This window comes from Condylostylus longicornis, unplaced genomic scaffold (genome assembly GCF_029603195.1).
Source record: "Condylostylus longicornis isolate FDR11 unplaced genomic scaffold, ASM2960319v2 ptg000010l, whole genome shotgun sequence".
Classification (NCBI taxonomy): domain Eukaryota; kingdom Metazoa; phylum Arthropoda; class Insecta; order Diptera; family Dolichopodidae; genus Condylostylus; species Condylostylus longicornis.
In genome coordinates, this window is record NW_026577979.1 from 20,070,023 (window position 1) to 20,142,042 (window position 72,020).

Sequence of the window (72,020 nt, forward strand, 5' to 3'; positions counted from 1 at the left end):
CAATAATTTTAACAATTAATTAATTCTGGTTCTACATTTTAAATATTCCAAAATATTTAATTTAATTTAATTTGCATTTAATTGAAATTTATAAGTGAATAGTACAATATAATATGATTTGAATATTGATGTCCTCCATTTATTTCCTCCAATTATTATTTGCCTTCATTACGTAAGATATATTCATTCTATCTTCAAAGCAGTGTTTACACACCGAATATGTTGAATTCACATTCTTTGGAAAATTAATTTTTTCTAAAGATAATTTAATTATTAGAGAAATTTGTGTCGAATGACATGATAAATGAAAATAGTTTGCATTTATTGTAAACAAAAATCCAGAAATTTAATAAAACTATCCAATTCACCTCTGACATTTAATATCGTATTTTTACGATATTGAAACTCAAATTTTTTTACTCTTTTAGCAAAATTATGAATTAAAACCAAATTTATTTTGCCTTCGAATTTTCTAACGAGAATACGGTAACGCTATCAAGTTACAAATTTCACATACTGCAACGTATGCACTAAGTCTGAAGCGAATCAATAATTTTAAAATTTTCGGGTCGATTTTACATTAATTCTCTCTCTATTTTGTTTATGAATCTTTTATAGGATCACGGAGCATCTGGTGTGGAAATTGTCTGATTGAAATTAATCAATCGAGTTACTTTTTTAAATTATTTAAGTTGTTATATGTGTGTGCTGCAGTATTTCTGTTTATTAAAATTCCTTTAGGCTCACTTTGCAATGACTTGCGCCTTAAACATTCAAAAAATTCAATGCAAATGAAAAATAGGCGATCTTTCAAATGTTGCGAAAATTTTTTTTAAATTTTATTACTCACTTTTACATATTTTTTTCAAGACACGTTATTTATAATCCCTCTGTCATATACAAACAAAAATTTTAAAGGTCCTGGATTTCAAAAAAAAAAACTAAACGAATTTCTTAAATTTCTTACATATTACATTTTCTACACTTGCACACCTATACAATTTCGTGGGTACTAATATATATAACTTTTTCATTTTAGTTAAAAAAAATTGCTTATACTCAAGGTTAAAGTCATACATTTTTCTTTTACTTTTTAATGACAGTTTCAGTATGTTCTCTTGTCATTTACCTACACACATATTATATGTACACTATAAAATAGGTGAAAATTAATTTTATCAAAAGTCTCTAATAAGACAAGTAACAAACATTTTCTTACTTACCGGTTGATGTGTAATAAATCTATCCCTTTTGATACAATAAAACATGCTTATTACACAGACACATATACTTAAATTGTGTATCCAAAATAATGTATGAGAATGTCCTATATGCTGTTAAAATTTAGCAGGCTTCACAAAAGATGTAAGGGTTTCGTAATAAATTACATTTAAATTATTCAGAATTTGCAATAAAAGAAAATTTTAATTAATTTGACATTTAGTTTTTAATTTTTAAAATTTATTATTTTGATATACGAGTACTGTAAGGACATAAGTTAACGTGTAGATTTTGATATAATATGTGTGTGTTTATAAATTAATATGCATGTCAAAAAAATATTCAAATGCATTTTGGTTATATAAAAAAAAAACAAAAAAAAAATTTTGTTCGATTTTATAACGAATGTCTTAAGATATTTTCTAAATTTAGCAATAGTCACCTTATTTATATATTAGATTATTCGGACTAGTCGGTATATTATTGAGTTCCCAAAAACGAAATTATGAATTTTTAAATTATCTAAAGTTTACGTGATTTCTTTTAAAGGTAAACATGAAAACAGGATGAAGATTGGACAGAGATAAGTTTCAAAATATAATTTGTAGCAAGTTTCGTAAATAACTGTGATATTTGTATGTATAAGATGTAACTATAATAGAATTTATAACAAAATTTGAAGGCGTATAGTATTAAACTTAAATTTTAGTATACTCGATACTACAAGGCATTAGGAAGAGTATGTTTCAAAAGATTTAATATGGATTAACGAATAGACATAAATAAAATAGTTTTTTAAAATTATTAGGATCTAAATTTTTTAAAAGAATGAATACGATCTTTTGAATTATTAAAAAACTTGTATATTGAAGGAACTGAGGTTAGTCAAAGTAGAAATTAAAATTTGGAGGTACTTCATTCAAATATAAGGTGTTCAAAGCTAAAATTATTCATGGAAAAAAGCTTCTTCTGGTGTTGTGAACTATGACGTCTCAAATAATTGATTGCTTTGAATAATGAAAATATCGGTGACTTAAAAATTTTTATATGTGTAGCTTAATTCAAGAATCACTAGTATATTTTGAATGTTTAAAATTTAGATTTTTTTGTAATTAAATATAGACTAACAACTTAGACTTAAGTAGGACAATCATGTAATTGTTCAGTGATCAACTTACATATTATATTTTTTGTATTGTACATAAACTTTTTTTAGTTTTAATAAATTTGCTATTTATAATTTAATTCAAATATATTCATTGTGGTTATAATGATACTCAAAATATAAATAAATGTTATATAAAAATAATGTATGTAAAATGTTTTCGAATCATACACAAATTAAAATTATGATTAAATGAAATTTAAGTAACATTTCATTTATAAATTTCATATTTAATTTAAATTAATGATTCAATTTTTCTGACACCATGTTAAAATGTTAAATGCACGAATATGTGAATTTTGTTTTTGTAAATTTTTGTGTATTAAAATATCATTTATTTTAAGACTTACTAAATTCCATATAATTTGCCTATACGTTTACATTTAAATATAGTGTGCAATAAAATGCCAGTTACAAAGTATTAATTTTAGTATTATTATGTACGTAAGTATGTGCATGTTGTAATTTTATATAAAAGGAAACTTCCTCCCTTTTAATGTTATGAAACCATGATTGCATAATTACTCTTTAATGCATTCAAAGCTTAATAACGGTTAATTTCATTTAGACAAATGAACTAGGGTTTGTTTGACCAAAAAAAAAAAAAAATAAAGTCTTAAAAAACTTCATATCCTTAATTTTGTGTTTTTCTTATTCTTCTTTCATTTAATGAAGGTCTTATGCTATTTTATTTCACATACATGTATTAATGTTCATATACTAATGGTGTATATAGTATGCATGTGCACGCGTACAAATCTTCTGACATTTACATTTAAATATAAGTACTATGTGCAAAATTCAACTATAAAAATATTAATGTGATTTGGCTTACCTTGGGATAAAATTTATTTTAGATTTTGGAATGAAAAAATTTTTTATATTATTAATGTTTTCTTACATAATTGAACAATAAGTATGGAAAAATTTTTCAATTTCAGATTCAATTTTAGAAAATTTATTTATGGTATGAAATGAGTTTGCCTTATTACTGGTAACTGAATTAAATGAATGCTAAATTAAAAAAACTAGAGTGCAAACTCGAAATGAGATTTTGAAAAATTGTTTCATTAGTAGAAATTTTATGGTTGTATAATTAAGAATTTGTTGGGTCTATGATTGAGAATTTCAATCGTTCTATAATTAAGAATTTGGAACTTTAACAAGATTTCCCAAGACTTCCCAAATAGAAAATGTTTTGAAAGTTTAATTTAAATGTTATTTTTAATAACAGGCAACGGTCCAATGTAATATTCAAAATAGAACAGTATTTTGAAAAGTATTTTTAAAACTTGGAAACTTTCTTTGGTGCAAAAGTTGAACTAAAAAATGCATTAGAGGACGGTTGATTTGCTAGTTATTGTAAATTATTAACAATATTAATATTGACATGACCATTCTCGTCATTTTAAAATTAATTCAACAGAAAAAAGAAGAAAATAAACTGTTATTCTTAAGTTTATAATATTATATTGAGATTAAATTTTCGAGGTGGTAATTAAATATTACGTTTTAAAACCAAATTGCATTGAGACTAAGTTACTACAGTAAAAGAGACCTATTCCATTAGACCCCTACAGCAATACTCTCATAGAACTATAGATTTACTTTAGCGTCACATGCAACAAGTCTGAAAATGGCAGCATATCCATACAGTAAAAGAGACCTATTCCATTAGACCCCTACAGCAATACTCTCATAGAACTATAGATTTACTTTAGCGTCACATGCAACAAGTCTGAAAATGGCAGCATATCCATTTAGATAAATCTGTCAATGTTTGTCGATGATCCGCTAAAATAAATGATGTGCTTTGCTCACTTCATTTTTCAAATATTTCGCATGTGGTTCCAAAATCAAGTTCGATTACCTTTCTGGAAGTAATTTTTAAATTTTTAGTTCTGGTCGGTGTGCATTTCACCGTAACATTTCTATGAATCACTGAAAGGCTCGATTTAAGCAAATCTCATTATTGGATCTACCATTCAAGCGGCGATCTACAATTTAATTTCATAAATGCTCACACATGCAGGCATCCACAACTCTCACAACTTTTTTGGATTCTTCTTCCAAAAAAGTTGTGTCTTCCATCTTTTTTGGATGAAAGTAATAAAGAAAATAAAGAAAATGAATTTTCCATTAACTCGATTAATATTTGAAATTGGTGCCGAACAGTTACTTTTACATTGAAATTGACGCCATTAATTAATATTGCAATTCAAATATCTAATTTTGATTACAATTTTCTCTTAATTTTTATTTTACAGTCATTTTCATATGTCTGTATTCTGTCCTGAACAAAATATACGCGACAGAATATGACATTTCTTAAAAATGCATTTAATGGAATAACATTTAAGAAACTTTTTGTGACAGATAGTGCGACACATGTCCAGCGGAATAGCAAATATGTCACTTCACACATCTTTATGTGCGACGTCGTCTAATGCTATATACGCTATGCAGTACATACGCTAACGTGAATAAGATTCCCGTTCTTTAAGACTTAAAAGACTGAAACCACTGCCTAAATCTTCTGATACCTGTTATAAATGTTAATTTAATTCTTGTATTAGAGCATTTTTTTATTCCTAGAAAAATATAATTGTCCATTAACTTACTGATATATTCGCACAAACATTTGATTCTTTTCCAAATGATACCCTATTTGTTTTATATATACTTAGTTAGTATATAACAAATAGGAAATAATTTTATCATTGAATGATATGGAAACTAAAGTGATTAAATGACAAAATGTGGGTTTAATATTCTTCACTCCTATATTTTTATTATTATGTTTCATATTTTTCATATAGAAACATAAATTGATATAAAATATATGTAAAAGTAATAAAAAAAATATATAAATACGTAATATAATATGGGACGTAGGTGTAGCTAGGTATACATTTACTTATATACATATATACACATAAAAAATGAATAGTTCCAATAACATATTATGTACAAGGATCATTATTACCAAAAATACTAACCAAACATAATAATAAATCAAAGGAAAAAGTTAATGGTCCTTTTCAAAGGATTGTTAAGGATTATAGTGTACGCATATACAATATGTGAGTATATTTTTATATATAGACGCATATAAGTATCTTTTATATGAAATATGTATAAAAAATACTAGACACATATTCATACAAGTACATGAGTATATATGTTTGGATGTGTAAACAGTTTTGGTTCGAATGCTTTTAATTTGAGGGCGTCTATATATTCTCACTTTAACAAAATGAAAAAATAATATGGAAAAAAACAAAACAAAAAAAAAACACTTGTAAATTCTTCCTTGCAGTTTATATAAATTTTTTTATTATTTGTTTGTATGTACATTAGATATTATTATGTGTTTCATATACATATATACTAGGTATGAATATTAGTTAAAGGAGTAAATTAAGGTTATGTTCTCAGTATTGTAGAATCATTCATTATTCAATGCTTAATTCACTTTTAAAGTAATTCCGTTTCAAGATTATATTTCTTGACATGAAAAGCTAAATGTTTTACATATACATATATATTTATACATAATACGAAAAATAAAATTTCAAACCTGCAAATTGGAAGAATTTTTACTTAAAATTTTATTTCAGTAACTTCTAGGACCACAACAATATGTAATTATAAAATCGCCTATAAATCCTTAATATGTTTCCTGTATAGTGAGCGTATTGTATGTGTCACTAATCATTATTTAAGTATGCATATGTCAAAATCAGATGTTATTTTATTTTTTTAGTAATTTAGAAAAAATTTATCTGTGGTTTTACAGAAGAACTTGTCAAATCAAAAAAACTTGTTTTGAGTAAATTTTTAAAAAAAACTTGGAAGTTTTAAAAAATGATCGAACTTCTCTTCCAAAACTAACAAAATTTGGCTTGTGCAGTTTTTGCTTATTATACCACATATATTTTTTTATGATAAGCACTGTAGTAGTTCAAAAAACCATAATTGAACATATTTTGCATTTGATTATTTTCGAAATTAAGATGAACTGAAAATAAACAATTTTTATTTAACATTAAAAATTCATATTGAAATTGACAAAAATGAGATGTAATATTGTGTAAAATAAAATTGTAGGCTATTGAACTGCATTTGCATTAATAAATACCCCCAAAATCACGTATCTACATTAAGTTTCTATAGAAGAACAAGTAAAATTTTTAGAAAATTCAGTTATTACGGATTTAACTGCTAAGTATTTGAGGATTTCCATTTAAATTTCAAATGAAGCTTTAAAAAAACTTCAATTTCTATTTTAAAACAGTCTTTCAGAAAACCATTAGTTACAAGTTGCACTGTAAAGTCTTTTCTCATTTATTACTAAAAATATTAAAAAGAACTTGGAAATTTAATAGCAGCTAGTACTAGAAATATATTTCTTCGCTTGATCTGAAACATTTGATTTTTTTTGGGATAATTGCTTATATTCAGGCGTAACTAGGTTCCAAATCTTATCAAAAATGCATAACAGTTTTCACATTACAGTTAAACCAATATTCAGAAGTTCAAAGTGAATCTCGTGAAAATCTTTCATCATGAAGCTGTCATGTGAGGTTTCTATTAGGTTTTTCTATTATTTTTAATCCAACATACAGCGTAGTTATGTATTAAGTTTCAAATAAAAATTATAGTTTTTGGAAAAAGGTTGTTTTTTTCTGGTAATCAAATATTTTTGAGAAAATGTTTTATTTCATTTCAGATTAGTTGAAAATAAGTTGATATTTCAAAGAGGTATCAAAAAAACAATATTTTTGGTCTTTGATATTTTCGGTTCGGGAGTTAGTGCGACAGAGCAGCTTCACTAGCTCTGGTTAAAGCTTATACGTCAAAACCTTAGAATATGTTAAAAACGGAAAGTTTAAATTCATACCGATGTAATTTTCTTAAATGTTTTCTTATAAATGATTTCTAACCTTGCACATATACAAAAATATTATATCAAGGAAATATCAAGGAGAAAAGCATAAGGAAGAAAAATGTATGAATATAAAATGATTTTCTTGTATGTTTGTGTGAATGTATTCCAATTTTTATATAATTTTCATGTTGAGAGCTTATTAAAATAAATTATAGAAAGAAAGTGCTTGATGGAATGTGAACGTAACATTAATGTACTAATACTTGTTATTTTATTTACTCCAAGATGAAATTTTCTACATTTTCCAACTCAAACTAGCAACATGTAAGAAGATATCGTTCGCATTTTTCCTATTTTTTTTTTATAAAAAGGGAGAAACTTATAGTATATACTTTTAAAGTTTTAGAGTAATTGAAAACACTCTAAAAATGTGTTTGTGGATTTTTTTTATTCTCGTTTCTCCTTCTTCTTTAAATGGTGCTTTCATTATTTACGCTATATGTATATATACACATATAAACATTGCGATTGCATAAATCTTCCATGTACACAGACCCACAGGTAAATAGATACTTCTTATATTAAGAGTTTGTGTAATATGGTATTTTTCTTTAGTTTTAATTACAAAAATTATTTTTAAGAGAATTTTATTCAAATTTTTATTGATAAGCTCACTTGAATGATGGTTTGAACTGTAAGAAATACCAGGAAGTTTAGAAAAATTTAAACTTCTAATGTAATTGAAGGGTGTATTACGTATACTATGGGTTTCAGATTCTTTTCTAAATTCAAATATAATTTAATATTGCTACAAAGTTTAAACTATGAAACTAAAATTTTTATATAAATAAAACTTTAAATGAAAATCTTTAAATTTCGTTTTTTTTATTGCTATAATTTATTTATTATATTTAAAAAGTAAAAATAAAATTCCTGTTTAATTAAAGATGCGCATGAAATATTTTGGGACGAATTTAAATTAAAATTCTTCATGCTTTCAAAGCATTATATTTTGGGTTTTTCCAATAGAAAGATTGCAACTTTTACTATAAACAAATTTTTTATCTTGGAAAACTATTTTTCAAATTTTGTTATTTGAGATTTCTCGAATGTCGCAAGATAACTGATATTTTCTGGTTTTTGTATAGGTTCAAGGGCCGGCTCATTCAACGAAAACTATGTTATGTGCAATTTTTGTAAAATACAATATAAACGACATAGAGTGATCCTTGGTTCGGTAATATCAAAATATTGGAATATTATTTGAATAAAAAAAATTATAATAAATCTTTTGCCTAAACGTTTTTTTTTTCATTTTCCCTACTTACAATACCGGAAATGCAAGCCGATCCACAGAAATTTTGAAATATTCACTTAAGCTTTAATGTAAACAGAAATCGTAAAGCAAATTTAAATGGAAAGAATGTAAATTTGAGCCTGGTTATATTGACTCTTATGATCCATTCGTAACATAAAAGCTCTCAACTGGTTTTACGTGTCATCAAAAAAATTATTGCGTATTATTGATATTTTATTCATTTGACGTTCAAATAACGCTCACAGCTTCAACGGATGAAAATATATATGTAATTATCTTGTCTTCATTTAGCTGTTCAATCTTTTTCTTCCAAATGAAAAAGTGAACATTTAATATTCTAAGCGAGAAGTAGCCCTTTAGCAAAAGAAAGGAACAAAACTTTTTTGTAATCTTAACCAAAAGTTTAAACAAATTTACTCTAAACATATGATACACCTCTGGGTAATTGATCATTTTTCTAAACGATAGATCAAATTTCATTAGCGTGTCCATAGATTACATAGATGTGTTCATTCATTGATTTCATTAGAAATGAAATATTGCAGCAAACTACGTATTGTGTATGAAACTATTCAAAAATATTGACTACCTGTGTATATGGCACCTAAAAATATGCAATATTATTGAACTAGCTATTAATTTATAAGTATATTACGTTGCTTTTTGAATAATGAGGTTCTTCAACAAATTATACAAGAGACAAATATATTTTTTATATGTTTTTGTGTATGTTTATTTAAGACGAACGTTATGATACCTCGTTCGCGCCAATAATTAATGTTAATTTATTGTCAAGTATATAATTTTTCCCTTTTATTTTCGAATTATACTTTCATTTTTTAATCGGTTTTCATTGTACTTTTACCATTCTTATTTTTCATATACTCATGAAAAGCAATATACAAAGTAAGAGGTTATTTAAAATATTATAAGGGCTTACATAAGTATACAAGTACATATGTGTGTATATATAAAGTATTTGTGTAAAGGAAAACAAAGAAAAAAATTTTAAATTGTTCTTTATAACTTTTATGTGCTTTTCTTTTGTGCTTTTCATGAACGACATCCTTTATATAATTAATAGTGTATCAAAAGGACAATAAATTGTAAATGGGAATTTAAGAGCATAATATACCAAAATTAGTATACTTGAGAAAAGAGAAAATGATGAATATCTTAACTATTTAGGCTAAAGTTATTGAACTCGATTTAAAATAAGTACAGATAGTAAGATGTGTAACGTTACAAGTATGAGAGTATAAAAATATCAGAGTACACATGAACTACAGCTTCTAGTTTTAGCCATTTTAGTGACGTATTTAAAATGATAGTTGCCTGAAAACTAACAGTTCTAAAATACATTTATGCGAATTTTAGATAATTTCTAATACATATTATATATACGTTAATTAGAATAGGTTTTCCTTTCGGAAATGGAAGTTTTAGCTCAGAAAAATTTTCAGAACAATCATTTCGCGGCAATATATTTTATAGCAGCATAAAAGACTTTTGGGTTACCATTTTCTTGATATTAAACACCTTAAACAGACCTTTAAAAGTAAAGTTTTCTGCCATCTTTAATAGAATATACTTTTGAAGGTCAAATACCTTTACAAAATTCAAGATATTGAATTTTCCATATGCATTAACACAATTGTACGTTGTTCTAATATGCTTGAATTGTAATTTATTAAATATTTTCCAATCTTCCATTTAAAATTAAAGTGCTGTCAAAAAATCTTTTGCACAAATACTTATGCCATATAAGCATTTAAAGAAAATCTTTAGTAATTTGAGTTTTTATTGAAGAAAGCATTAAAATGGTGGAAATTTATATGGTGTCGGTTCGAAATTTATAAAAAAATTTTTCTTACAGCAATGAGAAAATTGAAACTCGGTAAACACTTTCGTCCAGGAGGTTTTTGATAACTAATCGTTTAAGGCCTAAGGGGATTCAGAAAAAAACATATTAAATTTACTTTTTCTTACAGATTTTGTGTCACTTATATCTGAAGTAGATTTTTGTACGTATAAGAAATTTATCAAAGTGTGATCACGGGAGAGACCAGGTTTTTTCTTGGTAATCTCAGCAATGTGCGACGTGATTTTATATGGAAAACAAACATGGAACTCAAAATTTGATTAGCGTTTGATTAGACTAAGCCTAAATGCTATTATAAACAATCTAAAGCTTTATGTCGTTGAATTTACCGCAATCATAATAATATTTTAAGTTTCATATGCTGCCGATTTTGAGCGATTTTGTCAAAACCAATTTAAATTGTCAAAAATGTGCAATAGCTTCTAGTTACGATGTTCCAATATATTATTTTACTAAAAACCTTTATTACATATTCAAAAGATCTAATTACATATTTTTTGTAATTGGCTAGTAAAATATTATTAACCAGTTTTAGAAAATTTAAATCTGCAAAAAGGTCGCGTTAAATCAATTAGCATTTGTTTTTTAAATTTTAAATAAATTCTTTAATTCAAAATTAATTTTTATTGGATTAAACTAAATCGAATTTTATTTAATAATTTACAAAATAGGTTAAAAGACATAAACATAGAAATTATTTAAAATTTATATACATTTAAAAACTAATTCGTAATTATATTTAATGTTGAATTTTATTAAATTAAAATTCACCAACAAATATAATTAATTATTATTTTAGTCACAATTCTCACAATGGCCTTTGTCAATTAATAAAAGTAGGTATCGGAATAATCAAAAGGGATTCAAATTTGTATATAAGCATATTATTGTATACATATAGCTACTATAATATTATTTCTATAATAGTGCTTTACAATTCAATATACAATGGTATTGAATATAGCACAGCGCCTATATACGTCTTTAGGTTCTAAATATTTTTGGGTACATACTTAGGTACATTCGTAATACTGTGTTGGATTGCAGTGTTATACAATTTTATATACACATATTTATATATACCTGAATTATTTAAAATTATGTACAAAAATTTATACACATACATACACACATATACAAATTAGAATTCAAAAAACAATTATTTATTCCATTGTACTATAAAATTTAATTTGTAAATTCTTAAAAGACGTTTACGTGTTTTAAAATAAAATTTCTATTTTACTGTAAAATTTTCGTTAATACTTAGTTTAATTATAAGGAAGTTTTAGCAAGTCTTATAAAAATTTATTTAAATTTATACCTTTAAGGATTTCAAGAAACTTAATTTAAACAATAATACATTATAAATTTTTTTTTCAAATGTGCTATGCAGAGTTTATAACTTAAAAATTTTCCGAAAGTTGCATTTTCAAGTTAAAATTAATTTATTTTTTCAATTATTAATTCAGTGAATAGCGCATTTCAAGAAATTTAATTTTGACGAAAAGTAGGTAAATTCAAATTTACAATTAAATGTAATTAAATTACGAGAACTTCGTATGTAAAACATTGTAACAATAAGAAATCCATAATTAAATAATAGAGGATTAAATATTTTTCACTGTGTTTTACGTTTTTCGAAGAATAATATGCTTAATTGAGAAGACAAGTAACATAAAAAAACTAAGTCCAAAGCAATTTCTCTTTATTTAACAATTAAACCAGCATTCCTAATATAAAACAATAAAAGGAGCTGAAAACCATTTGAAGTTTTTAGCAATTTATTTGAAGTTTTTGAACATTTCAGAGTTCCACGGAACTCAAAAATGTTCAGAAATCTTTGATTCTATTAATTGTTTATTTGAAGTGGAAGTGATGATAATTTTGACAGGGTCAAATCAGTTTTCATTAGAATGTTTATCAGTCTCATCACAATGATTTATCACGACTAAATTAGAAGTTTACATGCAACATGAACTACAGTGAAATAACTGTCATGTTAATAAAACTCTTTCCAACTAAATTTTGAAAAATTCATTTAGGAAAATTCAAATTCATGAAAATCATTTTGGAAAAACCACCAAAAATTTTAATACTTCATAATTAAGTCTAATTTCCTACTTATATTTCACTTACTGTGAAGTAACAAAACAAAATGTTATTCAAATGATGATCCATCCTACTATCTACCTACACACACACATGTATGCAAATATAAAATCAAAAATTTAATTTCTTCTTAAGTACAATCTGAAAAATTCATTTAATTAAATTTTTTTTCCAACCTTGAGGGTTTATTTTAAATTATAATTTTTCTATTACAAATTTTGCAGATTTTTTTGAAATTTACATATTTAATTCTAATATCATTCAAATGATTTTCTTCTCCCCTAACTTCTTTAAGGAAAAAATAAAGAAGGAAAAGGAATAAAACAGCATTGGGAAAAAAAACTCAAAACAAAAATTAGTCCTTGTTCCTCCCTAAATGAACGGAAAACAAATCGTCATTTTTACGATGCCTTAAACGAAATAAATTTTATTTTGTTCAGACATAGAGCTTGATTAATGTTTAGCATACGATCTTTCACTGTATAAATTTGTGACATTATTGCCAAAATTTATAAATTTGGTATTTTTCTCTTATTTGGTTTTTTATTTTCTTGCTTTTGGAGTCATCATTTTTGTCTTTGTGGTAAAATTTATACCTACCTATAAAAATGGAAGACAAAAAGTAATACTCAAACCCCATACATCACTCATTTTTTATTGTATATAACGGTAACTTTCTTACATGTACATATACAAACGCCCGAATATACTTGCTTATATTATAAATTTATTTTAAATGTCAAATTATGGGAATTCATTGAGAAAATGTATACCAATGTGTACATAAATATATTGTGTATATGTAGTTATAAATGTGTTACCCATTACAAAAGAGTATCTCTATATCTATATATTTGCATACACGTATGCATATACAAATATGCCTATTTATATTTCTATATACAGTTATAAGATTCTTTTGGTTGTATAATAACGTAAATACTTTTATGCGTTCTCTATAAAATAAACGTCGTATCATAAAACCAAATACATTAATGTCTATGTTGAATTGAACTGCGCGATTTATTTAATTAAAACGTAGAAAAGTCCAAAAGACAAGCTTCTCTGTCAAGGCAATATTTTGAAGAAAAATCGTCTAGATGTTTGTAACTAGATGTTTTGAACAGAATCTTGTAACATTGTAAATCGATTTAATGTGTTGAATTTAATGGAATCTACTGAAAATCGCCTTACTTATCTTAATGCCTTATCTTAATCTTACTTATCTTAATGCCTAATGACTTAAATTAAAGCTTAAGTAGCTGACCAAATTCCGTAAAGAGAATTTTGGAAATTTTAAAAAAATTCATGAGAAATTATCTGGGCAAAATAAACAAAAAAATAAAGGATGAGGAAAATGGAAAATTTGCTAAAATTCAAAAGCTTGTATTTCCGAAAAAAAACATATTCAACCAAATAACGCGCTGTTCTTTATTTAAAGTCCTCTTGAAGCTCTTTCAAAAACTATTTGTTTGAAAGTTCTATCTTTTTTGGAATGGAAGTTATAAGTTATAAGGAATGGAAAAACTTAAGTATGTTAAAATGTAGCTCGGGAACGGTTAAGATTCAACACTATTTACTCGTTTTCACCCCTCTACCCAATGGTATATGGCTCCTAATTAACGTCTTGGTAAATCACCCTGCAAACACATACTATATACGAAAAAATTTTAAGCAACCATTTCAACCCCATCTTTAATATTAAATGAAATTTTACATGACCGCAAAATTTATTTTAATATTATGTTATGTGTATGGGACCTAATGTACATATAACACCAATATTTTGTTATTATGTAGAACAAATTCTGCATATATTATTTTTCAATTTTTGTACCAGTTCCTTTATTTTTTTTTTCATTTCATATTTGGTCCTCACTTTATATTTATTACTATGAAGATAAGAGGACTGGAAGTATTGTTCAATATAAATGTTTTTTATATAACGTCTCTGAATATGTCCTGCATCCTGTTGACAGGTGTAGAATTTATTTCAGTTTTTTATCATAATTTTTCGATTTTCTCTTTTTTTTTTGGTGATTTTTTCTCTATATCTTGTAATTTTTTACTTTGTCTTCAATAATAATAAAAATAAAAAAACGATTCGAAGTTTCTCCACTACAATTTATCGTAACTGCTTTCATTTTTATTGAGTACTTATGATAATGATAATGATGATCGTTTTCATAATAATCATCTGAATTTTGTTGATTTTAATGATGGTGTACAAAAACTTATGATAAAGATATAAAATTGTAATAGGAATGACAGTGGCAGCAACGTTTGCAAAAATGTTGCATTCTGTATTATACGGGGTAAACGGAAATAATGAAATAATAGTGCCTTTTATGTACGCAAAGAATCTTTGAAATAAATTATAATTTTTCCTCTTTTATAATGAATAATAATTATTATTTGCGTTTGTTTTAAATGAGCTGAATAAGTGAAATATTTTCCTCAAAAAAACACAAAAGTTCGAATTCAGTAAAATTATTTAAAAAAAATATATTGTATTTTTTGTATATAAGTTTCACTCAATGTAAGTTTTAATGAACTTTTATGAAATTATATTTAAAATTTTTAATGCGTTTTCCTTAAAATGCGTATACTATATCTACATACAAAATATATGTATCTGTATGCGTATATGAATAAAAAACAAACATATTATATTATTTTTGACAATAAAAAACAAATTTCCGCGAGGATTTTCTTCAGTTCCAATTTATGTTAATAGGCTTATATCATTTATAGGTCACATTTTCATATAAATAAATTTATGGCAAATGCATACACACTCATTATAACATGTAGATAATATTTTAATATTTTCATGCGAATTCAGTATAATCTTCTTATAACATAATTTTGTTAAAGTCGATCTTATGAATTAATTTTTTTATTAAATGATAACAACAAAATTGATTTTGAATATTCCTATATAATATAGTAGAGCACATAATATTATCTTTGATTTAAATTTCGTGATCTTTTAAACCAAGTACATATTTTGTTTTATATACTTATAAGAATTATTTCAAAGCTAAAAATCGCTTTTGAAGAACTATTACGTTTACTAGCTAGGTAACAGCAAAGTTAATAGAATAATGAGAAAAACTTCCATGCCAAATGTTAGAAATAATTATTTTTCTTAATAGAACAGTAATTATTGTCTATCTATCCGTCTGTCTATTTTTAATCTACATTTATGAGGAGTGAAAATATTTTACATCCTTTAAGTTAAAAAGTAGAGACTTTAAAAACAGATCATTATTTCTAAAAGTTATAGCCCATTTAAGTTTAAAAATTGACAGTATTTGACAATATTTATTGGACCGAAATCACAAGCATTTTATTAATTTCGCAAATGCAGAAAAATAGCAACAACAACAAAGAGTTTCCTTGAAATTAAGTCCCATTTTTTTACAAATTTTTGATTTAGCTTTTCTTTTACATGATAAACTATTTAAGTTTGAATTTTCAGCAGCTTTATAAGAAATGAAAAATATTAATTTATTTCGTTTAAAGTAAATATTTTCCAGTGTCCCCTCCTTCATGAATAAAAACAAAATTTCTTTAAAAACGAAAAGTTAACGGTAAACGTGTTTCCGACAAAATACAAAATTATTTATTTAATTTACCTAATTAACTATCAAATTCGATGATTCATTGGACGTCCAATTCGACGTTTTTTTAAATTTTTGTTCTTTCTCCGAAAAATATGCAATAATTTTTTGTTGCATACAATAATTTTGGTATATAAATGTTTGATTGTTCAAAACAAAAACATATTTCAACCTGTTCAAAAGAAAGGTCTTTTACAAAATTTGATCCGAATTTATTATTTACTCATTTAGCCAAAGTAATTTTCAATACTTTTGCTAAATGAGTAAATAATAAATATTGCATTGCAAATTATGGGGTAAAAAAGTCTATATGTGTTGATTGCTCTGTGAGCCCTGTAATTAAAAATTCATTATAAAAATTTTCATTCTAAATATAAAAATTTTAAAAATTATTAATTTCCTTAAAATTCAGTGCAATCCGATAATTTTTTTCATTATAAGCAAAAATTTTTAAAACAAATTTTTAATGCCATTACGTTTAACAGATTTCCCGATATATGATTTTATCGCCTGAGCAAGCCTTTTTATAAAGTTGTAAAGAACTAATTTTATTGTAAACTAATTATTGAAGTTATTTTTGTTATAAAGCGTTATACTTGAATTCATTTCATTCTTAATTTCTTTCACTTTAAATCGCATATGTAGAATATAATAAAAAATTTATCCTTTGATATCTTAAAGGAAAAAAAATCTTTTATAAATCAGCGCAATATTTACAAACTTTTTTTTCCAGCACTTTCTCCACGTTTCATATTATTTGCGAATTTATATATGTATATAAAGCACATACCAGTGCTACTTTATATTATTCGTATTATTTTATAACATAAAAGAATTATTTTTAAAGTTAAAGAGGGAAAAACAGAAATGGAATGCAACGCGTTTCAATAAAATTCAAAGGTAAACTTTTATGTTGAGTGGTAGTTTTCCATCAGCATTTTTGAACAATTTAAATTTCATTCGTTTTGTAATTTTTTGCGAATAATAATTGTAGGCACACACATTTAAATAATTCATCGTAATTCTTTTTAACTCACAAGCATACAAAGTTCTAAAAATTAAGCGTGTAACGTATATATGTAAACATATAGTAATATGGTGTGTACTAAAATCATACAGTTTGATATCATACAATTCCCATTACAGATTTTTAAGTTTATAATCATAATAAAAAAAAAATCCTGTTTATAAATGAAATTGTTTAAAAAATATTTAGGATCGCTTGCGAGACAAATATTTTAAGAGCCTAAGGTGAATATTAAATTTTTCTAGAATATGTATTACAAAACGTTTTAACGTGTGAATGTGTACGTTATGAATGTATAATAAACACATACATATATGCATAATACAATAATTCTATCAAAGTAAAACCTTAGTTAGCAGTTTTTGTTTTATTAAAAATATTATTTTATTTTTATGGCATTTTTGGGGTTAAACTGCTGTGTAAAAGAATAAAATGTCCCTAAAGTTAAGAGGGTATAATAAATTTTATCAAATTAAAGTAGTAAATTAAATTTTTCCTATTGTTGTATAAAATGTGCAAGGCCAAATTTTCTGAGTAAAATAAAATTCTTACGATCAAATTTTGGGAGCTATAATATGTGGATTTTGTACTTTAAAAATGCACCTGCCTGAAAAGTAGTGCTCATTCATAGGAACTTTGTATTTTTTTTCTTAAAATTAGTAGATAATGTTTAAGTTATAGTGTCAGAAAAAGTGACAAAAAAATTTATAAAACAATTTGAATTCACACTTGAGCTCACCGCACCATTTTCTTTTAAAAAATCAAGTTGCTTTTTGCCTAAACAACAACAACCTCTATATATGTTCAAGAAAATGTTTACCTATCTAAAAGTTGTAACCAAAAATCCTAAAATTTCCATTAGGAAAATTCCTGACTATTTATTGTGTCGCATTATGGTAGAAAGTCGAAATTATAAAATGGCGCTTAAAATTTAATTTGAAACTTTTTTACAAACTGGTTTTCAAAAACCTTTTTCTTCTGAACCGTAAGCTTCAAGGGTTTTAGGGGATTTTCTCAGACGAAAATTTTGTTCCATCTTCAACTCCCGTTCCAAATTATTGATTTGAACACTCGAAATTTGTAAAATTTTATTTTTCGTAATTTGATTTTTTCGAAACTGCAAGCTTTTCAAAAACTTATAAAAGCAAGCTGCAAGCTTTTCTAAGGCTTGTGATCCAGAATATAGACCTGAAGTAAACCCTGAACCACTAGTTGTGTATCAAACATATAATGCATAACTACTTATAATGCATAACCACGTATTAGAGCATTCACTGTTTGGTTAGTGTTAAGATATTTAGTAATAGGAGCATCATCAGCTATAGGAACTAGAATTAATCCGTTTTCAGCTACTTTCCTTGTTTAAAAATAAAAATTAATTCTCTCTTAAGTATAAAACATGCACGTTTTTTCCATTTTTTTAAATTCCAAAATATTCAGATTTTGAAAATAATTTTAAAGAATTTTCAAAATATTTTGAAATTTTTTTGAATTTTCAAATTGACTTAGCAATCAAAATTAAAAACTACTTAGATAGATTTGCTAATTTTATGTTTTTTAAAGGATATTTTTTAAAAGAGGAAACAAAAATCATCTTTGGTGTTATTAGATGCAATGTGATTACTTTTCGTTCAACTAATTATTATCTTTTGTACTGCCTGAAAATTAATTATCCTGAAGAAAGAAACATGAACTTGTGAACATTGAGATATTATGGCAAAAAAATTAAAGTCAATTAGAGGCAGGATGAAAATTACAGCCTAAAAATAATTTAAAATTTTTTCACTTTAACGAGACTCTTGAGGCACTTAGAGTGGGAGAAAAAAGAATATTCCATTTTAAATACCAAAATGTCAAGCCCCGTTGTGGCATATTTTTAAGATTTTTAATATTGATTTTGTTTCAGGTAGACTTGTTTTCATACTTCTCCAATTTGTTATACAAATTGCGTTTCAATCAGATTTTTTTATGTCCTCTTGCAATTTTCAGAAAAATAATAATTTTAAATGGATAATTATCAATTTAAAGGGAAAAAGTAATATTTCTACATATTATAGTTATTATATTTAATATACAGTTTCCATTATTTGCACTCTCATTTGTCTTGAAAGTTTAACTATGCCGAACAAATCAAGAGTGATGTCTGAAAAACTAAGATAATCCTCAACCAACACTCCCGCAATTCAGTGCTAACGTAAGTTTACAGCCGGATGAATACTGGCTGTCCCAAATGGAGTCCCTCTCATTCTGGATATCATATGACCTTACAAGTTCATGCAATTCTCTGACATTTAACTTCATCTATATGCACGTACAAAAATAGTTGCTATTTAATCTTCGAAAATTACATTTTTAATTTATTTAAAAAAGATATTTATCTCCTACACCTTTGCAAATTTTTTATAAAAAGTCCTTTTTATAAAATTTAATTTTCTTAGAAACACACAGAAAATTGACAAAATTGAACTTTCACCTTGAGAATTTGAAGGTTTATTGTTCATATCTGCATAATGGCATTGGTAATCAAAAACGTATACCTAATTTGTAAAAATAAAAATAAAAATTTTCAATAAATTAAAATAATTAAATTTTGCTTTTGAAACATTTGAAATGTCAGTCAATTTTTTTTTCTATAATGCGCAAGAGGAATTAGGAACTTATTTTATTTTAATTAACACACTCACATCATTGTATAAAATATTCTAAAATGATTCGAAACGTGCTGACTTCCAATGAATTCCAATGAATTTCAAATCGTTTGCTTAAAAGTCTTAATATTAAGGTACTCGTAAAACGAATACCTAAAAAAAACCCTTTCCAATTCAAAATTTTTAATAAAAAATTCAGAAATCTTTTGAAAAAAAAACAAAATTGAACTTTTTAAAACTAAAAAACAAAAATTTTTTTTATTTCAAAATTGAATTACTAACCCCGTTATTATAGAATGCCTTTTGAAGCGTTAAATAAATTTTATTTAAAATTAATTTTTTTAATTTTTTTTTTCTCTTTTTTCAAAATTCAAAGGAAATTAAATTAAATAATTCACAAAATTTCAATCAAATATTCCGATAAAAATCTTCCATTTTTGTTGTTTTTCGTTTTTTTTTTAATACCTTTTATGTGCTTATCGTAGCATTAAGCATTACGCCAAAAATTTTATTTTAAGACGAAATTTATTTTAAGATCCTTGTAGTCTTCCATTCAGGGCCTTTCCTTCAGATGCATATCCTTTTTTTTGCATTTGAATTATTGAAATATAAGAAAAAAAACGCTGTATAGTATGTTTGTAAGTATGTATGTATGTGTGTGGGTATAATACTTATAGACCTTATAAAAACTTTTTAAAGTACAGTTATTCGCTTTGTTCAAGTATCATTTCACTAGCAGAAATTCCTTTAAGGAGAGACCACTGTTTTTTCAATATAATGAACAGGAGCTTGTTTATGCTTGTGTAAATGTTGTTTTGGTCCTTCTTTTTCACCCCCCACTCTTGCATTCAAATTGAATTTTATTAAATTAAAAAAAAAAATTGTCAAATTTGCACTTTTACAGTAATTTTTTTCTTGCCTTTTTTTTTTAATGAAGATTTCCGCGTTTCATTTCGTACTTTTTTCTTATTTTTATTTTTTAAAATAGTTTTTCTTCTGTACTGTGAAGGTGACTTTATATCCATAGTACTCGTAGTACAATACATGTTTTACGTGCTAATTGGGTGTCTTATCGCTATTCTGTATATACAAAACGAAAAATTATTTTGAAAAAAGTCTTAGAATTTTTAGTAATAAATCTTGATGATCAACAGAGAAAAAAAAACATCTGAAAGCTAATTCGAGATACATGGTTGTATATCGTAAATAAAAATTTTTATCTAAATGTTGAATCATGTTTAATCATACTTTACGCTATCGTTGTAAATTATATTAAAAAATTTGTGTTCCATTTGTAATAACAAAAGTTAAGAAAAAATTTCTGATAAAGTAGTAAGATTTCGCACAAAATTGACAACTATGTGAGAAATGAAATCGGCTCTTGAGCACATATAAAAATGTGATTATTTTCGTTTTATTGAAAATTGGTTTTTAAATAAAAGTGTTTTAAATAAATGATGTCTTTGTAGAGAAAATACGAGTTCTCTTAGATGAAACCTATAAGACCTATTCAAAATGATTGCTTTATCAAGATATCACAATTTATAAGTAAGCCAAATGTTAGAAATTTGATTAGAAACATTATGGATTGATGGCGGCAAGGATCCGATCAGTGGATTGGTCTTCATATTTACAAATCTATCTTATTTAATTTATTGATTTTTATACATTCATGTTACTTAATGTAAAATTTTAATTTGCTATACAAAGTTAAGCTTGTTCAGTTAAATAAAGACAAATTCTAGTAACAGTTTGTAAACTGTTTTCAAATCACTTTTGTACTTTTCTTAGATTTTAATTAGGGAAAATTAATATTATTACTTCAGTCTTTAAATTTGAAACTGTCATCCCCTAAAACGTCATAGAATCAATTTTATTTGTGTACAATTTCTTCATTTTGTAATTTTTGTAACTGGGCCAGTTCTTGTAATGGTTTTAAATAAAATATTTAAATAACATTAAAATTAAGTAATTGAAACTTATTAAGAAAGTTCAAATACCAAATGTTTTGATTAATGATATTGAAAGTCTCCAAGGAAACTGATATGGTTTACTTGCCATATTTTCGTTTCATTTGATCCGTTCTATTAATTGTATAATGATTGACTAATTTTAAAATGTTTCGCATATTTAAAAGGGATTACAAAGGCATTCTTTTTTCAATACACGGATTACTTAGGATTTTGCTAACAATTCGTGTTTTTTTCTTTTTAAAACTTTCATAAACCCCTTATAGTTGCTTAAATATTCTTAAGCATATTTTTTTCAATTTCTAATTTTTATTTCTTGCTCTCATTTTGTGTTTTTTTTTTTGTGTTGTTGAATCTAGATGACGTTTTTACAATATTTTACAACGTGAATTTTGTTAAAATTGCAGAAATCTTTTCACTACTTTATTTTTATTTTTTTTTCTTCTTATTTTTTTCCATTTAAATTTGATGTCAGAATATTTGTCACTTTTGTGCACTTTTGTTGTGTAAAAAGGATCAGGCAATTTATCTAGAATTCTTCTTATTTTGTTTTGTTAAAGATTTTAGCGACTGAGTGGAAAAATAATTGTATTTAATAGAAACATGTTGCTGTGCTCGTAAACATTTGTACTGCATTTAAAAATGTAATGAAAACCATATAAAAAAGCCACAAGTAACGTTGTTAGCTGAAAATATTTTTACTGTTCAACTTGACGTTAAACCAAAGTATAAAAGATGTTAAGAAGAGAAAAAAAAATATTTTATTTTTTATTTATAGACTTTTCTTTAATGAAAATTTACATAGATACATAAAAGAGTTTACATCATTCTTTTTATTAACGTTAGGTAGATTTAATTGCAATAAAATATGTTTGTATATGTGTAAGTATATAAAATTTATATTATATATAATAAATGGGATTTTGCTTATATAAATGAGTATGATTTTAGTAGACAATAATTGGTTTCTGTTGTTTCTGTTGCATCCATTGAAAGTTACAAGCAGTTTATTAATTTTTTTTATTATTTTGGAATTGAAAGGATAATCTGCTACTTTTCCGAATCAAGATAATTTAACACTTTTGATATTTCTCAAAAAGTTGAAAATATATGTACTCCATTCAGTCAACTTCTAGAATTGATATACTCATTGATATACTCTAAATAGAGTCCAACTTTATTTTACCGGATTTCTACTTAATTTTGTTTGATAAAGTTGGTTTTAATTTCTGGACCCTATTACTACAAGAATTCAATGTACGTATTCCATCTTTTTTCTTGAAAATTGTTGAAGAGTAGGTTGTTTTTATAAATTAACTCTGTGACTGATTACTTATTTTATTAAAATTGATTTAATAAAATTTTCTGGGTCTATTATAAAAGTATAACTTTGGGACAAATTTAAACGAGTCATTAGTAATAGATGTGTTTATTTGTTCGTCCTGTAGAGCATAACATTGAAATTAATACATGCAAGTTTTTGATAATCGATTTTTTTTCATATTGTAACATTAACTCAATTTTTCCATTATTAAATGAACCGCATCACAGAGTCGACTGAACTACTGATCGGAAGTCTGCTGCTATCAATCCATAATGTTTCTACTCAAATTTCTAAATTAAAATGACCGTAAATAGCCATATAGAATTTCCTATTATAGGACTCTTACAGGTTTTCGAAATCCGTTGACTTTAAACATTGATGAAATCCTTATGTAAAAATCCCATATTCTGCGTTTAATGTACAGAAATGCAAGAAAACCTTTAGCATTGACTCGCAAGATTTAGGATATGAAATCAACAGCCCTCCAAATAGAGTAACTACATTTTTCACCGTGTACGATATACTAGGTGTTTAAAGTAAGGGAAATTATTTTTATTCGAAGTATTCATTAACGAATAGTAGGTATTCTGGCACTCTGGGATGGGAAAAAATCAGCCCATATCGCACGACCTACTTTCACTTTCTTATTTCCTGGTACAGGTAGATGACCTGCTAAAGTGTGTCATGACTTGTATAACTGGTCGTTTATTTCCTGGTATAGGTAGATGACTTGTTTGAGTGTGTTATGACCCATGTACATATGAATGTACGAAGCTGAGGTGGTCGCCAGGTCAATGAGGTCAAAGGTTGCAAAGCAAGTTGTTTACTTGTCCGAGTTCAGCGTACTTGAGACTTTGCATGATTTGTTTACATGTGAGTTTCCTTTGCCGGAGTTGTCCAGCAGATAAGGAAATTTAAATTAAATATTTTAAAAATAGTATTAGGTAATCAGAAATATCAGAAAGTATGTATTTTTAATTTTACCTTGATAGTAAAAAAGGAAAAAACTTGTTTTATTTACATTGAGGTACCTATAATTTTTATTTTCCTTCTACCTTAATTCTTGTTATTGTATTTAGTTGCTTGCGCACCGCATTGTTTTTGTTTTTACTATGCATAATTAAGAAATAGCAGGAATGTCTTATTGCTTACTTTTGCATAAGAAAAACAAGATGCATGAAATTTGTTGTTGTTGATGCAAATAGTTGCGTTGAAAATAAAAACAAATTCTTGTTTTCATTTTCTTTGATTGTACTTAAATGCAAAAAAAAACTGGTTAATCAAAAAAAAAAGTCTAGTTGTTAATACATTACGCATTTGTATTTTTCTTAAAGTAGAATGTTCTATAGAACGTATAATGAACCTATAAATTACAAAACACATTTTTTTTTTTTGTACTTTTTCTTTAATATAATTATATATAGTACATATTTGTTCTTGGAATCTTTCTTTAAATATTTTTTTTCGATGACTACAGGTTAGAATTGCAGAAATCACTGGTTCAAATATTTGTATACGTCTTTGAAACCGGTTCCTATCTCGTGCAAGCTTATCGTATATTCCTTTTCGAGCAATTCTGTAAGCAAAATCCCATGCATACATATAATGAATTTTTAATTTCAAGTTAAAGTGAACTTTTGTTTTCATATTTTTATTATGTAGTTAATTCAGTATTTTTTCCTTTATCAAATGTATGTAAATGTTTATTGCATTTTTTACAGCACATCTTAATTTTTTAATTCCATTATGTGCAGCAATAGGGCATAAAGACTTATAGTTTTCAATTTGTAATAATGATGGCATACTTTCTGTTAAATCCTCTATTTTGGAGTTGTCAATGAACTGTTGTAAGAATACCTTTTTTTGAATGCCCTTTACATAAATCTTTTCAGCTGATTGTAAAATTTGCTTAATAATATGTGGTGCTTGTGAATATTCTATATTTCCGCTATTCCACTTTAATCCATTTATATTATCTTCACAATATTGAACATTATATTTTGATTTTTGGGTAAGTTCGTGTTCAGAGTATGGAGATTTAAAATAATACACCATGGGGATCATGCTTCCTTTTTCAAGTAAAGCTAATTCTTTTACAAAATAGTGTTTTTCATTTCCTTGTACAAATTGAAGGTCGACAATAAAAATCTGTCCGCTCATATTGAAAACAAGTGCTTGTCCTCAATGAAAGTTTAAATGAAAATAAAAGTACTGAAGAGGTTACTAGGTTTATATAATATTTTGACCAATTGACATGTTTTATGTTATAAATATATGTAGGTTACAAGATCAATTTTTATTTTCATTATGTTTTTTCACCCATTTACAATGATGGTGGCCGGTCCATCGTGCTGTGGGAAAACCACTTTTATACATAATCTCTTAAAAAATAATAAAGACAATATAAAACCTTGTGTTGAAAAAATAATTTGGTGTAATCCTGATAAAAATGCTGTTCCCAAAAATATAGAACGGCTTGAGCATTATGTTACTGTTCCAGACATAAATGATAATCATGAACCTATATTAATAGTATTAGACGATATGATGTTAAGTACACAGGACAAACGAATATGTGAGTTATTTACTAGAGGTTCACATCACAGAAATTTGTCTGTAATTTTTGTAACACAAAATCTATTTCATCAAGGAAAATTTTCAAGAGATATTTCATTAAATTGTAAATATTTAGTACTTTTCAAAAACCCTAGAGATAAATCACAAATATTACCTTTGGCCAGACAAATATATCCGAATCAGGTTAAAGAATTCGAAAAAGTATATAATGAGGTAACATCACAACCATATGGATATATATTATTAGATCTCACTCAAGAAGTCAACGATCTTTTTAGATTAAGAAGTGATTTGTTTGGTCTAAATTCATGTTTTTGTACAAAAGATCAGTTAGAGCAATTAGCACAAGAATATGAGACGTTTGAAAACCAACCGACATATATTGCACCTATTAAAAAATTCTAAACCAAGGTTTCAAAAAATAATAATTAAGCATTGTGAACCAGAAGTAATAAAAACATTTTGTGAAATAGCTTTGAATATATTAAAAGGAAATTGCAATCTTAATAAAAAAATAACGAATCAACTAAGGAAGTATAAAAAAGAGTTACGGGCGTTAACCTCCAATAAAAAATCTATAAATAATAAACGAAAAATAATTATTCAAAAAGGGGGATTTTTACCAAGCCTTCTCGGAGCCATACTGTCTGGAATAATAGGACGTTTCTTAAAATGAATAGCGCAATGTTTAATAAAATGGTAATAATAAAACCTGAAATTTATGAAAAACTAAAACAAAATTCTGATGTCGAGCTAAATGAGTTAAATAAAAAGATGAAAAATATTCTACTGAATAAAAATTTGACTGATATCCAAAAGTGGTATTTATATCGTCAAAACCTGTTTAAAATAAGGAACAAAAGTAGAACTGTTCCTCAGAACATTACAGCACAGTCGTACGAGCCCAAACTTACAGAAACAAAGAGTACTCAAACTCGTCCAAAAACTGTTTTTAAAAACACAGACACCCAAACAAATTTTGTGGAATTTAAGGATGCTAAAATACAGTTCCCCGAGGAGGAAATATTCGAAAAAGAACCAGACGATGTATTTGATAATGAATTGCATGAAAATGTTTTTACGACAGCGCTTTCTGCTGCATCAGCTGGTGAACGTCTTAGAAAACGTAAGTCTATCAGAAATCAAAATTTTCAGATGTACGAAACTGATAGTGGAGATATTATAACGGTTCCTCTAGACAGTCCAAGTCCTCCTACAAAAAAAGAAAAAACTATAAATAGCAAAAGCGCAGAAAAATCTCAAAGACGTGTTTTACGATCAGCTAAAGCAGGTGACACACAAACACAGCTTGATTTTCCCATACGTAAAAGTAAATCGACAAGCACATGGACAACTTACAGGTAAATGATGAATTTTATGTAACTTTACTAAGTGACTCGTCCATTAACTACTATCCTGAAAACACATTGGCAGCTTTTACTAATAAATTAAATAAACAATTTGCCCTTGATGAAAAATGGAAAGTTGGAATTTCACAAGTGTATGTAAATGATTTTGTATCATCCATTTACGGAGAAAACAACGAAAAAAGAATTGCAATTACGATTGGAAGTACAGAAAAAAAATATGAAAACATAGGTACAACTTATATTCCATATAGGAAAGAACAAATCAATTGTGATTGGAAAACTTTTGTTTTACCTACACTCATACAAAATATAGAACCGGATGCAGGATATACAAAAAAGGAATGTGAGCGTCAACTTATATGGCAAATTTTTGATTATATTTCAAGGAACTCAAGTTACATAAAATCTGGAGAACCAACTGAATACACTGGTGAAGTGGTTAAAATATGTGTCAGCGATCCAGAAGTTGACATAAAAATAGGTGTAAAAACCAATTGGTCAATTGATGTTTTTATCAAAGAATGTTTTAATCAAATTTTAATAAAATACCCCGATTTTAAAAAATATAAAGACAGAATTGTGCAATTGTACAAGTCTTATTTAGAAACCTTATATTTTATACCAGTAAATAAATCAGATATTATGTTTGTATACAGTGACATTATAGAACCACAAATTGTCGGTGACAATACTTTGAGGTGTTTACGAACAATAATAATAAAGAATACATACGAAAATAATTTTTTTGAATTTAAAAATATTCATTATTTTCCAGTTGAAAATAAATTTTTTGATAATATTTCTATTATGTTATGTGATAAATATGGTAAAAGAATAAATTTTTCTAATAGTAATATTCCTACAAAAATTGTATTACATTTCAAAAAAGTATAAATAAAAGGTATTAAGCAAAAATTATATTATTTTTCTATTATATTATGGAACGATTGTATTATAAGTATTATTTAGTTCAATCTGGTAAAGGGCTTGATGATATCGGCCCCTTACTTCATTCTGCCCTTGCCTATCAAAGAGGTCGAGGATTGGGAAGTTTTTTTGGGGGGCTTTTTAAATATTTGAAACCTTTGTTTGTCTCCGGAGCTAATATATTGAAAAATGAAGCAATTAATTCCAGTATGAATGCTCTATCTGATATTGCAACTGGAGCAAATATAAGAGAAGTAGTTCAGGATCGGGGTAAGGAAATTTTAAAAAATGTGAGACGTGGAGCAGTTCGTAAGTTAAACGAAATGTATGGATCTGGAAAAAGAAAAAGAAAAACTATAAAAAGGCGCCTCATTAAAAAAATCGACTATTTTGCTTCAAAGCGACGAAAAGTTAATAGCAAAAGAAAAAAAGTTGATATTTTTGATTAATTATGATTGAATGTATGAAATCAGAATTGGATATTTTTAGAACAAAGCCAATTCAATCTAGTATTTTAAGATCTGAAGAAGTTTCATACAATCCTATTGCTTCTTTAGATAATCCATCAACTATTGAATTTGTCTCATTAGGTCATGGTGATACATACAGAGATTTATCTTCTACATATCTTAGATTAAAGGTACAAATTGTTAAAAAAGACGGAAACCATTGGAATAACGACAAAGGTGCCGACGGAAAAACATTGCCCCAACCAAGTGTAGTGAATAATCTTCTACACTCAATAATAAAACAGTGTAATGTTCAATTTAACGGAAAAAGTATTACCCCGTCAGATGGAAATTATCATTACAGAGCATACATTGAATCATTATTAAATTATGGTACGGATGCCGCTACTACTCATTTAGAGTGTGCTGGATGGTGTTTAGATAAACCAAACATAGCAAAACCAGATAATAATGGATCAAAAGAACGTCAAAAACTTTATCACAACAGCAATATCGTAGAGCTAATGGGTAAACTACATTTGGATATGTTTAACCAACCGACTCTTTTAATAAACAACGTTGATGTGAGAATTACTTTAACACTTGAAAAACCAGATTTTTATATTTTTGCAGACGATGCTGATGAATCTCAGTTAAAAATTTTGGAAGCTACATTATTTATGAAGCACGTAACAATAAACCCAAGTGTACTACTAGCCCATAATGCTGTTCTAGAAAAATCTAATGCCAAGTACAATTACAAACGTGTTGAAGTAAAAAGTTTTACAATTCCTTCTAATACATCAACTATTTCACTTGATAATGTCTTCATTGGGCAATTACCCAACACCATAATTTTTTGCCTTACAGAAAATGTTGGCTACTCTGGAAAAAGATCAAAAAATCCATATAATTTTCGACATTTTGATATGTCCCAGTTTGTATTGTATGTAAATGGTGTACAAGTACCAAACACAGCAATTGAAACAAGTTTTTCAGATGAAAATAATTGTCATACTCGTGCATACCATACACTTTTCTCTGGTACAGGAATTTATCATAATGACAAAGGACATCAAATATCAAAATCTATGTTTAGTAGTGGATTTTTCATCTTGGCTTTCGATTTGACACCAGATGCATCAGGAAATGAGATATGTCAGGGTCTATTTAATCAAGGTACAATTAGAATTGAGGCAAGGTTATCTAAAGCGCAATCATCTGTATTGACTGCTATTGTCTATGGAGAATTTGATGCAAGTATTGAAATTGACAAAAATAGAAATATTTTCACAAACCTATAAATAGAACAATTACATAAATGGTTTTAATATTCAAGATGATGTCATCGTCTTATGCACTTGTTGATATAACGTTTTGTTGTGACGACAAGAATACCTTATTTGTAAAAGATATTTGCTTAGTTGGGATTCAAGAAAAATGCAAAAAAATTGTAAAGGAGTTTTCTTACAAATTTCCAACTAAGGAACTAATATATGAAAATTTTGAAAACTATTCGTTTGGAACTTTGATTAATGACAATATAAGCTATGAACTTAAAGAAATATTAAAAAAATTCAGCGTGATATTGACTAACGGAAAAATCAAAAAGGATTTCATTTCGCATTACATTAAAGAAAACAGTACAGTTTATGATTTAAGTGAATTAAATTTATGAATACTTTAGATATTATAAAATATTTAAATTGCAATAAATATACAAGAAAAAAATTTAGAGGTGTATTTGCTTTAGATCAAATACCAAAAAACCTTGAAAGATCTTCCCTTATAATTATAAATACTGATAAAGCAAAAGATCCTGGCGAACATTGGTTAGCCATATATATTCCAAAATATGGTTGTGTTGAATACTTTGATTCTTATGGAGGTTTACCAAATAAAAAGGAAATTTTAAGTTTTTTAAAAGATAAATGTATTGTTTTCAATGACAAACAATTACAAAGCACCTTTTCAGAAGTTTGTGGAGAATACTGTTGCGTGTATGCATGGTATAGATGTTTTGGTATAAGTATGAATAATTTTTTACGTGAATTTAAGAAACGCAACCATATTAAAAATGATCAAATAGTTTTAAGAAAATTTCACAAAATATTTGGAAAGCAGAATATTCAGAGATGTGTTTCTAGAAATCATGTTATATAAAAGATGAAATGTCTCAATTAAAATGCAGTTTAAAAAACAGATAGCTAGATCAGCACTACTTAATCAGTGTTTCTTAAAAACATGTTGTTGGCGTATACTTATTTTTTAAACAAAACACATACTGTAAAAGTAGTAATAGGATTCCACGTAGAATTATTAGAAGCAACCATTTCAATACACCGTATTGGAAAAAAGGAAATTTTTGTAAATTATGAAGATTGGGTGGAATTTTATCAGCAATTTCAAACAAAATATAAAAAAAAATTTATAAATAACAAGGTCTCTTGTCTACAATTTGGAATAAAAACAAAAAATTTACAAACTTTCGTGTTAAGGAGCGAAGAGATGGATGAATTTCATATCCTAATTGATTTTATTCATTTGGTAATGGATTACAACCACAAGGCTGAAGAAGGTGTAAAAGACTATGTAAGGAAATATATAAGACAATGTGTAGAAAACAATGAAATCATACTAAAAAATGAAATTTATATACCATTAGATCGATTTAACTTTCAATGTAATTATTCTAGATTGTTTTATGAAATTCCGTTTTTACTTAAAAATAAGATAAAAAAATATTTAGAAATAAATAAAAGCACTATGCTACTAGACTAATATGTTACTTGTATTTTATTTTTTCTTTTATTTACATTATTTTTGTGTTATTTAAAACATGAGTAATTGTAAAAATAATAAAAAGCAAACATAAAAACACCATATACAGCATGAGACATTTACAGCAATTCCAGCAGAACGAATTTGGTTCCGAAATCGATTCTTCTTCCTTATCTAACATAATTGAAACATTATCTCTCCTCGGTAATTGAGTATCCATTCTTATTTCTTTAGTAAGTTTTAAAAACTTGTTATGCTTCTACGATTGTCAATTGTAATATACTAAAGCTTTTCTTAATTAGAATTGTGTTTTTAAGAAGCTACTAAAAGATATTATAATAATCTGGATCACCTTCCTGGTTATTTCCGTCCCAAAGGTCTTCATCTTGGTTTGCGTTATCGTTATCATTGTTTCTATATTGTTGTCCTGGTGGAATAAACTCTTGAGTTAATATTAACTCCTCATCATCAACGGTTGATGTGACTTCATTTACTTGGATGGGTAGATTTTCACAAGTTTGATTCCTGTGATTACACATCTCATTTGAAACACTAGTTGAATCTGCTTCCATTGTATTAGTACGCACACAAAATCAAATTGAAAATGTGACGTACGTGAACTAAACCGTCATTTTTATATCGGAATTGGAAAGCTCCCAACTTATATAAATAGAAAAATTTTCTGCAATTTTATCATTTAAAAAAATGGACGTTAATCAGTTTCTAAATGTATATGATTCAGTAATTTTAGACGAACATAAAAAACGAATTTTATATTTAAACAACTATTTAAAAAAATTTCAAAATAAACTACATATAACTTCTTCTATACACGGAAGCCATTTTACTATTTGCCCTTGGGCTTGCAACGATACTACATCTGGACCTGATACTTGTGAATGCCATACAATAGAAAAATACAAAATTGAAGTTGCAAAATTGATTAATTGGTACGAAAAATATGTCAAGAGCTCAAATAGTGTCAGAAATTCATAGACCGGCTCGAAAAAATTACCGGAGGAGAAGATTTCTACAAAAAGGTTTAAATGATACATGGCAAATTGACTTAGTTGAAATGATTCCTTATGCAAAGTTTAATAAGGGCAAAAAATATATGTTAACTGTTATAGATACCTTTTCTAAGCACGCATTTGCTGAACCGGTAAAAAATAAAACTGCTGATAATGTTTTACAAGCTTTTAAAACAATTATAAAACGAAGTAAAACTGTACCAAAAAATATTCATTCAGATCAAGGGAAAGAATTTTTTAATATCAAATTCAAAAATTATATGCGGGAGAAAGGAATTAATCATTACCATACGTTTTCGGATCTTAAGGCGTCTATTGTAGAACGCTTTAATCGTACTTTAAAAAATTTGATGTGGAGAAAGTTTAGCTTACAGGGTAGTTACAAATGGATTACTATATTACCGTCTTTATTAAAAATATATAACTCAACCCCCCATAGAAAAACCAAGCTACCACCTGGAAAAATTTCTAAAGAAAATGAAGAATTTATTTTAAAAAAATTTTATGCAGAGCCTAAAATTTATCAAAAACATAAATATAAAGTAGGAGACTATGTTAGGATAAGTAAATATAAAGGAATATTTGAAAAAGGTTATAATGCAAATTGGTCTACTGAAATTTTTAAAGTTATTAAAGTACATAATACATATCCAGTTACTTATGAGTTGCGTGATTATCAGAGTAATGATATATCTGGTAAATTTTATGAACCTGAATTAACACCTGTTAAAAATTCTGACGCCTATTTAGTAGAAAAAATCCTAAAAAAACAGGGCAATAAAATTTTTGTAAAGTGGTTGGGATTTGACAGTAAACATAACAGCTGGATTAATAAAAAAGACTTAATTTGAAATTACTTGTACATTTTATTATAATAAATTTCGTTTTATAAAATTACATGACTATTTATTGAGTTATCTTTCTTCTTTTATAACCAAATGGCAACGAACTGTAATCAGGCAAAAATCTTCGCTTTTCGGATTTTGGTTGATATGTTTTGGTTTCAGACACCGTAATGAGTTCATGTTCTTTTGTTCTTCGAATATTGTCAGAAAGTATGGAAATATTTTCAAAATTGTTTAAATTTAAAACAGCTTCCTTCATCGTTTCAAAATTGATTTTGTGTGAAGCGTCGTAGTTTAAGCGAATTCCTTTCACCTTACAAACCACTTTTTCAGAATTATCTTTTGTAGAAAAAACCTTATAGGCGTAATTTTTTGGACCACCGCTTACAAATTCTGTAACATAACTACCTTGGCCATAGCTTTCCAATTCATTAGTCATATCCCCTATAAACTCTCCAGTATGGGGTTCATATTCACCTTCACGACTTATGTAAAATATTGAGTCTGTATCGTAATATAAAACTCGATTATCTAGCTTTTCCAAGTATGTGTACAATTTTAGACGGGCTTGTGCGGTTGTGAATGCAGCAATAGAGACATTCACAGTTGATAAAGATTCTGTTACCTCTTCTTTGTATTGCCAGTTAATAACAATATTTCTTTCATTTATAGGTAAAATGTGGCATACTTCTATTGCTGCATTAGTTAACATCTCATACAACTCAAATGGCTCATTTATAATGTTTGTTTTTTGTAAGTTTTCTCTTTGTCCGAATTTACCCCAAAATGAATTTAACATCAATTTGGCAAATGATCGTAACCCAGGATTGTTCAAAATTTTTTCATATTCGAGCTGTATGTCTTCGTTTTGCAAAAAATCTTCAATATATTTTTCTTTTTGATCTTTAGTACAACACTTGCTGGGCCACCCTGAAGCTTCTTGTTTTATTTTTAAAAATTTATCCATCATTTTACTAAATAATCCTTCAGCGTTTTTAAGTTTATTATATTGTGATACGTCGTATTCCCATATTTCATACGTCTCCAATATCCTATAATTTTTTTCTAGAGCCTTAATAACTTCATCGATAACCCAAGTTCCTGTTAAGGCTCTTTCATCATTTGAATGTGTGCAAAATTTATTTTGATTTCTTTGTTCGCTGCATAAACGGCATAACGTAAACATTAATTTATTATTTTGCTTCAGCGGTAAAACCGGATGATACAAACGTTCAGGTGGCAATATTTTACACTTTATGAGACCATTTATGTTTTGTAAATTTAATGAATAACATTTAGTATTTCCAATATGGATTTTGGGATGTCCAATAGGGAATTTTCCGTATTTACATACATATGGATATAAGGAACACACATCAATATAATTTATTTTTTCTGCATTTTTGCACTTATAGTAACTAAATGTATTTCCTGTGCGACCACCATAAAATGCATCTCGAGGATATAACGGGGTACAGTTTACTAATGGGTGATTTTTTAAATGCTCTTTCTGTTTTGTACTTAGTAAACTTTCAAAGTCACAAGCCCACATTTCCACAACTTCGTAACCTAAATTTCTTAATCGGCTACTTTTTTCAATTGTTCTTGCATAGCGGTGATTTAGAGTATCATTTAAATCATCGTACAAAGGTTTGTCACGTTTATGTGGTAGACAAGAGGGGTGCCCATGAAAATAGCATCCGTAAAACTCAAAAACTTGATTAGTTTCTTGGCAATAACCGTCTACTTTTACACCGGCCACTATAGCTTCCCGTTCTTTAGCTGCATGTTGAATATTGATTTTACGGTTTTCCTCTTCAAAAACCAGCCACTGTATAGCCTGCTTTGACTGATTATCTGCATATCTATATCCATTTTTAGGAATCAGCCCGATAGTATTGGACTTAAGAAAATTTCTCCGGAACACTAAATTGCAGGCTGATGCTATAGTTGTGGCTTCTAAAAACGGTTCCACATTACATTCAGTTATGAACAATTTTCGAAACTTAAGGCAGGCTTCTCTTAATATTACAACATCATAAATACAGTATTCAATAATATCACGTTGCATATTAAAAACATCATTTTTATGATTTTCATGCCATTGCAGAAATATGTCACGTTCTTTTGGTTTCATGCTGTTTGCCCCGTAGTATTCTATTGCTGGTAAAAGGCCAACATAATTCGCATTTTTTATGGTGTTAAATTTGTATGGAAAGTATCCTTTTTTAAAATTTGATGGTAAATCAAAAGCTTTTGGGAGTTCGGAGAGAGCCATTGGAAAATAATTTAGCGAGTCTAGAAATTTTATGTTGTCAATTAACATCATTATAATTTTGGTTCCTCTCATGATTAATTTAGGTTTTAATACAGTTTCCTGTAATATATAATTTAAGATGAACTGATGATCAAACGCTTGTCCATTGTGAGCTATAACAATAATTTTTTTAAAAAGCTTTCTCAGTGCTAACAAATGTAAAACAAAGTTGGCAATAACGTCTTTTTCTTTAATTATTTTACTTCTAAATTTGCATTTTTGGCAAAACAACAGTTTAGATTCATCGATGCAACTATCACATCTCTGAGATAACACACATAAATTTGGTTCGTGAAGCCTTTCATTTTCACTAATTTTTTTTTCTTGTCGTGTTTCTAAATCATAAAATACGTAAATAAAGTTGCTTAATGGTGGTTCTTTGTCGTCTTTTTGAATAAAACATAGATGTCCTTGACTAACATGAATATTACAGGTTTTGCAAAATGATTCCCCGCAAATATGTTGTCGATTAGATTTATATGTCTTAAGACAACTTAAACATTTTTTCACTTCATCACAAATACTTTTGCTTTTTGAACCCGATGCTTTATGGTTTTCTAAGCAAATAGGGCTTCGAAACAGTCTGTTGCAATCTTTACATAAAATATTGTTTCCATTTGATCGGCATTGTGGTAATTGTTGACAACATGGGCATATACGAGAACATCTGTGGTCATTCTTTACATGATACGGAATATTACACTCCTCACAATAATATGAAGAGCAAAAAGCCGCAGTAAGAGAGGTAATTACATTAAAATGGTCATCATAATGTAATAAATTGATCCTTTTACCATGATTACTCCCTTCAAATATCACATCTCTACCACCACCTCCATATTCATAAACAACAATTTTGTAATTATTTAAATGACTTTGAAATTGTTTTAATTCTGTTACTCCACAGCCGAGTACGGGAATTATGACGTTAGCTTGTTTTACCAATTCTTGGGCTTTTGTTAATTGTTGCTTATTTACATCTCGTCGAATTTTTTCATAGTTTACATCATTTTCTATTTTGGCAATAGCGGTAATTAGAGCACGGGGCAAACATAAGTTATCTTTATTGTTAATACTAATTATTCCAGTTCGTTGCTTACATTCCTCAACAAAATTGTTATATTTCTTGGGCCTTCCTCTACCAACAGGTAGACTGACATGTGTTACTGTCACACAAAAATTGTCCGTATTTAAACCTGTAACAAAAAAAAATTATGTAATAAAAAAGATAATACAAAATCAAAATGTAGTAACAACTTACCCTCGGAATTACTTTGAAAAATTTTTGAAATTATATCCCATACGTCTTCAAATTTTAAACTTTCAGCTGGCCTATAAGCAAGCCACGCAGGACCGCGGTGTTGAAAACTTTCTCCACAAAAGGTCAACCCGACCATGTCACTTTTTGTCAGGTTTTGTAATACATATTTAATGATTTTTTCCACGGCTTCCCTTACCCAAGTAATCGGGTCTTCATTGGTGGGTATTGGATTTATTTTAAATATTATTTTTCTCCCACGTACCTTAAAACGCTTGATAATTGTAATATAATCGCTTTCAATTGTATAGCGATTCGAATTTAAAAATTTTTGTAAGATAACTTTTTTAGACATTATGTTGTTTTTAAAATGACTTTTCCTAGCAAAATGATAGAAATAGAAGTTTTTACTCTTATTATAATGTTTCTTTCATTTTCAACGATCAATGTTTTTATTATAAATAATCTTCAACATTGTAACAATTATAAAATACTACCTGTCACAGGCTGTAATCGTATAATTTTGCATACACAAAATAATTCATTAAAGATAGAGAAAATTAAATTCATTAAAAATTGAGAATGAAAAAGGATCTATAAAAATGATAAATTTATTAATTTAACTTGTTTCTTTTGCAGGCTTTTTTTATAGTAGGTTTATTTAATAATTTTTTAATAATAGATTACTTTGTACTATCTTGAAAGAAAACAAGTATTCTATATCTACCTTTTTGTAAGAATTTTTAATTAATTTACAATTTTACAAAAATATGTAATAATTATATCCTGTTAAATGTTGTATAAATACTGAGAGAATTTGCTACCAACATTATCAGTTTTCAAAATGGAACCAACCGAGGTTGATCTTATTTTGCAGGAGTTCATTACTCCATACAACGCTGTGGTAACGGACTGTCAGACAGTTGTTCCACCAAAACGCAAAAGAATGAAGCTGCACCATGAGGTGCATATGAGCCAACAACAACAACAATCACAACAACAACAACAACAACCACAACAGCAACAACAACAATCACAACAACAACAACAACAACCACAACAGCAACAACAACAATCACAACAACAACAACAACAACCACAACAGCAACAACAACAATCACAACAACCACAACAACAACCACAACAGCAACAACAACAATCACAACAACCACAGCAACAACCACAACAGCAACAACAACACCAACAATCACAATCGGAACTATTGTTTATTAACGCGTTTAATGAACAGCAAAATTTTTTTTCAAAAAAATATATAACTGTTTCCGAAATGGAAACAGATAAAATCTACGCCTTAAATGGCGTAGAAAAAAAAATATCCCAAAAGGGGAAAATTTATTGGGTGTTTATCACCCAATCCTTTTTTATTTTCATGCCGTTAAAATATGTGAATTTATTTTCACAAAAAGAAGAATATTGCCAAATGGCAAATTCAAACAAATTTTTAATTAAAAAAAATAAGCATGGAAATTTAGAACTAAGTTCAAAGTAGTTTTTATAAGTAACGATTAAGTATAATGAAAAATAAAAATAAAATTTTTATAATAAATAAGAAGTTTTTTGTTATTTACAAATTTTTCAAATTTTTCAGAATTTCTATTACAGCTCATTTTAGTTTTTTCAGATTTAAAATAAAAGGTAACTAGACCTACGTACATATGGATGTTGTATAATAATTATTACAACAAAAATTTTATAGGTACCTACATCTTAATTTTTCTTATCCGTAATTCTTATCTACAGGCGTGTTCTTTTCACTTATAGGTATTAAGGTCTTAAGCTATGTTGTACATTATACATAATATATACATATGTGCATATCATATTTTATTTTTGGTTCTTTACATATAAAAAATAAAAGTAAGTATGTTATATAATATATGCGTATTATTACATAAAGAATTTTTTATGTTCCACTTAACAGCTTCATAATCAAAACCAGGTAATTACTATTAAAAATACAGTTCTATGTTATATATTCTTCTATTACATAATATTTTTAAACCTCCAGCACTTTTTCTTTTTTCTTTTTATTTAATTTTCTGACCTTAAATAAAAATATTATTCAAATATGTAGGTATATGCATCATAAGATTATTTCTTTTACCTCTTTTAACGCGAAAACAAAAACAAGAACAGCAAAACAAAAACAATGACCTCGACAGGTAAACAACATTCTGTAAACAAGATTAATGACCTGTTAAACCAGACAACTCCTCAACTCGTAACTTAACTTTTCAGGCCAACTTCCTAAAACTTCTTACTTCCTAAAAACGTATAATTAAACTCGTATCACCTATATACTTCAAAAGGTCAACACCAGTTATACAGGTCATGACACACTTTAGCAGGTCATCTACCTATACCAGAACAGAAAGTATGCCATCATTATTACAAATTGAAAACTATAAGTCTTTATGCCCTATTGCTGCACATAATGGAATTAAAAAATTAAGATGTGCTGTAAAAAATGCAATAAACATTTACATACATTTGATAAAGGAAAAAATACTGAATTAACTACATAATAAAAATATGAAAACAAAAGTTCACTTTAACTTGAAATTAAAAATTCATTATATGTATGCATGGGATTTTGCTTACAGAATTGCTCGAAAAGGAATATACGATAAGCTTGCACGAGATAGGAACCGGTTTCAAAGACGTATACAAATATTTGAACCAGTGATTTCTGCAATTCTAACCTGTAGTCATCGAAAAAAAATATTTAAAGAAAGATTCCAAGAACAAATATGTACTATATATAATTATATTAAAGAAAAAGTACAAAAAAAAAATGTGTTTTGTAATTTATAGGTTCATTATACGTTCTATAGAACATTCTACTTTAAGAAAAATACAAATGCGTAATGTATTAACAACTAGACTTTTTTTTTTGATTAACCAGTTTTTTTTTGCATTTAAGTACAATCAAAGAAAATGAAAACAAGAATTTGTTTTTATTTTCAACGCAACTATTTGCATCAACAACAACAAATTTCATGCATCTTGTTTTTCTTATGCAAAAGTAAGCAATAAGACATTCCTGCTATTTCTTAATTATGCATAGTAAAAACAAAAACAATGCGGTGCGCAAGCAACTAAATACAATAACAAGAATTAAGGTAGAAGGAAAATAAAAATTATAGGTACCTCAATGTAAATAAAACAAGTTTTTTCCTTTTTTACTATCAAGGTAAAATTAAAAATACATACTTTCTGATATTTCTGATTACCTAATACTATTTTTAAAATATTTAATTTAAATTTCCTTATCTGCTGGACAACTCCGGCAAAGGAAACTCACATGTAAACAAATCATGCAAAGTCTCAAGTACGCTGAACTCGGACAAGTAAACAACTTGCTTTGCAACCTTTGACCTCATTGACCTGGCGACCACCTCAGCTTCGTACATTCATATGTACATGGGTCATAACACACTCAAACAAGTCATCTACCTATACCAGGAAATAAACGACCAGTTATACAAGTCATGACACACTTTAGCAGGTCATCTACCTGTACCAGGAAATAAGAAAGTGAAAGTAGGTCGTGCGATATGGGCTGATTTTTTCCCATCCCAGAGTGCCAGAATACCTACTACGAATAATTCAAAAATGTATGAAATATGCACTTTTATGTTTATTGGCACACGTTTTATTAGCAAAACTGAGAGATATAGAGGAAAATTTTATATGGGTTAACTGTTAGCTCTTATTATAGATCATCGGAAGAAACAAAATTAAAAAAATTAATAACACAAACTTTCGAGAAATTTCAACCTTTAAAAAAAAAAAACAAAAAATTCTGACTTTGACAAGCCTTATCTTGAAAAACTGTGACTCAAATTACAAGACTAAAAGTGAAGAGCAAACAATCGCTTCTAAAACAAGCTCTCGATGGTATCACTATACGACATATGGTTTCGAAGTTTTATGCAGGTATAATCTGGTATCTTTTTGTATAACAGGTTGCCCCCCTCCACCCTACCTAGTTCCAAAATCAATTTTATGCTGGAAATTGATCAGAGAATCATCCTTGAGATTGTTTGCCAGCTTATCCGAAACACCCTGCATAGAAGTTCATAGCTATAATAATGTAAGCATCAACCACATCAACAAGTTACACTTACTATTCCAAACTATACAAACTAATTTAATTGAAAAATTTTTCTACAAAACGATCTACCATTTCTTAAAACACATACACACATGCATACAAAATGAATAGAGTCAATTTCTTGTTATTAAAAATTTACAAAATTTTTTATGTCGGTAAAAAATTTCTTTAACTCTTTTAGCTTATTTTTTTTATAGGTTTTCTGTCTTAAAAGAGGGTAAAGGATGTGAATGCATTCCCAAAATGATATTCGCATTAAAACTAAAATTCTGAAAATTTAATAAATTTTGCAAAACCCTTTTTCGATAATAGTATCACGTGAGTGTGTGTGTGCATAAGTCGTGTTGCAGTTTTATGCAGAGTAAAGCGTATTTGCAATATAAAAAATTTAATTAAATTTTATTACCAAATTATACTTAAGTTTAATTACGCATTACATTTAATGAATTAGATTATAAAATCAAAATGCTCTACCCAGATTTCACTTGAGGAAGAAACTAAACTTTTTTTTCTTCATGCACTTTTATAAATCTTTTACAAACTTCGAAGGTACAAAATAATTGAAAATTCAAAATTCTTTAATTAATAATTAATTTTTTATATTTATATTTAAAAAAAAAAAACATGCACGAATAAAACTTTTTACGTTTTTGTAATTACTTTTTTATTTGAACATTATAAAAATTTTTTTCTGACTGGTTGTTGAATAGTAGGTGAATTTTATTAGCTCAAAATTCAGTTTGTTCAACTAATGTTTTGTAAATCAGCTCATTTGCTCTTAAATAATTTAAGTCTATTTGATTTTAATTTTAAATAACGAAAACATTACATAACTATTGTATTGAAATGTTTAATTTATTTTTACGACTTTAAACTGCTATAATATGAAAGGGAGGAGGGATAAGAAATTCCACCTATGTTTTTGTTTATAAAATTTTAGCTTCCTATTTTAAAGGATGTACGAATTTTCCCAATAAACAGGCAAATGGATAGTTAGATTTAAATAAGCAAACATATTTTTTCAAAATTTTTTAAAAATCCTCAAAAGATTAAGTACACAGTAATATACTGCAAAAAAGATAAGTACACAGTAATATACTGCAAAATTTTTTCCAGATGGTTAATTGGATAAAATTAAATTTATATTTTGTTTTAATGACATTTCATTTAAAAATATTTCAAAGTTCATTCACTCTTTCAATCCGGTTTATTGTGTTTAATCTGTCTACTGGATTTATTTCAATACCTAACGATAATTCTGTTGGAAAATTACTTTAATCTAGAAATAATTTCGAATGCCGAGTACAAAAGATTGTAAATTTTTTGACTAATATTTTGATAACAGCCATAATCTTACAATAATAAACCAACTTCAATTTCAATAAACACTATAAGGGAGATCTTAATGCACTTATATAAATAATATGGCACCACTTAAAATTTTCATTTAATGATTCTGCGCCTAGTATCCATAAACATAGAAGATAAACTGTTAAACTTTAAAATAAATAGATGACACTGTAGACATATTCAGATCTAGTATTAAAGTTATCTTTGGATAACTCTATTTGCTCGATAATAATACTGAAAAAATGCATGTTTTAAGTTTATTAGTATTTTATTAGACGGTTTTATCGAAAAATTCAGAAATGAGCGTCATTTAAAGTCATTTTAAATATGGAACGTTCTCTTGTATAATTTTTTCTTCGTTTCTCTCTAGAATAAATTATTACAATTTTTACTTTCTAAAATATTGTTGCATAAGCGTAAATTTCAAGAAAAAACTGTATTAATATATAGTTTTATTTATATATGTATAGAAGTTCAATCTTACGAAGAACAGTAATGTTGAAATTTTTGAACATTTTAAAAATTTCATGTATAAGACGGTTCACGCCATACTGTTTCTCTTTTCTATTGTGAAAACAGAAAAAAAATTCTTGATCCGATATGTTGAGTTCATAAGTTGCGTTGAAATACAAACTTAACTAAGAATAAAGTTCTCAACTTACTTATTATTAACAGATGAATGGAAAATAGAACTTTTTTAAGTGGCTGACAAAAAAAAAAGAAATTTTGAGTTCCGGCTTTTTTTATTTTCTTTTTTTAAATTTTGTACCTCATTGTACGAAAATTTAAGTTAAGGATTTATGACAAAAAACAATGAATATAAATATCCTTCAAAGGATTTTTTTTGTCTTTCTTTTAGATAATAAATTGGTCAATAATGTTGCTTAAATATCGTAATGGGAGCACATATACGTAGATTAAAAAACAGTTTTGTTCTCTTATCATTATTTTTTCTCTTCACTTCCTTTTCTGTTTTACTACTACACTTTTCGGTATTCAAAAGACTACAAAATTTTATCGTGTTTGTCAATGATTCCCTTTTTTCTCTTCATTCGTATAAATTTTGTTTTTTTTTTTATAGTATAAAGTATCATTATAGGAGTAAGTGAACCGAGTTGAAAAACACAAAAAACAAAGAAAAACAAAAAATAACAATATAAAGAGAAAAACAACACAGAAAAAAACTATGTGTTTTTTTTTCTTAAAAGTTGATTTTATGTTTGAAGAAGTATAAGATAAAGATAGAAATACAAAGTATAGGAGGATGAGAGAAAGAAAGCATATAAAGAAGATAAAAAGATGAAGAGATAAAAAAAGAAAACTGTATAATAAAAACATATTGAAGTTATCCTTGAAGACATCAATTTAAGGACTATTGCAAATATGTCAAACCTCAGTCCTTTCATTTTTATTGGAACTGTTAAAAGAATACTTAATATTATGAGCTACTTAAGGGCTGCTGAATCCACTTTTAGTCTTTAAAATGAATTTAACTATTGACTGAACTGGATTTTTCAAGGGTTCATTTTCTTTTACAAGTGTGTAGTATACAGTGTGTATGTATATATTTATGTATGTGTAAGTTATTTTATCCATTATACGATAGTTAAGTTTTTTTCTTTCTTTGTAATTTTTATAATCACTTGTTAAAGTTATTAAGAATTTATTATCAGCGGGAAGTCGATATTTTTTTTTGTTTTTTTTTTTTTTTCATTTAAATACAAAACTTTTAAAGCATATTTTGTTTTTGTAATATTTTTCAACTTGTCAGAGTTGTTAGTTTATGGTTTTCTTCTTTGCGTCCAAACCAATAGAGAAAAAAAAATTTAAAAAGCAAGTTAGAATATATTACTATGGAAATATTTTTTATTTAATTATGTTTTCATATTTGTATATTGTGAATTTTTTACTTTTAATAATATGATTTTAGTTTTGCGATTAATATTTTTATTTTAAGAATTAATTGCCCAAAATTGTGACTATGGTAACTAATAGATGGATTTATAAAAATAAATATTTATTTAGTAACACAAACAAATGTAATGAAATGTTTAAAACCGTGCTGATAGTCGCGTTTTGTTAGTCCCTGAAATATAAATATAATCAGAGCTTTACAGCATACGTATTGATTGTGGCTCGCAAGGTTTTAAGACAATTGCAATAGATGTTCTATGAAATTAATATTTCAATTGAAATTATTAAGAAAATAACAAATATTTAATATAAAACCGTTCACTTAAGTTGCGAACGTTTTAAAAAAATCTTTGTAAAAGCGAGGTAAAAAAAATACTTAAAAAAGTTAATGAAAATTATTTTCCAATAAAAAGGTTCATGAATATTTTCCATTCAGAAGGTTATTTTACATTACGGCATCACGAGAAGGAACGTAATCTGCATAGGGACGAGCTCGATTACCCTAGCTTATGCAGGTAATACTTCACTGGCCAGTGCAACGAACAAAGTCAGTGCCAAACCCTCCACACCAGCCGCATGTCCACTGTGCTCTATCACCCAAATGAGTATAAAGAAGCTTGTGTGTAGCCTTTATCACCCTTAATGAATTCTCTGTGAGTCCTGTGGGCTAACTTTCGTCCTGCTTCGTTCTCACCAAAGAAAAGTCGGTAAGTCATTAGCTAAACTTCTTTAATTATGTGGTGGTGCAGTGGTGGCAACCCAACCATCACCTCCAACGCAGTGGTAGGAGCCGTCCGCACTGCTCCGGTCATTCCAGCCAGGCCAACTTCAGCACCATACAATCGACGCGTAGGTGATGATGGGCCTAGCAAGGGTCGTATATAACCACAGTGCTATCCTAGGACTCAAGGGTTATTATCAAGGGTTAACGTCGCTTTAGCCTTATTGAAAAGCTTTCTGGTCCTTAGTCTAAGCCTTTAAAGCTCCTCTTTCTACCATGGGCAGTTCCCATGATAGGTAATAATGATAGTCGCGGCCAGGGCTTGGTTGACCAGCTCGACATCCGCCATCGTTCTGACAGAAGTAGGAATGGAACCAACCCCATATATGAGGAGAGTGACACCAATCTGTGGATTGAGGCACCAACACTCTCAAAATCGGAATACTATCTAAAGATTTATTTGAAAAATTAAAACACCCCACATTTTATTTCTTTGTAATTTATTTTTTAATAGAATTATGTGGAACAAATCAATTACAAGTTAATACCTGGTTACGTAAGAGTTGAGCTTAACAATTTATTTTAAGAGTTTATTTACTATATAAGAAATTGTACCTACAACGTGAATTATTGTACATAATATGCAAGTTCTTTTGGCTGTATTTCATAGGTGTGTGCTTGTAATTACTTTTTAATGGTTTGTGTATAATGAAATGTTCGAAATTTTTTTAAGTAATTTATTATACTTCATTCCTTTTTATTATTATTTTTTTAATTTTACTCCATTTCATTTGTATAATAAAATTCATTTGCTCAAAAAATATTTTACAATTATTATGTTGCATTAAAATGGTCCATGAAATTAAATGAAACTAAAAAATGTAAAAAAAATGTTTTTTTAAATGTTATTATTACATATGTATATACCCTATGTAAGCTTTATATACATAGAGATATTTTATGAACACACAAACATATCTTATTGCATTTAATTCACTTTTTCATTTCTATATAAAGAATTGTAATAAAATTTTTTAAATTGATATTTAAAAAAAATTGTTTCAAAAGAATTCATTTATTAAAATAATATAAAATTATTTATTAAAACAGATTTATAATAATATATTCACGGTATTTTGAAACAATTACATAACATTTACATGTACAAATAATATTTCTGGAATTTAATTAAAAAATAAATTAAAATGGTCAAAATTCAAAATGTTTTTATAATAATTTGTTTTATAACATTAAAAAATGGAAAACGAAAAACTTTCTTTAGTTACCAAATTCGAATTAATTGAATTATTTTTGGAATTCTTTTCTTTATTTACCTGTTTTTATTATGCTATTAATCCTTGAAAATCCGAAAAAAAAGTGGAATTTTTGTTAGGTATATACCTAAAACTTACGTATATGCAACCATTCACTGCCTATTTTAATACGTTTTTCTTAACTTCGTTTCTTGTTTGTTTGTCAGGAAATCTCCATGCTCTAATAACTCAGCTCTCAGATGACTTACCGAGCTGAGAAAAGGCTTGTTGAAAATATCTGAAAACAGCTTAAATCCCACGTAGCTTTTCCGGTCCGAAATAGCTCTTCCAGCTCCTTTTCTGCTGAAACACACTAAGAAAGCGAAAATTGTAGGTTCGTAAATGGGAGAATCAGAAGTAGAGTGAGTTCTACCAGTTATGTACATATTCTAGAATCAGTGATTTTCTAAAGTTTTTCATTTTTTAAAAGCAAAGTGGTTTCACGCACATTGTGGCTTAAACAATCTGCTTTTGAAAAATATCAAGGCATACAAATAAATATGGCATACAACTTTTTCACTAATTATTGTTTTCAGTTAATTTGTATTTCAGGAAGAAGACAAGCTATTTTATGATAAAAATATATAAGTATTTTCTATTAAAAATGTTAAAATTACAAAATAAAATATAAATATTTTACTTTGTAATTTAAACATGACCACAAAAGTGAGAAGAAAATGATATTACCCTAATTTAATAATTTTATTCTAATAATTAACCTGATTAAACTATACTTAACTTTCGTATTAAATTTGAATAAATTTTACTTCATTAATTTTAACACTTAAATTAACGCAATTATTATTACTATTATTTTCTTCTATTCTAATATATTAAAAGATGTGCTTATAACATTTATTAACATTTGTTTTTATTACACGTTAACATTTTTGAATAACTTTTACTGCTCAAAAACATTTACTACCCAGAAGAAGCAAATAAAACTAAATGCAACAACAATTTTTCAACAATTTTAACATATTATGTCTTTTAACTTAAAAATATTAATGTGGCTATTAACAATTAAAAAATTTATTAAAAATTGTATATTTAATGCCTATTTTTCAGTTGAGTAGTTCTTTAATATTTTGAATATAAGCGTAAAATATTTTGAGTGAAAAATGTTAAATGTGAGTTCTTCAGGTTTGCTTTTGAATTGTTTTCTAATATATTTTTCTAATTAAGATATTTTTATGGGGTCTGAGTCTGATTATATACCATCGGAAATGTTCATATTTCTATGTCAAAATACCAGTACCAGTCTATTCTATCATCAGTTGATTCTGGACATGGTTAATTTATAAGAAAGTTATAATAAAATTTTTTTTTACTAGAATTAGTATGGTTTAGATACTCTTTACCAGAACCAGAAAAAAACCAGAAAGTACAATCAGAAAAAAAGAAAAATAAGAAAACGAAATCCAGAAAACAGGATAAGAAACATCCGAAAAAATATTAGAAATTCTGGTGAAGAATATAGAAATTCTGGTAGTCAAAAAAATATTTGGAGTAAACTGTGGTTGCAAAAACAATTGCTCTAAATAATTTTTAAAAGAGCAGCCGAACATTTTTGAAAAGTATTATGAGCTTCAAAATTTTATTTTGCAAACTGCAAAAATGATCAAATGGGATACCGTTGAAATTTGACAGATGACAGTGACATTTTACAGTAGACAGCTGACGGGCTGCGGTTTATATTTGACAGTTTACCTGTGACATTTTACAGTTGGTTTGGCAGATTACAGTTGACATTTAACAGTTGACAGCTGACAGATGAAGTATGACAGTTGAAACAAAATAATCAAAAACAAAACTTTTATTACTCTCTTGAAGAGAAATTGTGTATACTCAATAATTGGTACATTACACAAAAGTATAATTAAAAGGAAAAATAAACAAAAAAGGAAAAAACAAAGTGGTTTCAAAAAAAGTATATAAATACATTAAGTACGCTATAGTTTATCAAAAATTCTAAAAATTAAACAATCTAACCTTCCATTATCTTTGTTTGCTTGATAACCATAACAAAATAACTGTCACAAAAGTAAAAATTAGTATATGGGCAATATTGTATTCCATTAAGCCCTGAAAATTTTATTTTCATAAGAATCTCTATATAATGATTCCCCAAATAAAAAATATTCCAAATTTTATAGAAATTATTTTCACCCGATTCTGTGTTGAAAGATTGATGCAAAATTAAACAAGGAATAAAAAGAGATAAAAAGAGAAATAATTCTGCTAAAAAAAATTTAGAATTATTAATATAAAATGAAACCAAGAATATAAAGAATTTAGCATACTAAAAAGTTTACTTTAAGTTTCGGCCAAATTTTGTTTTTTTTTATTGACGTATTTTCCCTTGCCGATATGAAATTATTATGACATTATAGGTCTTTTTAAAGTTTCTTTCTTTTAAATATTTAAATGACACCAATAACATAAGTAAGCTTTTCTTAATGTAAAGAGCTTATTTTAATATGCAATTCAATATGCCTGACTTAATTCAAGGGCGGTAAAATGAAGGTGGTTTTACTGTAAACGTGAAAATTGATGGAGGTTTTGCTGTATTTATAACTACTATTATTTAAGTTATATTGTAGATATTACATTTTTGACCGGCCCCTACAACTCTTACCATTTTATATTTTTTTTATGAACTTGTTAAAAATGAAACAAAGTTTCTGTTGCAGCAAGAACCAAAATATTTATGATCTATAACATATGCTAATAAAAAAAATATGTTTTTTAAATGTTAAAGTACGCGTATGCATATGTATGCACATTATATTTAAATTCATTGTATCAAAAAATTGTATTTATTTATTTTTATAAAGAGTCAACACTTTATAGAAGTAATAAAGTTAAAAATGATCTGGAAAATACGAGCGAAGCATTAAAAATTATATAACATTGCATTTTATCGTTATGTAAAAACTTAAAATACTGGTATATGGATATGTTTAAAATGAAATATAATTATATTTTGCAGTTCATTAACATTAACCTCTCTTCTTTGACCTATAACTGTAACGAGAAAAAAAACGAAATATAATTAAAATAATGATCGCCAAAAGAACAGGTCTATAAAACATAAAGACGTGACATAAAGATAAAAAATATAATTATTTACAAAAATTAATCTGATCTCTTTAGACAAAAAGGAAAGTGTACCTACTATATTATACATATATGCAATTTGCATCCACGTAAAGGCATAATGTCAGTATATTAAAAAAAAAATAAGAATATTTCTTTTGCTGACATACGGTAAAGGTGAATTCTTTTTTATTTTTCCCTATGGTAAACGTAAATATATGAGAGTAAAATTGTTAAATTTTATGCAATCAATAAAAAGTCAAAAGGAAATTAATTAAAAACCTCAAAATTGCGATATTTTCTTTTTTCATTCAACATGATACCATAATTTTAAATTACTGCATGTACTATGTGGTCAATGAATAAATGCAATTTTCACTCCTTGGCAATCAATTACAAATCAAACAAAAATTTTACCACAGCGAATGAATTAGTGAATACTTTTATTATTCACATACATTTGAACCACTATACTCAACAATACGTAATATGAGTTTGTTGCAGGTAGGTCTTTAAAATTAGCTATAGTATTTTAAGCGAAAGTTTAACACGTATACTAATAAGGTTGTGATAAAAATGATACTCTGCAGTAAAACATTTTATGAATTCACCAATACGATTTTTAAAGTCCTTAAACATGTTTTAATCGATATAAATTAAACACAAAAATTCAATCAGGTATTCGTATATTTAGTTCAGAACTTTTAAAATAATTGTTAAATCTAAGAAGTTGAACTGCTGCAAATAAGTATAGTTTTCTTTAAACTCCCGTTAGTTCAGTTAATTAGCTACCAATGTAGGGTATTAAGTAATGCTATCGAACAAAACACTTGGTCCATTTCAATGCTAAAATTTAGCAGCATAGTTCTCTTAGAAAAGGCTTGAAACTTTTCTGCAAAACCTTGCAAAATATGTCTATGAATTAGCTTGTTCAAGGACGAAATAAAAATCTAACTTGCAAAATTAGCTATAAAGATACACAGTTTTTGCCACACTTACCCTAAAAATTATATAGATAAAATTCATAGTGTACTTACATTTCGGCTACAATTCATGAACTGTTTTTTATGTGACTTTCTCAGAACGTTAACAAGTCCATTCCATTTAATATTTATCCCTGTTACACGTGTTAATATTTTTGTAAAGTGCAATTTTAATGTAATCGTATAATTTCCGTTTTTATAATTTTATTTTCATTCATTATTTAATTTATGAATATTTGATATTACTTTATGTTATTAAAAATTTTATTATTATTTTCATATAAAAAAATATTAATGTACATACATATGTTATGCACCATAAAAACGTATGACCATTATATCCGAAAAACTCGAAATTTTGATATTTGTCTGAATTTAACTGATTTCAGTTAAATGCAAAGCATTATGCCTCACCTTCTATACTATTTTACAGCTCAATCTCTGGCACGTTTCATTTGGATTTAAATGTTATTAATATTTCTGTTTTAAAAACTCCATGGTACATACACTATTTACCCAATTAACGCACATCACCAAGAAACTATTTTTTTGACAATTAGAGTTTTCAAAATTTTAACAGAAAAATAATAAAGTTGGGTCAAACCAATGGTTTGTATTGCAGCACTTTTCCCTTCAACAAGTTCTGCTTTTAAAAACAGTCTATGTATATCCACCACACTATTAAAATTATTTTCATTCATATACAAAACTATTTCTAGGATTGCATATATTTAGGATGATGCATACATGCAGTCTTTGAAATAAAGCAAAAATTAATATAAAGTGTGGTTAACATAATGCTCGATTTTAAGGGTTAATTGTGTGAGTTAAGAAAAATAATTATATTTTTTAATGTCATGGAATTTACCTTTAGCTTCTTGTGTTTATAGAAATTTGAAAATGCTTGCGGTTTGGGAAATATAAGGTGTCAAAAACTCAAATTTTACAAATTTCAAGAGGCCATAACTTGAGAGGGGGTGGAGATGGAAAAAAATTTTATTCTAACGAAATGAACTACTTGTTAATGTCTAAAAGTGCCTAAAATTTCAAGCTTCTACATGCTGGGGTCTAGAAGAAAAGCGACATCAAAAATTTGGAAAAAAAGGACTTTAGATAACGGTAAATTTGAACGGCCATTTTGTTTTTCTAAAATTTAACTATAGTATACCGCGGTAGGGGAAGCAAGCCACTGCCTTTCTGCGTTTGAAAAATTTCAAAAATGCTTATGGTTTCATTGCAACAAATAGTTAAAATAGGCCGGACGGACGGACGGACGGACGGACGGACATGTCTAAATCAACGCAGAATTTTACGCTGAGCAAGAATATTATATATATGTCCATACCGCAGATGACTCCTTCAAGTAGTTACAAACTCCATACCAAAGTTAATATACCCTTCACGAAGTGCAGGGTATAAAAATGGTATAGAGACATGTACTATATGTAATACGTAGATTAATTATTAATAATTACTCAATATTTCTTTAAAAAATTGAATTCATTTAAAGGTACCTATATGTGCATATCTACACATTATATATGTACTAGGGGCCCCTGTGGTTTGCTTATAAGCAGCATTATCTGTTGTAAAAACAGGATTGTGGCAATCAATTTTAAAATAAGTTTAGAAAAATTTGTACATATTATGGCATACATATGCAGGTATATACTTGTATATGCATAAATATCATATTGGTTTGAAGATTAATGATAAATAAAAGTAATGGAAATATTTTTAATTTAATAAATTTTAAGATGTAATATGTGTCACTGTTAATTACATAGATATGATTAAAATTCAATTTAAGAATAAGTTAACAATTAAAAACGAAAAATTTCCTTATAAACAACGTTATCTGTTAAAATATTTCCATCATCGATTTTTCCCTGACGAACCGTATCTTTGACTTGAATTTTTAAAGAATTGGAGTCTATGGCTCTTGAACATGCTGTGTATAATTGCCCATGCGAAAAGCACGGCTGGGGGAGATAGGGGCCAACCTTTTCAAAAGTTTGCCCTTGGGACTTATTTATAGTCATGGCATATGCAAGACGGATGGGGAACTGATGCCGAACAAAATTAAAAGGAAAGGAAATAGTACCTTTCACGCTAAACTTTAAAACCAAAGTGAATGTGAACTAATAAAAAATCAATGCCTCTTTTCTTTATACAGACCTGGCTTGGCTACTTCCTCAATTGAAATTTCGCAAGCACACGAAGAATAATTGCCTTAGTACGTAACGTAACGTTTTTCGTGTTCTTATATCTCTCACAATTTTTAGTTTTATTTTTTTTAATTCCATTCCATGCTAAATACAACAACAAAAAATTATTTTACTCTTACTTAACTCATTTAAAATATTTCGCTTCCTTTTGCTTTTTATTTTTGTTTATGGTAGTAAAGCAAAAAAACAAAAAAAATATTACTACTCTTTTTTTATTCTCTTTCGCTTTTCGCTTTTCATTTTTTGTTTTTGCTTTACAGTATGTATAATCAATTGAGTAATGTTTCTACCCAGTATTCTCTTTTGCTATTTTCATTTTTTTGTTTTTGTTATTTATTAGATTATATGTATACCTGTTCATGAACTGGAAAAATCTTGTAAAATATAATATAGATGTACTTTTATATGTATTGACAATTTTTAACGACCTTTCCAAAGAATTTTTTTAGGAAAAGGACTTATTAGTTTCATTCTGTCCGTCCGTCCGTGACATGTTTACAAAACTTCTATACCCTTGAAGATAGAAGCCTGAAATTATATCTATACATAGTTCTTTATTAGAAACTTATTTCCCTAGAAGAAAATTTTTACCTATCTCCCTACGTATGCAAATTTCGCAAACGTAGATTTTAGTGGCTGGCTTACTCGATTGCGACATACTATATTTGAACTTTAAAAAACCAAAATGGCCGTTAAAATTTATCTGAAATCTAAAGTAGACTAGACCCCAGGTTGTGAAAGTTTAAAATTTTAACAGCTTTTAGACAGTAATAAATAATTCATTTCATTAGAAGAAAAATTTTTCCCACCTGCATCCCCTCACAAGTTATCGCCTCTTAAGATTTGTAAAATTTCAGTTTTTGGCACCTTATATTTGCAAAACCGCAATTTTTTTCAAATTTCTACAAACGCAGTAAGCTAACGGTAAGTTCCATGCCATTAAAAATTTTAATTATTTTATTTTTATTTTTGGTTTATTTCAGACTGCATCAATCGTTCATCCTAAATGTATGCAATTTTTGAAATATATTCGGATATGAATGAAAGTCAAGTGCTATATTACAAACTATTGGTTTGACCCAGCTTTATTAAATTTTTATTTAACATTAACTCAATTAATGTGGTATACATAACGTATTAATGTGAATGATATAGTACGAGAATTTTTATTTTCTGTCAATTTTGATTACTTGAAAGGTGGCAAAAAATGTAGGCACGGTATTCGAACTTATTTAAAAATTTCTGTAAAGCGTATGTGAAACTTTTTAAATTATTGTTAAAGGTCAATTTTCGTTTCAAAACAAATTTGATAACATTAAAATGATTTAGTTGACATTATTTTGTTACGTCAAATTTTAGTTGGTTGAATTTTGTAAAACTTACAGTTTCATAACATTTGATTATATAACACTCGAATTATACTTTCCCGATAACAAATGCTATTCGGGAAACCGCATCTAAATTGATCATCGATTCCAATAATCGATGATCAATATATGTCTCCTAAATATCGATTTTAAATTGACACATGCAATTACGATGACACATTGTTTGTGTTTTGTAAACTTTAGTTTTGCCTCGTTGTTAATCCTAACAGATTAATTTATAGGTTTTTTGTATCGTTTCTTATAAACAAATTTCTTTTATTTCATTTTTGAATATCTGATGCTTTAATAAAAAATATGTTTGAATTTATATTCAATGCATTTTGTAAAATTTTGTTTTTATGAAATGCCAAATTTCAATAGCGAATCGCTTTTATGCTATTGAGACGGGATCGACAGGTAAACATTTTATTGAAAGTCTCTTTTTATTTCTTTTTTTTTTGCATCAATATTGAAATGCAAATATTTTCAATTTAAAAACTGATCAAATATTATTTCCGTACTGGTAGGAACTCAGCAAAATTTATGAATGTATATTTGCGTATAGAAATTTTGAAAAACCACATAATCCTTTAGTTTTCATAATATAAATGATTATTTTAACAGAACTATTCATACATTTTTAAAGCAAATGAATATTATTTATATGTATATTTACTGTATGTATACCCATACCAATATTATATACATTCATTTTATAAAATTAAATATTTTGTGGAATTAGTTGAAGTAGATCAAAATTTCGTAATTTTACTTTTGTTAAATGCCGAAGTTATGGTCAAAAATGTAAAAAATAACAACTTTTTAGAATTACACGAACTTTGATTTTAATACCAAAACATAAACATTTTTGTTATTCTACCAATTTAGAGATGTAGCTTTTCCTTGAAAGGGCAAACATAAACCTCACTATCCTTAGCTAGACTCTCCAAATTAGAAAATTTTCAATCTTTTGGCATGTTAAATTACAGAAACGCGTTCTGTTAATTTAGTAAGTTTTACTAAAGGAAACTGGATTAAATGTTCGTTACATTAAAAAGTAGGGGTGTGATGGTGATTTTATAATTGTATGTAAAATATTTTTTTTTTGTTTAAAAATTTTTTTTTTTTATTTTACAAATAATATTGAATACAATTTGTATTTGAATATTACCTACTCTTATTATATTACTATTTATATGTATATATATTATTTATATGTATATGTATACGTAGAAGAATAAATATTTGTGGAAATTTATGTAGCATTAATATTTAGAATCTATGGCATTATTTGAAATAACAACGAAAGCTAGCTAGCTGATTTTTGATATGCTTCTAGTATACTAATATTTCATATTGTCGGTTAATTAATAATACAAAAATTTTTATGCAACAGAAGAAACATACATATGTATATAATATAATACACAATATATAATTTTATAACAATTCAGTACCATAAACTCTTATAATGTACTCATAATACACTCGTAACTCCTACGAGTATAATATAAAAATGGCTGTGGCAGTACTGACTAGGAATATGCAATTATATTTGTTACTCGTGCCCTTATCTCTTAATTTTGCTAATGAAGTGTAAGTTTATTTGTAATTTTTTAATTTTTATTTGAATTTTTCAAAAAATTATTCATATTGTTAACGTTTAGAAGTATGTGTATGTATGTACGTAGACCAATAAAATGAAAAATGAAAAAGAAGACCAAAGCTTCCTTAGCAAATTAAATTGTTTCCAATTTAAGCGACTCTTTTGATAGGAAAAGTTCTCAATTTAATTATTAATAATTTGATTTTCTATCTTATTCCACCTTTCTTTAAAAAAAACTACATTATGTAAATATTATTATTATATTTTTGACGGTATGGAAATTTTACTGGCATACAATCGGGACCAATATTAAAACGCATCCATATGCCGTGAGAAAAATCATTAAATTTTCTCAATGAGATGAACGTTTATAATTTGTTAAATACTCGTATAATAATATGTATGTATTGAGTTTAAGTACTCGTATATATGTATTTACAACTTGCACAATTTACAAAACTTCACGCATGTATGCATACGTGCAATTATTAATAAAAATCATCGAAATGCTATTAATTTCTAGATTATTCCGTTTATTGACAGAAAATATCCACAAAACTCAAATATTTAAATATTTCAGATTAAGATTTTAATCTGTTTATAAATTTGGAACTGTAGCTAATCAACATACATAAATACGCAACAAAATCCAAATATCTGCACAGTTTTTTAACCTTTGAAGTTAAAAAAAAATAAAAAAAAATTAAAAATTGTTGCCGTACTTATGTAAAATAAAAGCAAAACACCAAGCTTTTCATGAAGACAGGTTATCAATTTCATTATTGAAAGAATAAAATTCTAGTCTAGCGCTACTAGGATTAACTGTTATAGTACTACTCGTACTTCTATAATATTATATAGAATAAAGAATAATTAATAATATAAAGTTACATATAAATCTTCCATTTTGACCGTTCACACGACCATCCAAGTGAGACCTCAAAAAAATTAGCAATTTCAGCAACAAATACCCTAGATGAGCGGGAATTGGAACAGATATTCAAATAGCTGCTATATGTTCATATAGATTTTGTTTAGTGAGTCATTCCAGTTTTATCATGGGATAAAATTCGCGAGCTTAAGTCAAAATTTAATCAAATCAAACGAAATTTTCATTCTATGTTTTATTGTATACCGAATACTTGGTTAGGTAATTGAGGTAATTAATTGGGTTGTTTGTAATTGAGCTTTGTTGTTGAGTCGTCATTCAGAAACGCAACTTTGCAGTTGAAGTGTGGTTAGTCTATACTAAAGTAGATGAAATCGTTAGAGTTTTGTGTGCATTTCCCTATTTTATTGAATTCTGGAGCTCGTAAAACTATTTGTTAAAGGATTTATTACTTTTTATAAAACTAAATAGATCACATTTAAATAGCTATAACATTTAGCTAACATTATTAATTCTTTTGAGGCATAATAATATATATTCCATCAGTATAAAAAAACCCTAATTATGTACATACGTATGTACATATTTTGCATATATTTGTATGAACGTAGAAGTAATAAGTATAATGAAGGTGTGCTACAATGATATACAAAAAAAAATAACTGATTGAAAATTGAATTGGTATAAGATTGAATTCAGGAAATTATTTTGAAAAGATATGTATCATATATATTCTTTTAGATCACATAACATCAATATAAATTTAGAGAAACAAAAAATACAAAACAAAAATGTGAACACATAATTATTTTAGATTTAGAGATTTAAAAGGATTCACATGTAAACATCACCGGATTAAACACTCAAAATTGAAAATAATTAATATTTTCATTGATGTACCTAATATGGGTATGTAGGAATACCAAATAACAGTAATGTAACATCATGCATCTATAACAGTAGATAGTTGCTATAGAATCTAAAAAATATAAATAAAAATATCTAAATGGACTTAAAAGGATCGCTCCCCACTGTATAATGCTTTAGTATAACACTTTCATAAAATTTCATTTTTTGATTTATCCTTTTGAATATTTTATTATTTTTATACTCGTATGCATCTAAAACATAAATTTTCAATATAAATTCTAATTTTAAACATAGAAAAGGAAGTCAATTGATATCTTTATATAGCATCGTTAAGCTAAGGTATACAATGTTATGTAATTATGTATAACAATTATAAACAATACATATGGAAGTATGTACTTTCAAAAATTCTTAATGAATTTTCATTTAAAAAATTTTCTAATACACTATTTGAGGCTTACTAGCAAATATTGTGCGAATATAATAAAGTTGTGTGAATGCTTGTGCATTATATGTCAAATTTTATACACAATCAATAGTATAGAATACTCTGTAATTCATTGAGCATATGTGCATTTACATTCACTGTACAAATACAAAGTATGTACATAATATTATTATCAGGGTAATTATTTTCGTTTGAGTAAACTAGATTATGAAAAATTATGTAGATAAGAGGGGCTCATGAAAAATTGGAAAAAACTTATATTTTTAAGAAAAAAATTTGACAATATGGTTAGAAAATTTTTATAACGGTGGCAGGACCAATGAAATAATCATACGAATAGCAAAATTTAAATTACAAATATTCGAATTTATAGTTTTAAGGTTATGGGAGTAACGATATACAGAAGCTGCGCGATATTTATATGAGCACTTTTTAATTAAGCTATTTCTAAAATTTTATAAAAATTTCTTCGCATCAGCGTGCCCTTTCTACTTAATATAAGTTATAAGCTAAGGAGAATTTTCGAAAAAATAGCGTAAAAGTTAAGCATGTAATTCAATCTTTCTGATGTTGTCTATTAGTGTTTTCGCTGCAGAACTGTTTAACCTTTCTGCTCTTGTTGATTATTTTCTATTATTATGTAAATATCTGAAAAGTTTTTCCAACAATTTGCTCTTTCGAACTTTCTGTTAGTTTGATTTATCATACAAGGATTGTTTGTGATAATTATTGTGAGTATGCTTGAAATACAAATTAACAATCTTTTAAATTTGAAGTGTCAAAGTAGCAGGATGAGTTTCCTAGTTATGGGCAAAAGAAAAATTCCGCCTTCTTTGTTATATAATCCAAGCCAGAAATCTGTAAATTTTTTTAAGTATAGTCTGTTAGATAATTTTTTTCCTTCACATTGCTTCAAATTAAAATTATAGGGTCACAAACCTTGATTTGGCTATTAAAAAAATGTGAAAGTCTAACGTTTATCCACAAGTATCATGTTGGTGAGAACAGCATGATTTAATAACCTTAATTTTCAATTTTTTATTTTCAGCAAATTAAAATGTAAAATATACGTCCGTAGGTACACGATATCATAATTTCATAGGTATAGGATAAAATATAATTTTATTTTAATTTTAAAAATCTTCTCGAGACAAAATATTCTTTATTAAAATGTAAAAGGACTTCACTTAAAGGACAGCAAAAATTTATTGCAATTTTGAAATATTTTGAAAAGACATATACCAAATAAGAAAGGAATAGTTTTTTGTTCACATATTTTCTAATATGTTACTTCTGCTGACCTGTAAAGCTGCCCTACATGAAGGTACGAGAATTCACCCTACATGAGGTGTGCGAAATTCGATAATTGAACATGCTTTGATCATGTTCAATTATCTTTTTCTGAATCAGCCCTGAACGCTCTGAGATAAAAATCAAATACGGGTCAAGCGAGCAGTTCATTCTTCTGAGTTCTACGTGAAGTTTCCATTTTCAGTTTTGTATAGTTCAAGGTAAATTTTTGTTAAATAAACAAATTCTTTTGTTTTTTAAACGAAATCATACGAAATATTTCAATTGTGTTAGAGTAATTGATAAAAAAAAATTATATTTTCGCATCTTTTTGTAAAATGTAAAATTCTATTTAACCTAAGGTTATTGATTTTATTTTAAATTTATTTTTGTAAAAATTTATAGTACTGGCATTTCTAATTTATCTGATTCTATGTAAAGCAAAATATTTTTCAAATTTAATGATTTTATTGGAAATTGTTGTGTGGTTTCAATTTCAACAGATGATATTTTTTTTACTGATAAACTCAGCTGAGTTCATTTCTATAGTTTAAAACTATATTTAAAATATTTTTCTAATTATTTGTTCTTTATAAAATTAATCCTAGAATATATAGATTTTCTATATTTTGCTTTGTATTTGCAGCCTGTATGTCCTTTTCATAATATTAAGTTCATAAATTTATTTTCCAAAATAATTCAATTTAATTTCATAATATTTTCTATTCAATGAATTTTCACATTAAATGAAAAATACGATTATATAAATTAATGAAATTAAATTGAAATTTATTTATTGATTTTCCAATAGTACAGTTATTTTCCTCTTTACAGAAATTTTTTCCACTAAATGTTCCTTGAAAAACATTGTTCTTAAATGTACATGTATTCTATAGGTGCTTAAAGTTGAAAATTATTTTTTGAATGGAATAACCTGTACAGTTTTCATATTTCTTTATTTTTTTTAAAACAAAATATGAAAACATTAATAAGGAAAATATATTGAAGAATATTCACTGAGTATTTTTTTGACATATGCTCTAGCTTTGAAAGATTTTTCTTAAACCAATAATTTTAAGTATTTAGTATACATATGTACATACCTATATATAATAAAATAAAAGAGAGCTGAAAAATTTTTTGAAATATTAGTTGTAAATTAAGAGAACAATTTTTTTTAATTAAAGCACGAAGTTTGCAAGCGTAGCCGTAAATACAATAAATGCCTATCACTATTGCCTCTGCTGCCATCTAGACGTTCAACCTAATAAATTAGAATTCAACAAATTTTCTTTTCACTTTTGAGAAGTTTTTGTTAGAATTGATTTTTTGCTCATATCGACCTTGTTTTATAGCAAGCGTCCATGAGAAATTTTAAGAATTGGGGTTGTTTTTGCTAATTTTTGTTTTACTCAGTCCTTAATTCAAAAGAATCAGAATTAAGGACTGGGTAAAACGAGCAAATGAGAAAGATTATAAAATTTTTTAAATAATGTGAATTCTATGCCTCACAAAAGAATATTATACTTTATTCTCATATATTTTTTTGACACTTTCGGACTATTGTATATAAACGTCTTTTTAAATGCTACTTTTAAATTCTTGCAGCCCTGCCAGTATACTGCATCAAATTTTGAAATTTTAAACTCCGATTCTGGATTAATATGAACAATAGATCCTAATAACAAAAATTCAAACTGAAGTATTTTATTATTAAATTTTGAAAAAGCTTACTAAGGAACCATGTCGTGTTTTGACTTGATTATATTAATAAAGTTTACAAGATTGAAGATTTATAAAATTAGTATTTAATCGGAAATTTCTACAATTACTTCACTTCAGTATTACACCAGAACAATTTAAATGAATTTTGCTTTACTACATATTTTAATTTGCTTACTCACATATTAAAAAGTTTCGATTTTGACTTTCTATATTTTCGACATCTTACACATTTATAGGCAAAGTAAGCGACGTGTAAAGAAATCTCATTAATCAATTGAGTAAATTATGATATATTATAAATTATGAGAACATTGATCTTATTATTTATGATGTTTTATATAGATTGTACATTGTCCATATACACATATAAGCACAATATTTTCCCTAAAAATATGATTTGAAAATTTTTTTGAAAATCAATCATCTATTCTATAATTGGAAACCAACTTTAGATTGATTTGAAATCTCCTTGTAAGGAAAATGAAAAAATTAACAAACGTTGAAAAATAATGATGCAATTGGACAAATGAAGTAATTTGTTATACTGACAACTTCATTAGTTTTTAATAATCACTTATACGCACATAATTCTTGGAATTTTAGAGTATAGTATTATGAAAAAAGAGAACAAAAGTGATTGCTATTCATTTTTATTGAAAATTTAATAAAATTATAAATTAATTTAGGCGTGTCCTTTTTGTAAATATTTTTGTGGGAAAAAAGCTTTAAGATATTTGGATTTTAAAAATTGACTTATTTATAACTAATCCAAAACACAAAAAAACTTTAAAAAATTGCCATTCAGTTCAAGATGTGTATACATAATATGTAAGGGTTCATTTGAAAACCACATTTAAAAATGCATTTTTCACGACAGAGAGAGAAAGCAATATTGAGAATATGAAGTTTAATGGAACAACATAATATGAAGAAAAATATTGAAACTGAATGGGTACATTATTAAGGGGCACATCAGTTGAATCAAGAGCGCGGCAAGTAAGAAAATCACCCTTGAATATAAATTGCAAACAAAAGAAATGATGGATTAAAAACGATAAGTCTGTTCTGATAAGTCACAAAACAACTTGGAGAATAATAACATGAAAAATAGTTAAAATTGAAAAATGAAGAAAAAAATAATTTATTAAAAACTACAAATTCTATTCTATTCAAACTGTCTTTTCCGTAAAATCAAGATTTAGGGAAGCAGAAAATAGAGGCACTATTGGATATGCTGTCATCATAATCAGTTGAAATAAAAGATATAATAATTATCTTAATATAAAAAAGCAGGAATAGTGAGATCTTACTTTAAATGAAAACAATATAAAAAATTTATTCACTTCAACAGCTGGTTTTCAAATACGGCTTTTTATTTATTAGAATAATAACACGTTAAATGGGAGGTTAAAGGTTGTAATTAAATAAATTTTAACTTTACCGCATTTGAGGAAATTGTAATAAGTATAAGAAAATGGCAAAATGGTGAGAGAATCAACTGTTCTCTTTTTCATTAAATATTGTACACGTACACATAATGGTAACGCTCCAGTTTCATCAAAAAGGCTTAGTTCGAAGAATTTTTTTAAATATTTGGAATATAGAAGAAAATTACGTTCACTTCCGGAGAAAATACTTTGTCACATTTGCTTTTCTTGTGGAGTTGGAACGAAAAGAAAGTTTGCTACACAATTTTAAACTTTTCCTTTAAATTTTATGAATTTGTCATTTTTTTCGCTACAAAAATTTTTAGCCATTTTTATTTTAACTTCTCTACCTTTATTGGAGTAAGAAATTTTATTTATGCTTAAAAGCTGCAAATTAAATAATTATTTTTTTAAAATTCAATATTTTAAAAATTTTATTATTTTTTAAGAAAAAAAGATTAATATTAAAAGAATCTTTAAAATTTCAAAGTGATTGATTTGAATTAGATCAACTAATTTAAATTGACAAATTGATAATTTTGAGAAATTGTGCCAAATTCTCTGGCTTATCTTCTTTTTTAACTTAATGCTTAATTATTGTCGCATAACAGATCTAATTAAATTGTAATCATTTTTTAGGAAAATTAATTTTTCATTTTTACCCATAAAACTTGATATTTTTTTGAAATAACAAAGCAAAAATTATTTTTTTTGTACCTAATTGGTTTTATTTTCATAAAATTTTTTCTAAGAATACATTATTTTTGATACTTCAACTCAAATGTAAAAACCAATGCCTATCTATTTTTGAACCTATTAGGGAATTACATTATTGTCACATAAAAATGTGAGTTCCATATTAATAATCTATTTTTCAGTATAAATACAAATAGTATGTAAACATGTAGCATAAAATATATTGTATGGAAATTTTTAAGTGTGTTACATTAAATTAGTGAATTTAAATATTATGTGGAATTATACAGAAGGAAAAATTGTTCAAGGCTTTCGTACAATCAAATTTTATTTATTTGTGTTGAAAAAAAAGATTCCTATTCTAAGTAAAAACTCATAAAAAATTAATTTTTATTGAAAGTCAAATGAAAAATGAAGTTGATTTATGTACATCGAAAAATCACAACCCCAAAAATGACTTTTTAAGCATGATATTGGATGACAATTTAAATAAGCAGGAGAATTGATTTTTAAGAAATTTTGTGTGACTGCACCATTTACGATTGATTTTTAAAGTCAGTAATTGGTTTCATTATTTTCATTAGAACTTTGTTCGAGTTCAAGATTTTTCATTTAGGATTTTGACTCTATAACTTCTCTGATTTGATAACAACCTTTCCTTCATTTAGATTTTCAAATGGTTTCTTACGTACTAGAGCGTTACTATATAAATGTGTTTTTATGTAAATTTGGTTCCTTTGCATAATACTTTAAAAAAATCTTTATTTGATTAACCTGTATGGATTAACATATATGAAATACTTGATTCGAGATTTGAACTGCTATCAATAGTTGTTTTTTACCCAGAATTGTAATTAAAATTGTACTATTTAACATGAAACAAATACATATTTTGAATGTCTTACCAAATATCAAGAGGAAAATAATATTTAATAAAGTTGGATCAAACCAATTTTTTATAAATTAGCACTTTTCCCTTCAACAGATGAAAATACTGCTTTGCAAAAGAAAATTTTTCATTTTATAATATTGTATGAATTGCTTTCATTCATATACCAAAATATTTCAAATATTGCATACAGTTAGGATGAGCAATGTATGCAGTCTTTGAAATACTACGGAAAAACAAAAATTAAAAAAGCTGGAATTCACGCTTTAATTGTTAAGAAAATAATTATATTTTTTGCTGGCAAGCCATTTCCTGTTAACTTTTCCTATTTGTAAAAATTTGGAAAAGTTTGCAGTTTCAGAAATACATGAAACTGTATAATCCTCGAATTTTTTAAATTTGGGGGGGCGAAAACTTGACAGAAGGTGGACATGGAAAAAATAATTCGAGGTGGAAATGAACTACATACTTACTAGTCTCTAAAAACTGCTAAAAGTTCAAACTTCTGTACAACCTGCGGTCTAGCAGAAAAACGATGTCAAAAATTTTTTACAAAAAGGATTTTGGATAACGGTGAATTTTAATGGTCATTTTGTTTTTTTTTAAGATCAACTATGATATGCCATGGTGGAAGATACAAGCCATTACTTTTCTGCGTTTACAAAAATTAGAACATGTTTGTGGTTTTGTTAAATAAAAAGTCAAAAAGTGAGAAAGATAAAGAAAAATTTTTTTCAATAGCAATAAGAGCAAGAGCTCTATATACATATGACATTCAGCTTTCTAACTTCAAGGTTGAAGAAGTTTTGTAAACATGTGAAGAGCGGACAGAGTGCAATTAATATGCAATTTTTTTTTTCAAAATTTTTTTGAAAACAAAACTCGCTTTGAAATAATGACAAATAAATTATTCGAAAGAACTAGGAAAGTTTTACTTAAGGGGTAAGTTATTGAGGTTTTGCTCTGGATAACATCGCTACATTATCAGTATTAATGCGCTACACTTAATCTATAGTTTTCCAAAACCGAATTTTCGCATCAAATTTTAGAATTTAGCAATTATTCATAATTTTTTTATTTTATTTTATTAACATTTCTAATGTTATTACTCTTCGACTCTGCTAGCTTTCATGAAATCGAAAATTTTAACCTGACGATTACTTTCTAGTATAAGCTGCAACAAATTTAATTACGAGTAACAGTACAATTCAAGTTTAATAGCAGTATAAATTTTTCAGTAATTTAATATTATAGTTTTTTCCTAAATTTATGCAACTTTTTATAGAAATAGGAGAATTTATATGCAGATCGTTTTCATAATATCAAAACAAGCTCTAGGCTTAAGTTGTTATTTGGAAATGTGCTTTTCAATAAACCATGATTTAATCAACTTCATTTTATCTTATGAGTACAACAAACAATTAAAATGCCAATAATATTTTGAAACTAAGTACATCCTCACCATATCGGCACAATATTTAGCTTCTTCAATTATTTTAAATTTTAATAAGGCTTTTATTATTATTTTTTTTAAACATAAATAAAGCACAACAAAATTCAAGGACAAAAAAGCTATTGCAAAAATTTTTCCATAAAAGCATCATAAGTAACATAATATTTTATCACAGTATTTCAAAAACCCACCTCACAATTTTCTATATAATATTTCCTTTGTGTAGTTTTGGAAAAAAAACAACTTTTTTCTTATACTCTTAATAATAACAACCAACATTCATAGATACTAAACTTTTACATTTTACTACAACAAAATTTTTTATGAATATTTTTACATTATCCTATAAAAGTCAAACCTATCGTAAAATATGTTTAGTATATCAAAGGTTTTAAATAATACGCATTAAAAATTAAAAAAAAAATAAAGGAAAATAGTTATTGTGAAAGAAGAAAAGTTAAAGGAAATTCTTTTAATGATTTTACATTGCGTGTTTGCCTAAACATTAACAAAATGCCAGTTTAATGCAAAAGATATTTGGTATCTCATTAATTTCGAAAAATTCTCCGTTTTTTTTCATTTTTTTCCTATTTTTTTTTTTTGATATTTAAAAATTGACAATTTTCAGAGCTTATACTATGTACACAATAGGTACATAGTGAAAAGAATTCAAAACACTGAAAACTCGACCATCCTTACATGCTTGTGCTATGCCATTACAATTCTCATATCAAATTACCATTTTTCTTAAAAAAATAAACGCGCTTACTATAAAAATTCTTGAACGTATTCGCTAATAAATATGTTATACAACAAATATACAACTTTATTCTACATGAAGAAGAAAAGGATAATAAAAAAAGTAAAAAAAGCAAAAAAAAACATACATACGAACACATGTACGCGCATATTAAAGTTATTACACTATTAGGAAGCCGAAAATGTTTTCTTATAAAAGTCTTGTTGACGCTCATTAAAGTGACAAATGTCTGAAACATTTTTTCCATAATTTTCCTATATAAAAAAACTGCTTTTTTTTTTCTTGTTAAGAAAATAAAAATTCAAAAATAAAAGAAAATATAGAGAAAACGAAAATGATGCAGATTTTCTTATTTTTTTGTTTCTCTTTCATACTAAAATTTCATGTTACATTCGTTTCAGTCGTTACTCTTTCTTCTCTTAAAATTTTTACAGCACATTCGTATGTATGCAAAATATAAATATGAGCGTTAGATTTTCAAATTTTGTTGCTACTCACAATAATAGGATTTTTCATTTGCAGCAGTAATCGGCTGGGCCTTTTTCATAATTTTCAGGTCCCAATTTGTAATTGAGTGTTGTACAAAAGCATCAATTTTTTGTAACTACAAATTTTGGAATATGTGTGTGAGTAATCAACTTCGACTTATTGCTGGTCAATGATTGTGTTCAGATCTTTTCGAAGGTGAGCTTCTAAATGAGCTTAAAACAATATTGAGTATCTCAATTTTTTGCGAGCAGAATTTCATATATGTTATTTAATAGTTTGTGGGACATTAAATATGATTTTCTGTTTTGAAATTTCGCATCATCCTGTATTTTTTAATTTTTTCTTAATTTTTAGGACAGAGTGTAGTATGTTAATGTTGAGTAGTATTGATAACTAAATAGTAATCAATAGTATGCGCAATTAACCATTTTTAGAAAACTGGTTAAAGTGTTTTTTTGTAAGTTTTTAACAGTTTGCGCTACGATCGTAAATGAAGTTTATATGTTAAACCACTACCATAAGCTCTTGACTTCAACACACTTTGCATTAATGAAATTAATTCATTCTTATCGTTTTTTATTTTCATTGGTGTAATGCTATAATTCGAACTTAAATTCCGTAGGTTTGTATAATAAATCAATACTTGAAGGAAAGGACAATTTTTTTACAAGCCTTTGACACAATTTAATCCTACTGTTTTAATTTTATAATTTGAATATAATGGTGTCTAAAGAAAAAAAATGGACAGAATATTGTTTGAGAACCTTTTAAATTAAAGCTATGTTAAGGTCATAAACAAATATTTATTTCTTATAGTTTAACATTAATTTTACGCAAGAGAATTTTCACATTTTCAATGCATTTTAAAGAAAAATTATTGCAACGACAAATTGTATATGCTACGTTTATGTAGTAAACAATATTTATGAGCATGTAAAGAAATTCTGTAAAAGAAGCTAAAACTAAAGCAAAAGAGGAAAATGAGCTAAGCTCTTTTCTTTTTAAACTTTTAGAAGGAATGATACTCTAAATTAGAAGCTTTCTCGGAATGTAAGGGAATGAAATCTAGAACGTTCGGTTAAGAAACAATTTAAATTTATTTGTAAAATTTTGAAAAGTCCAATATGTACCAACAGAGCTTATGAATAGAATACGTATCAACAGTTTGAATAACTTCTTTCAAGAAATTTTTTCTTTCAACAGTTCTAAATTCAGTGACGAGCAATGTACTTAATGTAATTTTAAACTGCAATTAATCGAAAACTTCCATATTATTAAAATTTCGGATCTAATTGGCGTATTTCATCTTTCTGAGATAGGCAAGCGAGACAAATAAGTATCATATGTTTGTATTGTGTAATTTCCAAGTGGTATCATTGTTTTTCTCTCACTTCTTTCTTAAAATATCATTTCTTATAATATGTAATAGAAACCTGTAATAAATTATAATCACTCTTTTAAGAGCAAAAGTTAATATTAGACACAGTCATGATGTGTTGCCTGCAACATTTCGGTTTATATTAATTATAATAATTTTACAAATGTTTCATATCAGTCCCATGTTTAACGGGCCAAAGTCTTGAACATTTTCAGTATATTATTTTTAGATAAAATTTTCAAGAATACGAGTGTTATTCCAAACAGCTAAATTAGTATTGTAATAACCAGCTTAAAATTTAAATTCTTTCCATTTAAACGTGACAATTCAAAATAAAATGTATAAAAACTAAAAAGGCATCGTTTTACCCAATATTATAACAAACCAACATCAAACAACCATTAACAATGTTTCTTATGTTCTTCTTCTTATTTAAAATTTATATAAAATTTTTTCATACATATAAACATTTAAAATATGTATGTATCGTATTATGTATATAAATTATGACTACTTTACTCTACCAGCGAAAATTAACGGAATATTTTTGTAATTCCTTTAAAATTTTCCACTTCGCTTATTTCGGATCCAACATTTGGTTGTCGGTTTTTATGCTCAGACTTCCTTCAAAGATAACCGTGGAGTTTGGGTTTATGGGCTAATGCTTTTTAAAATTGATCGTTCATATTTTCTTCTTTAAGGCAACCCCTTTCAGCTCTTTGAAATATGTGTATACCCGCTCCAGCTTTTGTAAACAAAATTACAATTTTCTTTTTTTTTTTCTTTTAAGCCTCTTACGCTCGTACTTCCGGATGTTCTTATTGTATGTATATATACATTCGTATTTTGTGCCTTTACTTGTTACATAAATTATTTTTTAATGTTACGAAGGCATTTTATGTAAATAAAAAGGATGAAAAAAGAAAGTAAAATTTAATAAAAAGCGGAATAATAAACAGAAAAATAAAAACGGCACAAAATGTAACAGGAAAACAAATTTATCATAATACAATATATTCGTGTTATGAGATGATACCGTAAAGATCCGCCATGCGGTAAAGATCCATTAAAATTCTCAAAACCTAAGGAATTTCGTGATAGCTGTAAACAAACAAGAAAAGTGGTATTATAGGGAGGATGAAAATAAAATAGAAATTTATGATATCTTTAGTAAGAAAAAGCAAGAAACAAAAAGTACTTTGCAAAAAGGACTTTACACTAATGAATGACTACTATGTGGTGCAATTAATTGTTATAATTTTTGACCGCCAAAAGCGATATCTGTTATATTTCTTGAGCCTTTTTCTGTTTTTTTTTTTTTTGTGTTTCGTGCATCGTTTTTGTATGTTTAACTCTTTTTTCTTTTTGTTGTTATATAAAAATGAACACCACTTTACATGCAAAATAACTACACTAAAATAACAATTTCTGTGCACATAATCTGGGGATTTTCTGAGTTAGGGCTTATCGTTTTTTTGCCTTAGTAAATAAATCTTTTAAGAAATAATTTTTTATAATGTTTTCTTTAAATTTTAATCGTTTCAATTACTTTTGACTGAAAGATTAGAACTTAATAATGTTTAAATAAATACAATGTTAAATAAAGTTGGGGAAAAGTGTTATATTAAAACCCTTAGTTTGTAATGTAGCACTTCCTTCTTCAACAAATTACAATATTGCTCTTGAAAACAATCCATCGAAGTACTACATTATTAAAATTACTTTCTTTCAAATGCGAATATATTTCAAAAATGGCCGTACATTAGTCAAAAAGAAAATTGAAAGAAACGTTAACATTATGCTCGAATTTGAACTTTAATTGCATGAGTTTATAATTGTTAGAGGAGAGGAGATAGGTAAAAATTTTCTTCCACGAAAGAAGTTTCTAGGTACATATGCAATTTCAGCTTTCTACCTTCAAAGGCGTAGAAGTTTTGTAAGCATGCCCACAACGGACGGACATAGTGAAACTAATAAGCACTATTTTACAAAAAAAATTTTTAGATAAGTGCCAAAAAGATGCATTTATGAACAAAAATGGATTTCATCATTTTTATATGAAAATCATTTATCAACCCTTAAACCTGTAAAACATGTAAAAATTTTTTAAACTTTTTGCGAGAAAATGGTTAGTCAAACGTCTATAATAGCATAAAATTTGTTAAAGTAATTATGCTTAAACTCTTAGTTTTTAAAGGCATGAACTTTGCAAGGCACAAGAGTTCTAACAAAACTTTTTGGCATGATGAGAAAGGTTTTGTCTCTCATTGCATTACTATATATCTAAACTAAACTTTATTTTCCATAACCTAACTTTAATTACGGAAAAATTTTACTACTGTTTGCTTAGATTAAATTTTTATTCAAATATTATTGACCGCACTATATATAAAGTAAGAAACGTGTCAAAATTAGTGATGGCATCAAAGTCGAGTTTTCGATGGACATGTATTTCTCCTTAGAGAAAACTATTTTTAAGGAAATCTGCGCACCTTTTTATTAAGATTCGATTTCACAAATTTTAATAAAAAATTTAAATTAACAATTAAGGTTATTTTTGGGCTGTAAAAATTTGATCAAGCTTTTGGTATTCAGCGGGTGCAGTGCCTTTACTGTTTTATCTTTGTAGTTTTTTAATATTGTTCTAAAAGAAACGAACCAGTAAATTCTCCAAGGTTGTTGGGCCTGACAAACTGTCTTGGGAGACAACTTTTCATTTTTAACACTTCGATATAGTAAAATTAACGATTTTCTTTAAATTTAATAATTACTAATTTCGAACAAATAAGTTAACAGAAGAAACTTAATTTTATTAATAATCACATTTTCATTTGCTGAGGTAGAAAAAATTATATGCTGCTCTTCCGCAAAACTATTAAGAAATTATTAAAAATATGAAAAATTATTAAAAAAATATAAAACGCTGTCGATTATTTGCTGATAACATAGGATTTTTTTTAAATACAAAGTTAGCATTCATCCGTACACAAATTAGGTAAATACCATGTATAATAACTGTACTGACTCATATTTTGATTAAATAAATGAACAAGTTATTTCAAACAATTTTTGAAAATCTTTTTTTGTAATATCATATCATTTAACTTATGTACAATTGTATTAATTTCCCGGAAATAATTGAAATGTTAACATTATACATAAATAAATTTATGAATGGCCTTAATCGAAATTTTATTCCAGTAAAATATTCAAAGCAATTTGTACACCTAGACCTTGGTTCACGTTGTAGATACGTTAAAAAAATAAAAAATTTAAAGTTAACCCTTTTCTATTTAATTATATATGATTAAAAGCCTTTTTATCTTTAATTCAAAGATTATATTTAAAGATTTTGATATGGACCTTGATGTGAACCCAGTGGACCTTTCTTCAATAGAAAAAATCTGATCTAATCAGCACATAACCGACGGCAGTGTGTATTGTCCAGTTTAGTGAATATTTTACTTAAGATTAAGCAAACTCCTTTTGAATACTTCCTTTCAATTTTAAGCAAGTTAATAAAGTTATAGTTAACATACCTAGAAAAATGTAAATTTGGCTCTTAGTAGAATTTCGCTTTGTGTCATCCGAATTCCTAGAAAAGCTCATCAGTAAGTTTCGGTAACAACAAGAATATCAAATTTGAAGAAATTCCATCCGCAGATTGGTAGAATCGATCCCCGGTTTTTTGACTTGACGATTTTGGGAATGATCTTTTTAACAAAAATTATAGATTCATTGTTTTACCACACCAAATTTGAATAATAAATTTCTCTTTATATATGCAAAAATGTAAAATCGGCCAGTGAAAAGATCAAGTTCTCGAGGTCTGATATATTCTAAAAGCTGTACCATATTTAAAATAAACTCACATGTAAAATTTCATCCAAATCGGTTCAGCCGAACTTGAGATACACGCATGCACACGCAGACTGACATGCTGTAATGTTCTTTAATGATCTTTATTGAATCAGTTAACAATGCGAACTGGTTTACACAGTGTAATATACAATAAGTATTTAGTAAAGAGAAATTAATAACAAAGTGTTAGCACACTCTTTTATTACACATACAAACCAACTTCTCTATAAAAATAGTGTATTTACGCTTCCCTATTATGGAGAAGTGCGTTCCCACCGAAAACTTAAAATCCGAAATTTGGTGCCATCACATAACCTCCCTTATTGTATGCAATGCGGTTAGTAAAAAGGCAAAGTTAAATGCCGTAAACTGAAGCTTAGGTGTCATACT

At 26.8% G+C, this 72,020-nt stretch overlaps 2 protein-coding genes across 2 annotated transcripts; one reads left to right on the forward strand and one right to left on the reverse strand.

Annotated features, from left to right (window-relative positions):
- Positions 1 to 32,246: 32,246 nt before the first annotated feature.
- LOC129618957 (uncharacterized) lies at positions 32,247 to 33,167 on the forward strand. Its single transcript, XM_055533997.1, has 2 exons — positions 32,247 to 32,649; positions 32,908 to 33,167. Exons 1-2 carry the CDS (start codon positions 32,247 to 32,249, stop codon positions 33,165 to 33,167), a joined length of 663 nt encoding a protein of 220 aa, XP_055389972.1.
- Positions 33,168 to 33,222: 55 nt separating this feature from the next.
- On the reverse strand, positions 33,223 to 36,875 carry LOC129618958 (uncharacterized). The gene is made up of 3 exons (XM_055533998.1): positions 36,800 to 36,875; positions 35,682 to 36,674; positions 33,223 to 35,459 (listed from the first exon to the last, which is right to left on the reverse strand). Exons 1-3 carry the CDS (start codon positions 36,873 to 36,875, stop codon positions 33,223 to 33,225), a joined length of 3,306 nt encoding a protein of 1,101 aa, XP_055389973.1.
- Between the last annotated feature and the right edge of the window lie 35,145 nt (positions 36,876 to 72,020).

Coding starts and splice junctions, on each gene's coding strand:
- LOC129618957 (XM_055533997.1), top strand. CDS start 32,247: ATGTCAAGAGCTCAAATAGTGTCAGAAATTCATAGACCGGCTCGAAAA. Junction 32,650..32,907: donor TATTGTAGAACGCTTTAATC/GTACTTTAAAAA, acceptor TATTTGAAAAAG/GTTATAATGCAAATTGGTCT.
- LOC129618958 (XM_055533998.1), bottom strand. CDS start 36,875: ATGGTCGGGTTGACCTTTTGTGGAGAAAGTTTTCAACACCGCGGTCCT. Junction 36,675..36,799: donor TGCTTATAGGCCAGCTGAAA/GTTTAAAATTTG, acceptor TTTTTGTTACAG/GTTTAAATACGGACAATTTT. Junction 35,460..35,681: donor CCAAAAATGCAAATTTAGAA/GTAAAATAATTA, acceptor TAAAATTTCTAG/ACTCGCTAAATTATTTTCCA.